Raw genomic sequence first — 72,089 nt, forward strand, 5'->3', positions numbered from 1 at the left:
TTGCTTCCCTCTGGCCCGCGAGAGAATGGTTCACCGAGATACTTCGATGATTAGTAGACGTTCCCAGTAGTCTTCCTCTAAGGGTAGACCTTCTACGTCAGCCACACGTAAAGAAGGTACTCCAAAGCCTCCACGCTCTTCGTCTGACTGCCTTCAGTCTATTGAAAGACTCTCGAGAGCTAGAGGCTTTTCGAAGGAAGCAGCCAGTGCGATTGCTAGAGCAAGGAGAGCTTCTTCCATTAGAGTCTACCAATCGAAGTGGGAAGTCTTCCGAGACTGGTGCAAGTCAGTTTCTGTATCCTCGACCAGTACCTCTGTAGCTCAAATAGCTGTTTTTCTCTTTTAACTGAGAAAAGGACGATCCCTTTCAGCTCCCACTATCAAGGGCTACAGAAGCATGTTGGCATTGGTCTTCCGGCATAGAGGCTTAGATCTTTCCAAACATAAAGATCTGCAAGACCTCCTTAAGTCTTTTGAGACCACCAAGGAGCGTCGTTTGGCTACCCCTGGATGGAATTTAGACGTGGTACTAAGATTCTTCATATCAGACAGGTTGGAGCTGTTACAATCAGCCTCCCTGAAAGATCTCACTCTTAAGACACTTTTCCTGGTATGCTTAGCCTCGGCTAAAAGAGTCAGTGAGATTCATGCCTTCAGCAAGAACATAGGATTTTCGTCGGAAAAAGCCACTTGTTCGCTACAACTTGGTTTTCTAGCCAAAAATGAGCTGCCTTCTCGGCCTTGGCCTTAATCTTTCGATATCCCCAGCTTATCGGAGATCGTAGGCAATGAACTAGAAAGAGTCTTATGCCCTGTTAGAGCTCTTAAGTTCTATTTAAAGCGTACTAAACCTTTACAAGGCCAATCTGAAGCTTTATGGTGTTCAGTTAAGAAACCATCCTTGCCTTAGTCAAAGAATGCTTGGTCAGACTTTATCAGATTGTTAATACGAGAAGCTCATTCACATCTGAGTGAGGAAGACCAAACTTTGCTTAAGGTGAAGATGCACGAAGTTAGAGCTGTAACAACTTCCGTGGCCTTTAAGCAAAATATATCTCTGCAAAGTATAATGGACGCAACCTATTGGAGAAGCAAGTCAGTGTTCGCGTCATTTTACTTGAAAGATGTCCAGTCTCTTTACAAGAACTGCTACACACTGGGACCATTCGTAGCAGCGAGTGCAGTAGTGGGTGAGGGCTCAACCACTACAATTCCCTAATTCCAGATCCTTTTAATCTTTCTCTTGAAATGTTTTTATTGTTGTTTTTTTGGGTTGTCCGGAAGGCTAAGAAGCCTTTCGCATCCTGGTTGATTTGGCGGGTGGTCAAAGTCATTTCTTGAGAGTGCCTAGATTAGGGGTTTTGATGAGGTCCTGTTGTATGGGTTGCAACCCTTGATACTTCAGATCCTAGGGGTCGTTCAGCATCCTAAGAGGATCGCGAGGCTCCGTAAGGAAGACGTACTTAGAAGGCAGAGAAATTGTTCAAGTCGACTTCCTTACCAGGTACCTATTTATTTTGTTTTTGTTATTTTGATAACTTCTAAAATGAAATAAAAACTCTTAGCTCATAAAAGTGTAAACATATATTGCTGGTCTCTACCCACCCCCCTGGGTGTGAATCAGCTATATAATCACCGGCTAAGTTAAATATTGAAAAATGTTATTTTGATAATAAAATAAATTTTTGAATATACTTACCCGGTGATTATAAATTAAAGGACCCTCCCTTCCTCCCCAATAGAGACGCAGTGGGACGAGGAGAATATTGAGTCTTTGTTTACATTGAGTACTGGGTATCTGGACGACAGATGGCGCTGTTGGGCACACCCGCAACCTGTGTAGCGATCGCTGGCGAGTTTTTACCGTAGAGTTGTCTGTCGGGCAACAGAGTTGCAGCTATATAATCACCGGGTAAGTATATTCAAAAATTTATTTTATTATCAAAATAACATATTTAAAAAAAATTTACCACATCTTGCCTTTCAGGGCATGTCTGCCTGTCATAAGAAAGTGTGTTTAAAAAAAAAAAAAAAAAAAGTTCAAAGGTGAAAAATTTTGAAGCATCAGCAACATATCCTTTCAACAAGAGGCTTAAGTAAAAGATTAACATTTCAGGGATAGCCTAATCATAGCTCTTTCCCCGCATACTCCGAACATGTGGGTTTTAGGTAGGAAAACACACATTATTTTCAACGGTAATAATGATTATAAATGCATAATAAACATAAAATAGTTGGAAAAATATATGGTTCATGTAAGTGGCATGAAATTAGTTTCACAATTACCTATAATTCATATCACACCCCTCAGATGGTTTTTGCTTGGCCATGGCTCACTTTGCTCCCAAATAAACATTATACAGTATTGCTGCTCCTCTGTTAGGGCAAGCGATACTGTACATGGATGTGCTGTGCATGCCAGCCACATTGGGTACTATCAAAGTATCATAATAACCTATATTTTACTGTATATCACATTCATCAAATGAGTTTTGCTCTGCCGTGGCTTGCTTCATAAGCAAATAAACATAATCTCAAGTTCTCTGTTCTGGCATGCAGTACATGCCAATCAATGTGTGATTATTTGGGAGGGCATTGCACCTACCATTCAACGGCCATTCCAGCTTATGCTTAAAGTACATACTGTTCTAAAATACAGAATAGCCCTTCATTTTGGAGATGAAAGGAAACTATGAATGTTGAGGGCTTCACTACTCTGTACTGCTGAAACATTGCTAATGACAAAGAAAATGGAAGAAAGTTTTTAAAAACTATATCATTGAAAGTTAGAATTTATGGCCAGTGTATGGTAGGAAGAATGAAGAGGCAAAGAGCTTGTGTCCAGCATTTGGAAAATAGTGGAAGAAGGTTTGGAAATGAGATAAGGGATCAGTAACAGTTAATCAGAAAAGCAACAAATTATTGAAGTATCAACACTAGCAGGATAGCCTAAGGAATCATGGATAAAGGGGACGGATGAGGATTGAGATCTGATGCAGATAAATGGAAACCAATTTGATGAAAGAATCTAGAAAACTAAAATTTTTTATAATGATATTCATAGTGAAACCCAAGAAAAACAACTGACAACAAGCAACACCCAACCGGTTTCACGATAGGAAAATGATACAGAAACATAATATAGCACTAAAGTATATTATATCTTAAATACCTGTACAACTTTTCCTAGAAAAATTAGTTTTCCAATTATGAATTACAAACATGACACATCTATGCTTAAACTTGTCAAAGGTAAAGCTATTATCATTACAGTATATAGAACTTTTTAAAATGTCGTGTAGACTAACTATAATTGTCAAGAACAAGAAATATGTACATAAACAACCAATACAAATATAACTTAGTGGCAATATATGGTAAACTTTTAAGTTCCATAAATTTACTGAGATAAACACAGCAGGCCTTCACATTTTTAAACTTTTGTTTAAAATTTTGAATTACATTTTCCATTTAACTTTCAGAGCATTTATTCTGCAAACCATGAGAAGTCAATTGCTGTTAGGTTGGGCACTTAACAATACCATTTACAGACTAAAAGCTACTGTATTTTCAAACTTCCAATGGTGCCTGGAGGTATCTAAGATAACATATGTTATAATCTTATTTACAGTAATATAACTTTTTCAATTTTATCCACAGTGAATATTTTAGGGGAAACCATAAAATTTAAATATTAAAGATTTCAAGAGCAACTAAAAAAAAATTATGATTAATATTTTTATACAAGTACAGTAGTTGGCACTGAAAATGACTGAGGAATGAATTAAAGGTTAATATGAAGTATAATTGACCTTTCTCCAGTTTTTCCGTTACTTCCCTGACATGGAACGATACTATTAACATTCTGGTCCCTCATCTACCTTTCAATTGCATGTTCCAATCTATCCTTGAATTTGAGAAAAATTATCTAAAAAAAAGTAAAGCCTCTAATCAGAAGTAATAATTTTTCACTTGGACAATGTATAGAAGCAAATAAGATAGAAGATTCTTACTCATCCAAGGGTCTATTTATCTACCATGGCACTACCCCCAATTTTGGGAAGTAGCCAACGTGGAGAAATGAAAACAAAAGGGGATTTTTCTTCTAATCATTCCTCTTTGCTTGACTAGGGACTCAGCTGAGTTTGGTTGGTACTGCTAGGGTGCCACAGCCTACCCTCCCCTGTTTCCCAACACAAATGAAGCTTCATATGCAGACTCCCCTACTGTCACTACCTCAGCGGTGACCTATGTGACCCCAGGCAGCAGTAGGGTCCATCAGAAATGTGTTACAATCGCTTGCCATTCATTCCTATTTCTAGCATTTTTTTTTTTTTTCCCTGTCACCTAGGGCTTCTTCACTCCATTCATCCACCTAAACCTTGGCTTTCCTCATGCACATCTATCAACTCTTGCATTCATCACATTCAGCAAACAGCCATTTTCCAGCCGTGCTATATGGCCAAACCATCACAACACATTCATATCTACTCTAGCTGTTAATTAATTCTCACACCTATATTTTATTCCTACTCCTATCCAATCATGATACACCAGCCATACTCCTCGGAGGCACTTCATTTTGAACACATTCAATTTCTGTCTCTCTGTTACTTTGATTCCCCACAACTCTGATCTATACATCACAGTTGGTACAATCACTTGCTCCAGCAGAATTCTTGTAACATTCATCCCTGACCCTCTCTTTACCACTCCCTTCACCACCCCAACACTTTACATCCTTCATTCACTTTTGACATACATCGCCTTCCACTCTACCATTTTTGGCAACAACAGAACCAAAGTACTTAAACTGATCTACTTCCTCAAGTATCTCTCCATTTAACATGACATTCAATCTAGCAAAACCCTCCTGCCTTATGAATCTCATAACCTTACTCTTACCCTCATTAACTTGCAACTTCCATCTCATACACACCCTCACACTCTTCCAAACTTGCTAATCGACACAGATTCTCCTTCGATTCCGCAACCAATACAGTAACATCCACAAACAACAACGGATTCACCTCCCACACATGATCATTCTCATCTATTGGTTTCAATCCTTGACCAAACACTCGAGCATTCACCTGTTAGAGCTCCCACCAACAAACAAATTGAACAACCATAGCGACATCCTTCATCCCTGTCTCGGCCCCACTTTCACTAGAAACCCCTCAATCACTTCATTCCTAACACACTTACTGTCTATGTATAGATTATTCACTGCTAGCAACAAACTTCCACCAATTCCATATAATCTCATCACATACTACATTGCTTTCCTATCAACTCTCATAAGCTTTCTTCAGATCTATAAATGCAACACATACCTATTCAACTTTTGTTAAAACCACCCTGCACTTTCCAAGATTGCATCCTGTGTTTTATTATTAATAGTATAGTATAGTATTTTTAACTGCCATATAATAAGCCATATGACAAAGGAAGTAAAATGTTTTCCCAAATCCTCTGAGTGAGTTTTCAGTATGTTACTTGGGTAAAGTGATCCAATTCTGATTGTCATAAAAAATTTATTAAAGATAAATTTATAAACTAAAATATACACCACACCCAAATTATCCTGAAATTTACCATACTGCCTATATACAAATTATTCAGTTTGTCTTCAAATTCTGTTGAGATTTTACCTTAAGATTTATCATTCACTGTTTAAACTGGTAATATTTGCAAAGTCCTACAAAATTGTACTTAAATACAGTAGTAAGCATTTATTTAGCTTTTGGTTTCTGCAAAACCTATAAATATACAGTGGTTAAAGGAAAAGAATTGTTTAAACACACTTTGAATGAGTAGTGTGTAGCCTACCATCAACGTTAAAATGTACAACATACCAAATGGAGTTTTTTTCTTGTACTATATCTGGAATGTTCTAGCACATGGCAAAAGTTTTAAAAATTCCTAATTTCACAGCATCGATATAAAGTAACTAGCATTTCAAAATGTCTCGGTCAGCAAAATTATATCTAAACAATGTACTGTATATGTAATTTTGTCTATACAGCTTGGTGCTGGAGGCGGGGATATCAAGACAACATAGCAATATAGAATATAAAATACTCACATTCATCAACATTTTTCTACAACATTATTTTGCTGGCATCAGTTTTATAAAACGCCTTTTACATCATTTAATATTTTATATTTTATGAGAGTCTCAGTTATAACGGAACACAGTAAGACTGATGTTGGCCTACTTCTTTTCCAATTATATTTTCTATGCAATCTATATCCTATGCAATCTTAGTTTTGTAAATAAATTAGTGTAGCTTATATCAAGTTTGAGGGTTTTTTAAAGATAGATATATATACTGTACCAAATTAAATCCCTACCATGTGACACTCCAGGGACCAGAGGGTTGATAATAACTGAACTTTTGGATATCTGATTATGATACACCTAAAAACTACATCTCTATACAGTATATGCAACTTTGCATCAATTTTAGCATTAGTATAGTGTAAACCATAGAAATTAGTAACACTTGTATGGTTAGGGAGAGAGATCTATTTACTGTATATGCATACATACCGTATATACGAACATCACATACATACTGTACATTTATGGAGGTATAGAACAAATGGTAATTTTTGTTTTTTATATAGACTACCTATTTCTTTACTTCACGAGTTCTGTTTTTATCTAGTTTAGCCGATTCCCATCCATACTGCTTAAGAATGCTTGATGACAAAATTTCTTGAAGCACATGCTGAAAAGATTTATTTCCGAATCTGCAGTTTGGATTTTGTAAGAGCATTGGAACTTGATACTCTTCTTACAGTACTTAGTGTTGTTCAGGATTTTTTTTTTTCTTTTTTCTTCAAAATTAAACATGATAGTTGGTAGGTAATTTCTGGGTATCATTAAACATGATAGTTGGCAGGTCATTTCTGGGTATCATAAGTTATTGTTGACCAATATTGAAAATAGTAATTGCTGGACACCATAGTGACTAAAGTAAATTAATAGTTATATTCTTCAGGGTAGTGTTCTTGGCCCATTACTTTTCATACTATATGAGCGTGCAGTACAGTATATGTTTTGGCATTGAAAACATACTTATTCCTTATGTAGATAATGTTATTCTTTTTGCAGCCTATCTTATCTCTTGAAAGTAGACCTGGTATTGTTGAATCCCTTAACAGAGATCTTAGAATTACAGTAGTGAATGGTCCAAATTATTGGGATAAAGATAATCATTAACAAAACTCAAGAAGTATGATTGAAAGTAGGTCAAGGACATTGAATCCTCCCCACCTGTTTCTTTTCATTGACAATGTTTCTGTAATTACCAACAACTTTAAAATTCTTAGTATCATTCTTGGATAAAAATTTCTTGGTAAAAACACAAGAGGACATTATTTCTAAATGGGAATTATGTAGAAATGGCTATCTGTCATGCTAGGACTATTTTCATGTGGGATTTTTTTTTTCTAAATTAAAGACTTCAAACTGTCCTTTAATTCCACAAAAAATATATTTATAGCTTTTCAAGATTTTTGGAGACCTGTCTGTCATGAGTAAATGTTTGATCTCATTTATTCTGACATGTTTTGATTACTTGTCTCTTGTTTAATCTCCTGAAATAATTTTTTTGAAAAAAAAATCTTGGTCTCAAATATATCATCCCTGATCAGGATATCAATTCCAGGCACTGCTTCTCAATCAGCTTTGTGTATGTTGTATAAGTTTTTACATAATTGTACCCATTCATTGTAGATCTTCCCAGACTTTAGTAACCACTACACAATACAAGGCATGCGGTTAATTCCTACCGTTTTGCCTTTACTTACTTAAAGCTCAATACTACACAGTATTCCAGGATCCATATCCAGGTTGTGACCAAGTTGTGGAGCAATCTTCCGAATCAAATTGTTGAATCTGTGAAACTTCTGAAGCTCAAAGCTCAGAACTTGTGCAAATGGTTTTTTCTTGAGCAGGTTGATACAGTATATCTTTTTTTCAGTTTTTATTTGTTTGAAATTTTTTATTCTTTTCATTTCCATATCCTTTCCACTGTGCTGCTTTCTAGGTTTGGCCCATTAAGCTTGCAGCAGCTAATATGGTCCAAGAGTACTAATCGTTCCTAGGACAATGTCACGTTGTCTTTGGTAATTCTGACTGAATAGTATACTAAAACAGTTTAGTTTGTACTCTCCTTTCTCCTAAGGCAAAACAAACCACTGTTCCTTACCTTCATTTTAATTTTGGTTAGATTGCTATGAGTTGCTTTCACAAAATATATCAAATTTACTCCTTATCTATTCATCTTGCTATTATGTTAACTTTGTCTAAGAAACTTAAATGGACAAAAAGTTATAGAAACAAGTAAACTATATATAAAACAAATACAGTAATACATTATATACATAAAACTATACTCAACACAGCAAAATACAACTAATAAGAGAAAGTTCAGTACAGTGTTTTAAACAGATTCCCCTCATGGTGTCACCACATCACAGATTACTGGCTTGCCTCTTCTCTATTCCCTTTCCTCCTCGGTCTCTCGGTTTCTATGTATATTGGTGTATTTCTGAAATTGTATCCAAACTTATTCCCACTTTTGTTTCACACCCCCATTGAAGTAAAATTCAAGGCATGTTTCTGTATTTAGTTTTCCCCTCATCCTAATCGGGTAGTAGAATCAGTAAAACTTAAAAAGTTCAAAATTGGAGCAAATGCTTAATGTTGAACAGGCTGACATAAGTCTTTACAGTTTATATATGACATATCTATTTTAATGTTGTTACTGTTTTTAAAATATTTCATTAATTTTCTCTCGTCGTTTAAAAATATTTTATTTATTTTTTCTCATCGTTGATTTACTTCTTTAATTTCTTTCCTCACTGTGGTATATTTCCCTATTGGAGCTCTTGAGCTTATTGCATCTTGCTTTTCCAACTAGAGTTGTAGTTTAGCTAATAATAATAATAATGATTTTAATAATACGATCGGGGGCCTTCCCACACACGTGCTAGAAATTGCTGCTAAATACGCACAGTGTGACAGGCCACTTTCATTATGTCATTGAAAGGGAAAGTTTCCTTCCAAGTGTTTTAGTGCATGACGGTTTATAGGGTTGGTGAGCTTTGGGCAGGGAGTAAGCAACAGCAGTTAAGAGAATGCGCATGGTGGAGGAGGCAAAGGCCTAGGTCGATGTGAAGGGATAAAATACAGAATAAAAAGAATTAGTCTGATAAAATGAAAAAATGAGACGTGAATGGTCGGTTAGAGTTACGTGAAGGGTGAGGGGGGATTAAGGAGGGGGAAGGTGCAACTAGGGCAACATCATAAATAAAGAGCATAATAAGGAATGAAAGGAATTTGGGATAATATTAATCATAAAAACTGTAACATGAATATATGAGTGAATGAAAGGAAATTGGGATAACAATCATAAAAACTGTAATATGAATATACGAACAAGGTTAGGTTAGAAGGGATAAGCAGAGAGAGTTGGTATTAAATTGTATAATGAGAATAAAAGAGAGACAGAGAAAGGGGGAGCGGTTGGTTAGCGTGTAGGCTGGTTAACTGAGGAGACGTGGTACCAATGGGGAAATCAGTTTCAAACCAGGTACCCACCCCTCTCGGTCCTTTTTCACTGCATTGAGTACTGTATACACAAATTTTTACAGTATATTAAACTTCATAAAATAAAAGTAATATTGGGATTTTAATAACTTGAAATCATCTCTGCTCCCTTTTACAAATATGAGGATTATCACAGTTTAATTGCTTCAGATATTTAAAAATAATTTACATTAGTTATAGGAACCAACTGTATTGTTTTCCATCTGAAACAGTACACTAAATCATTTCAATTCATTCGGCCTGACCACAAATTTTATGTTGTGAATCTTATTTTATTTTTGGCTACAAAATTTATCTTGCTTAAAGAGGGCTTACTTTTTTCTTACTGACTTTAAGAAGGCAAGATTAGTGAGTTGCACTGCTAAATATTTTTTCTGCCAAATTACAAAATCACACTTTAGATATAGCTATACAGGGATATTGAAAAAATAAGCAGAGATCATTCATTAACTTTTATAATTTACTTTCGATATGGGGTTATTTCAAATAGTTTTCCTTTCAATATAGAAAACATTAATAAATTTACTGATATCAAGCAACAATGACAAATCTAATGGAGCAGATTATTTATGCTTGACATAAATTTCTGCGAAAATGTACTAATTGGTAACTGCAAGGATCCCAGGAAATATTACACCTTTATAAACAAATCACACGAGGAAAGAAATTTAGTGTTTTACTTATATATTCACATAACTATATCTGCATTAGTAAAATCACTGCCTACTAAGATTGAAGTATGATTACTGTAGTCCTTTAATGATACTAGGAGCTAGAAAGGCAACCAATATCACACATGAAACAGGATTACTTTAATGGTATGTCACTATATAGATAGAGGGAGGCCATGTGAAATACTTGGATAATTGGCTGTTGTTTTGCTTGAACGCTTACATAGTAGCTGTAGATAAGTTTTGTTTGAAGGAGCTTGCTTTCTTTTTGATAGGAAATTATTCTTCTTGAAATAATTTTGGAAGTTACCGTATATCTATTTTAAGCCAGATTATATTTAATAAATAAGTAAGGCTTGGCCCAGGAGTGCCGGTTAAAAGTACTTTTATTCTATACCGGTATAGGCAGTACTGTATATACATATACACTATATAGAGTAAATACACACAGTGAATACAACTTTTAAGTTTTAGGCTAAATGAGTCCCTAATTTGTCCATTGTATGATTACATTAAATATGTGTATCATCGGAAAAAAAGAACAAACACCGTAGCTTGAACACAAAGCATCAGTGCACATAAACCGACCACCAAGCTGAATGGACTACCTTTCTTTGACAGTTATAATTCATGTAACAAGGATGATATTGGTACTCCTTTGGTACTCCATCATAGTTTAGCTTCATATCCTTTACCATAAAGGTTTCAGATATTCAGTGTATGAGCATAGTGATTCAAAACAAATACACAAGAATTATAAATATTCCATTCGTGACCATTTTCTATCTGAACTAAAATCATTTACCAAAGGTTACAACAGATAAAGTTGCTGCTTCTTTATATTCAGTTACCTTCAGGCACAGGGAAGACAAAATGATAGGAATCAATTCTCAAAACTATTTCAAAACCTACAAATGTTGTGACCAAGCAAAAACAGTGTTGCACTGTGCTCCAACCTCATACAGACTTTATGAAAATTTACCACATCCTTCACTTTTATCTGGAAATACTGTGCTAGTAACCTAACAAATATTTCCTGTATTAGTACCAAGAAAATTTATCTATTCAGGATGGAATGTGAATCCATATCTTTGGAATAATAAGATAACCACCTATATCAACTGCATTATTAATGCCCAAGGGAATATTTCAGTTCTGAATTTCATACTATCCCTCGGGTATCTCTCAAACTTGACGTTAGGAATTCAAGGGGATACAAAATAAGGATATCTATATATTGCACAATGAGATAAATAAACAAGCACAACAGCAGGGGAGGGTTAATGCATATTGTAGCAACAAACATTTTCAATACGTTATTGTTTAGACTTGGTATAAGTGACATTTGAAATTCAAACCTTTGAATGACATATCTACTATTAACTACACTAACAGAGCCAACAAAAAAAAAATATATATATATATTAAACCCTACCTCAACTTTAGTGTTATTAAAGGTTTATAGAAACCATTTTTGGCATTCCATGAATAATCCTCCAGACCCATTCTATTATATGGGAGACTATCTAGATTGGTTTGAAGTAATTTCTTTTTTTCAAAGCTTAAAGCACCTGTCTTTCACTCCCAGCTTGAAATCAAGCTCCTTACATTTAACAATAAGTTTTCAAATCACTTGAAATGTAAAATATCTGCTTACATTTAACACACAATGATAAAAGTACTGTTGATAAAGTTCTGAGGGAATTCTATGATCCATATTGGTTCACAATAATAAAAAGAAATGGGCCGAGGTGCTTTATTGCTGTAGCTAACAACAAATGTCCATGCATTTCATTAACATGAATACACAGAATTTGGAAGCCCACAATTTTGGCAGACAATTTTCCTAAATTTAATACGTAATTGTCTTTTTAACACATAAAAAAAAAACACTTTTAAACACTTAAACAATCTCGGAAGTCAGTATGAGATGGCTCTGTATCACAAGGATATATAATAAAATGTACTGTAAAAATACTTTCAAATACACATAATCAATTAACTACAATATTCACCTGGATTCACATCTAAATATGATTAACTAAAATTCACAAGGTACACCAAAACACAGAAAGATGCAAATTGTATCTGAAACCATCTACCATCAGAACAATGGCTTGGCATAAGTCTGTGGTTATTGTAGTGCTGTAGATATGGCTGTATAGAAATCCTGCCGACAGGAGTTATGTATTCTAAAATTTAACTGCACTGATTAATGGTAAAAAAAGGTGAGTGGAGACATGACTGGATGCCAATTATTAATTGAAAAGACAAGAAGGGGTAGATGGTAAATCTAGAATTACCACATACATAATACTGCAAATATGGTAATATTCAATGACAGCCTTTTTTTTATTTTCAATCAAAAAGTCCACAGCATAGACTTCAAATTAAGTTTGCAATTGTTTAAGACTTAAAAATGCAAAGAATAATTTTTATTTTATTCCTATCATGAGACCAATATATGAGGTAATGCATATATTTTGAAAATAACTGACACTACTATGTCAATTTTGGAAATGAAAAATATCACTTTAAATATTGAATTATTGTTATAAACCAAAGATTTGATCTTTGAAAAATCTGTATTAGTCATAAAATATCTCTCTCAGAAATTGAACACATAAAAAAAAATGCAATAATCTATTAAATCTTATTTTATGAATATTGTTCAGCTTGCCATGAAAAAAGTATGTTACAAATTGAATCCTTTTCACATGATTAACTTTTTTAGTATTTTCTCTGGAAAAGTAAAACGTTAAAAAGAAATGACATTGTTATTGTAAAACTTTAAAAAGAAATGACATTGTTTAGATATGTAATCATGAAAAACTAGAAAAATTCACTTCCACAAGAATTTCAATATCATTATTTATAATAATCACAATATGATAATTTTTAATAACATGTTTAAAATATGATGAGAATCCATTAATATGGAGTACTATGTAATTTATTTTTCTTTTCACTTGTTCTTATATTCTCTCTTAATTGTTCATTACAAAAGGGAGATAATGAGAGAAGGATGTTCTGCACCTCACTGTTTCCATACTCAGGATTTACTTCAGAAATACCTTTACACAGATACATTAGAAATAAATCCTATCTGGAGGTAGTATAAGAAAAATAAAAATATTATCAAGAAAACCACATCCTGTATAATTCTCAGTCTCTTTGATTCTATCTCCCTTATGTACAGGTTTACTCAGCCCCAATTGTCCTCCGAACGACCTATTTTGTATATAACAGAGCTGAAGAAAATGAACATATTCTGAAGGAAGACAGCAACACCTGGCCACTGAACTTCGGATTCTGAAACCAGAAATAAAGGAAGGTTTCAGGAACTTGTACATTGCATCTTCTAAGATAAATGTGTACTAAATACTATATCTTATAAGCACTAATAAAGTATATTTATTCCAAATACATCATATTATATTCATTTGTCAAGTTATTTTTCATACATGAAGAGAATTATTAATTTTTAATCCCAGACTGAAAAACATGACATTTAGAAGTAATTTGTATTTTTCTTAACTATATAATCCAGTAGTAATTTACATAAAAGCAGAAATCAGCAAAAGCTGGTATGTGGCTATAAAAACTTTCAATGAGGTGTCAACGACCAGAATGGCGGGAGAAGCATTGTCCCCTGCTCACTCATACCTTCATTTTGATGGTAGTCAAGTCTTTCCTTGGGATTCAGTGATGGCAGGTAAGGGATGTGTAAAGAACTACCGGTTTGTATTGTTAGCAAAAAATACAAATTATTTCAAAATTTGCTATTTGTTCCTACACAAAATACAAACCTTGCATTCATTACATAGGAGACTCACTCTTTGGTGGGAGGAAGTCCCTTCAAATGACAAACTTTTGCCCAGGGATCACTATATCCAACCATGATATTGCGAGGGATGACCACCCAGATATTTCATAAAATAGTGGCCTGGCAATATCGAGGTTTGACAGCCCGTATGACTACGTAAAATCAATAAGTTTGTGATTACGCACAGTGACTGCCGACACCCTAATTTCCCCCTTGTAAGACCTGACAGGGTCTTTGGATGCTATACCCATAATGAGATAAAGATGAAGAAAAGAAAGGGAAAGTCAATGCCATTTCATTCACCTTAGAAAAACACTGTAACATCTGCCCTCAAACGACTGCTAATAGTCCTGTGAGGAGCTAAGGTCACTGTACTGCTTGCTGTGCAGCTACCACAGGACCTATTGAAAATGTACCTATGGACATGTGTTTAGCTTATGCCTTGCAGGTAGCGAGCAGTGAAGTTTGTTTACTCCACACACCTGCTTGATGGACATTACTTGCATAACAGAGAGGTTCTTCTTGAATACCAGGGACGTACTTACGCCCCAGACGTCGTGAGCTCTGGGTTGTACATGTTCCTGTCGAAGGAAAGGATTCATGGTACGGTCAATGACATTTCTAATCCACAAGGAGATGGTATTCCTCATCACCATTTTCTTGACTCTACCCAATCTGACAAACAGGTGCCTTGATCTTGGGACAAGCTCCAAGAGCTTGTTTTATGCCTTGGCGCTCTGACAGGATATAAAACCTGTTGATCAAGATCATCGGCTACCTCCCGAAGACGAAAGGAATGATTGAAGTTAAGCTTCTTCAAAAGTTCAAAACTCCAATATGAGCATGGACAGCTCTACTTTAGAGGAAATATCTACTCCTTTCAGTCTAAAGACTCAGCTTAAGGCCAAGCAATTAGACTTTTAATGCGAAGACAGTGCAGTTTTTCCTCTCTGAGATAAAGGAAAAATTCAACTAGGGGTAAGGTGGCTCTGAGTGGAGAGAACCCTTCCACGACACCGACAATAGATTGCCAACTTCGCCTGGTAGACTGAGGTCGATGACCTTGAGGTACCACTTCACCTGTTTCCCCACTGGTCATAAACATCCTCTCTCAGTGAGGAGATGCTTGACAATCTCCAAGCTTTAAGTCGTAGGGATCCCACAACCTGATGCTAAATCCAAGCGTGTGGTTGGCGGAGTAAGCCGTGGAGGGCATTAGGTCTGGACGGGTTCCATTCCACCTCATGCCAAAGTGGAGCTATCAAGAGTCATGGATCGGTTCATTCCACCTCTCCCCAAAGTGGAGCTATCAAGAGTCGTGGATAGGTTGGTTGCCAATCTCACTCTGTCGAGGAGTTGCCTTGTTAGGCAGAACGGGGGAAATGCATTTATATCCAAATGATCCCACGGATGTTGAAAGGGATCCTTAGACGCTGCCAGAGAGACTGGTACTGGCAAGTTGTACACCAGAAGCTCCTGGTTCGGGGCTTTAACGAACAGGTCTATTGTTGGTGAACCCCACAAAGTCATCACTTCTTCATTATATGTGGGTTCAAAGATCACGCGGAACCAACTATCCAAGTCTTCCTACTAAGGTTGTCTGCCAAGACACACTTTTGGCCAGGTATGCTGCGGGGGCATAACAACAATTAGAATAGCGCCAACATATCCCTGGATGTTGTAAGATGTGACTAAAAGGTCCGAGGTCAGAGCTGGGGGAGAGTGACTGCTCCCAGCACTCTAGCTTTGGAGTGTCTGAATGTGCATGGATGTAGTACAATAGAGAGTAAAAGATGTGAAATTGGATGTATGTTTTAGAATAGAAGGATGGGTGTATTGGTCTTATGTGAGACAAAGATAAAAGGGAAGGGTGAAGTGATGTTTGGTTAAGTAACTGGTATTCAAAGGGAAAGAGCAAGAGAAGATGAGGCTTTATTGGCGAGTGAATGGATGGCAGGTAAAGTAGTGGAATGTTAGGAGGTATCATCTAGGTTAATGTGGGTAAGGGTTAGGTCAGGCAGGGGATGTTAGGCTTTTGTTAGTAAAGATCATGTTGTGAGAAAAGTAAAGAGTGGAATGAATGCAGGAATGAATTAAGTAGGTTTGTAAATGGAATTATGTGATTGTGATGCATGACTTAAATGCCAGAATGGGGGCGGGAGAGGTAGGTGTCATTGGGAAGTATAGCGTACCAGGTGAAAATGAGACTGGTAAGAGACTGGTATATATTTTTGTTGAACAAGACCTAATGATAAGATGTAGTTTTTTCGAAAAGAAAGATAACAAGAAGTACTGAGTAAAATTGGTAAAAAAGGGCATTAATGGATTATGAATTGATAACAAGAAGGATGTTCGGAAGATTGAAAGATATGCACGTGTTTAGGGGTATGGCTAACGGTGTCTGATCATGTTTTGGTTGAAAGACTATTAGTTGTAGTAAGAGTGGAGAAATAAAGTGGGGGATGTAAAAGGAAGTTAGTGAAGGTTGAAGAGTTGAAAAAAAAAAAACATGTAAAAAGCAAATATCAAGAAAAGTTGGAAGTGGCATATGACAGGGTGAAGGTGAGAGTAACTAGTGATCTAGAGGAGGAATGCTAGTTAGTAAAAGAAAATTTTTTTGGGATTGCGAGTGGTGTGTGGCAAGAGGATTGTTGGAGGCAGCATGAGGAAGGGTAGTGAATGGTGGAATGAAGGAGTGAAGATAAAAGTGGAAGAGACAAAAAGGGCATTTGAAGAATACTGAGTAATAGTGTAAAGAAGTATAAAAGTTAAAGAGAAAATGTGTAAGTAAATCGTTAAGTAGCTGATGCAAAGAGGACGGCTGACTGGAGGTGGGGTCAGGGATTAGGTCGTTCGTAAGAAGAGAATTAGTCGTAGTTTTGGAAAGAGAAGAGAGGAGAGTAAGGAAGGGTGGTTCAAGAATTGAAGGGACAGTGAAAGATGAAAATGGAAGGTTGTTGAAAGGAGAGGAGGCAAGGAAAACGAGGGCTGAATATTTTGAAAGGGTGCTGAATGTTGAGGATAATAGGTAGGCAGATATAATTGATGATGCAGTGCCAGTGGTGGGAGAAGAGAATGAGAGAGAGATTACACGAGAGGAAGTGAAGAGATCACTAGATGATATGAGAGCAGGAGATGCACCTGGTATGGATGGTGCGAGGGCTGAGATATTAAAGGAAGGGGGTTATGACTGTACTTTCCTGGTCGGTGAGATTGTTTCATGTTGTCAATGGTACCAGTGGACTGGTTGTGCGTATGTATGGTTCCGCTATACAAAGGTAAGGGAAATGTGCGCAGTTGTAATTCAAGAGGTATTAATTTGTTGAGTAAGGTTGGAAAAGTGTATGGTAGAGTTCTAACTAATAAGGATTAAGGATAAAACTGAGGATGCAACTTCTTAGAAGTACAGGCTGGTTTTAGAAGAGGTAGGGGATGTATGGATCAGAGTTTTACAGTTAGGCAGATATGCGAGGATCTGTGGACGATGAAGGTCCAGAGGGCACAAGACGGTGCAAAAGAGACTCCCTCCTCTTGGCTCTAGAGGGAGAAGTGCTGAAGCCAACCCTGCCAGAAGCAGATACTCTATCCTGCTGTGCATCCTTGGCCAAAACCTCAAAAAGTTGGTCTTTCAAGGGGAGAGACCTGAGAGTTCCAAAGACGGCCACTAAAGACGCAGAGCATCTTTGTGTTACGGATTCCCCAGAGTGGAAGTCCCTTTTACCTCACTAGGGGAAGGAGCAACGTGACCGAAAGGTTGACCGAATCAAATGGCCATCAATCTTACTTGAGCGTTCTTCAGAGATCAAACAAGCAGTCACTGAGGAGGGTACTAGAGGAAAGAGAAAGAAGTTGGTACTTTGAGGAGGACCCCGAAGGCGAAGAATTCCTTTTCAACTTCTTCCTTCTGCCATAACTCTCCCACTGGGAGAATGACCACTCCCTACACTCTAGGTAAGGGGAAGCTTTCGTGTAGGAGTGTACTCTGCATGAAGGGCAGATGGTGAGGGTCCGTGTCTTCCTTCGACATAGTGGTGCAGGAGCAGCCTGCCTTGCCTGGGCAAATTCACACACACACACACACAAAAAGAGAAAGGAAAAAGTTTAATTTTAGCCAAGCCATAGAACATGAAAGGAGACATGATCATAGTATAGAAAGTATGAGTGAGCGGTGGGGGGAGAGTGCTTCTCCCTGCTACCACTGGTAATGACCGGAACAGTTGTTAATACCTCGTTAGAAGTTTTTATAGCCGTCTGTCAGCTTGCGCTGATTTCTTCTCAAGAGTAAAGAACGTAAGGTTTGTATTTTGCGTAGGAACAAATAAAAATACAATGATGAGTAAAACTATTATAAACTTTTATACTGTATACTGACTGCTATATACTTTGCATGTCATAAAATAATCTATAAAAGACAACTAAATGTTCAATCTCACTTACTAGGGATCACATAACCACCAAAAAGAATCCAGCATGCAGCAATGATGGATCCAAAACTCAGCATCAGGCCCAGGAAAAGCCATATTCTTGCTCCAAATGGTCCAATGCAGCCATCTGTGTACATATCTCCACGAATTTGTCCATTACTCACTGTGTTAACCCTGTGAAACAAAAAAAAAAAATTAGTCTGCAGTAATCACAGTCAATACCAACTTGTTCCAGTTATGCATTCTTTGTAATAGGGATACGCCCCTCTTGATATATTAATCATAAAGTATGCTACATTCCCCAACCAAATTCTAATTCAACTCTCAATTTCAAACAATCAAGTACAGTATTCTGATATACAGTATACCATATATAGTACAGTATCTGGTCAAGGTGATCAATAGACATCATTACTATTACTATCATATACTGTACCAAGCTGTAAAAGTGGCTGGAAAAGCACAATGTTACAAGTCCACAAGCCCAAGAGGGGGAAGCAATTTACTTATAAGAAAGTGAGAGGAGAAAATTTTCATGGAGAAATTTATTAGTATTTTAAATAATTACACAATTTTCATAACCTATAATGCTTCTGGAGTGAGTTTCGGAAAAAGAAGTTAACCTAGACTCAAGTACCCTGCCAAGGTGTTATACCTTCTCATCATTCGCTATCGCTAAATAGTTCAGGTATCATTCAAATAAAATGTTATTTTCATTATTAAAATAAATTTTTGAATATACTTACCCGATGATCATGTAGCTGTCAACTCTGTTGCCCGACAGAAATCTACGGTCGGAATACGCCAGCGATCGCTATACAGGTGGGGGTGTACACAACAGCGCCATCTGTGGTCAGGTACTCCAGTACTTCTTGTCAACACCACCTCAATTTTTTCCTTGGTCCACTGGTTCTCTATGGGGAGGAGGGGTGGGTCAATTAAATCATGATCATCGGGTAAGTATATTCAAAAATTTATTTTACTAATGAAAATAACATTTTTCAATATTAATCTTACCCGATGATCATGTAGCTGATTCACACCCAGGGTGGTGGGTGGAGACCAGCATACATGTTAACAAAGAAGCTAAGTATCCCGTATTTTATTTTATTAGTTATTCAAAAATAACATAAAATAAATAAGTACCTGGTAAGGAAGACGACTTGAACCATTACTCTGCCTTTATTAAGTACGTCTTCCTTATTGAGCGTAGCGGTCCTCTTAGGATGCTGAACGACTCTTAGGTGCTGAAGTATAAAGGGCTGCAACCCATACTAAAGGACCTCATCACAACCTTTAACCTCGGCGCTTCTCAAGAAAGAATTGACCACCCGCCAAATCAACAAGGATGTGGAAGGCTTCTTAGCCGACCGTACAACCCATAAAAAGTATTCAAGAGAAAGGTTAAAAAGGTTATGGGATTATGGGAATGTAGTGGCTGAGCCCCCGCCTACTACTGCATTCGTTGCTACGAATGGTCCCAGGGTGTAGCAGTTCTCGTAAAGAGACTGGACATCTTTGAGATAGAATGATGCGAACACTGACTTGCTTCTCCAATAGGTTGCATCCATAACACTCTGCAGAGAACGGTTCTGTTTGAAGGCCACTGAAGTAGCCACAGCTCTCACTTCATGTGTCCTTACCTTCAGCAAAGCAAGGTCTTCTTCCTTCAGATGAGAATGTGCTTCCCTAATCAGAAGCCTGAATTAGTAAGAAACTGAGTTCTTAGACCTTGGAAGAGAAGGCTTCTTGATAGCACACCATAAGGCTTCTGATTGTCCTCGTAAAGGTTATGACCTTTTTAGATAGTACCTAAGAGCTCTAACTGGGCAAAGTACTCTCTCCAGTTCGTTCCCCACCAAGTTGGACAGGCTTGGGATCTCGAACGACTTAGGCCAAGGACGTGAAGGAAGCTCGTTTTAGCAAAAAACCGAGCTGCAAGGAACATGTAGCCGTTTCAGATGTGAAAACTATGTTCCTGCTGAAGGCGTGGATCTCACTTACTCTTTTAGCTGTTGTCAAGCACACGAGGAAAAGAGTTTTTAATGTGAGGTCCTTAAAAGAGGCTGATTGGAGAGGTTCAAATCTTGATGACATAAGGAACCTTAGGACCACGTCTAGATTCCAGCCTGGAGTGGACAACCGACGTTCCTTTGAGGTCTCAAAAGACCTAAGGAGGTCCTGTAGATCTTTGTTGGTGGAAAGATCCAAGCCTCTGTGGCGGAAAACCGCTGCCAACATACTTCTGTAACCCTTGATCGTAGGAGCTGAAAGAGATCTTACGTTCCTTAGATGTAACAGGAAGTCAGCAATCTGGGTTACAGTGGTACTGGTTGAGGAAACTGCATTGGCCTTGTACCAGCTTCGGAAGACTTCCCCTTTAGACTGATAGACTCTGAGAGTGGATGTCCTCCTTGCTCTGGCAATCGCTCTGGCTGCCTCCTTCGAAAAGCCCCTAGCTCTTGAGAGTCTTTCGAAAGTCTGAAGGCAGTCAGACGAAGAGCGTGGAGGTTTGGGTGTACCTTCTTTACGTGAGTTTGACGTAGAAGGTCCACTCCTAGAGGAAGAGTCCTGGGAATGTCGACCAGCCATTGCAGTACCTCTATGAACCATTCTCTCGCGGGCCAGAGCGGAGCCAACCAACATCAGCCGTGTCCCTTTGCGAGAGGCGAACTTCTGAAGTACCCTGTTGACAATCTTGAACGGCGGGAATGCATACAGGTCGAGATGGGACCAATCCAGCAGAAAAGCATCCACGTGAACTGCTGCTGGGTCTGGAATCGGAGAACAATACAACGGGAGCCTCTAGGTTATCGAGGTAGCGAACAGATCTATGGTTGGCTGACCCCACAGGGCCCAAAGTCTGCTGCAAACATTCTTGTGAAGGGTCCACTCTGTGGGGATGACCTGACCCTTCCGGCTGAGGCGATCTGCCATGACATTCATATCGCCCTGAATGAACCTCGTTACCAGCGTGAGCTTTCGATCTTTTGACCAGATGAGGAGGTCCCTTGCGATCTAGAACAACTTCCACGAATGAGTCCCTCCCTGCTTGGAGATGTAAGCCAAGGCTGTGGTGTTGTCAGAGTCCACCTCCACCACCTTGTTAAGCTGGAGGGACTTGAAGTTTATCAAGGCCAGATGAACCGCCAACAGCTCCTTGCAATTGATGTGAAGTGTCCTTTGCTCCTGATTCCATGTTCCCGAGCATTCCTGTCCGTCCAAAGTCGCACCCCAGCCCGTGTCTGATGCGTCCGAGAAGAGACGGCGGTCGGGTTTCTGAACAGCCAAAGGTAGACTTCCTTGAGAAGAAAGCTGTTCTTTCACCACGTGAGAGTAGACCTCCTCTCTTCGGAAACAGGAACTGAGACCGTCTCTAGCGTCATGTCCTTTATCCAGTGAGCAGCTAGATGATACTGAAGGGGGCGGAGGTGGAGTCTCCCTAACTCGATGAACAGGGCCAGCGATGAAAGTGTCCCTGTTAGACTCATCCACTACCTGACTGAGCATCGGTTCCTTCTCAGCATGCTCTGGATGCATTCTAGGGCTTGGTAGATCCTTGGGGCCGACGGAAAAGCCCGAAAAGCTCGACTCTGAAGCTCCATACCCAGGTAGACAATGGTCTGGGATGGGACGAGCTGGGACTCCTCAAAATTGACCAGGAGGCCCAGTTCCTTGGTCAGATCCATAGTCCATTGAAAATCTCCAGACAGCGACGACTTGTGGGAGCTCTTAAAAGCCAGTCGTCTGACGGAGCCGGACACAAGATCATGGTACTGCTGCACAGTCTGTGAACTGTCAACCATGGGGAAGCGAGGAAGTACAGCGACAACCCGAAACTGTCTAGACTGTCTGGGTCGTACAGACAACTCCTTATCGGGTTGCTGAGGTTGCCGCACTGCGTCACAACAAGTCACTTCTGCTGGTTGTTGAACGTCTTCCCAGTGACACACTGACTCCGTAAACAAAAAATCCTCTAACAAGGACTAAGCTTGGACTGCATGTCTTGCAACAAAGCTCAAGGTCTATGGGAGCAGGTGTGGCAACAGACGGGGTTAGCGACTGAAGCGGAACCATTACCCTCCCTGGAAGCATGTTATGCTTAAATAAAAGTCCATAGGAGGCTAAGCAGCTTAAGGCTCCTCTCCAAATGACAGAATCCTCAAGGGAATATCAGAAGGAGGGAGAATAGCACTTTCTCATCTACAGGAACCATATCCGAGAAAAGCTAAGTTCTCTCAGTGAGGGTTTCACTGGTGCAAAAGCAGCAGACCAGAAGGCAACGTTATGAAACTGCTTGACAGTCTTGTGAGTTGGCAACAACCAAAGATGTGTGACTGAGGAGCATGCGGTAAGGTATGCAGAGCATGCTGTAAGGTATGCACATGCTGTAAGGTATGCAGAGCATGCTGTATGTAGAGCATGCTGTAAGGTATGCAGAGCATGTTGCATGGCATGCGGCTTATGCTGCATGGGATGAGGCTCATGCTGCATGGGATGAGGCTCATGCTGCATGGTATGAGGCTCATGCTGCATGGGATGAGGCTCATGCTGCATGGGATGAGGCTCATGCTGCAAGGGATGAGGCTCATGCCGCATGGGTTGAGGAGGATGCCGCATAGTATGAGGCTCCTGCCTCATGGGTTGAGGAGGTTGCCGCATAGCATGAGGCTCCTGCCTCATGGTTTGAGGAGGATGCCGCATAGCATGAGGCTCCTGCCTCATGGGTTGAGGAGGATGCTGCATAGCATGAGGCTCCTGCCTCATGGGTTGAGGAGGATGCCGCATAGCATGAGGCTCCTGCCTCATGGGTAGAGGAGGTTGCCGTATAGCATGAGGCTCCTGCCTCATGGGTTGAGGAGGATGCCGCATAGCATGAGGCTCCTCATAGCATGAGGCTCCTGCCTCATGGGTTGAGGAGGATGCCGCATAGCATGAGGCTCCTGCCTCATGGTTTGAGGAGGATGCCGCATAGCATGAGGCTCCTGCCTCATGGGTAGAGGAGGTTGCCGCATAGCATGAGGCTCCTGCCTCATGGGTTGAGGAGGATGCCGCATAGCATGAGGCTCCTGCCTCATGGGTAGAGGAGGTTGCCGCATAGCATGAGGCTCCTGCCTCATGGGTAGAGGAGGTTGCCGCATAGCATGAGGCTCCTGCCTCATGGGTTGAGGAGGTTGCCTCATAGTGCTGGAACCCGGCAACTCCCGATGCGGCAACTCACGCATGAAAGCAGGAGGCGCAGCAAGAACATGCGTCTGGCAGGGTGGACTGCGCATCGGAGGTGGAGCTCTCACAGGTGGAGGGTGGGAGCAGGCAGCCGCAGTATCTGCTGAGCGCACAACCTCGGCGGGTTGTAGGTTAACAGGCTACATTGTCAACCTTCCAGCATGATACTCCTGTATGAAGGAGCAAGCTGAGACTGTATAGTCTGCAGCATGGACCACTAGGGTCTATGAAAGACAACAACAAACGGAGCTACTGTCCGTTGAGACTGAGGGTCTAAAATAGCTGGTGCGGCAACAGACGGAGTTACTGCCTGTTGCGGTACCACCTTGCCTCTCTGGGAGGTGTGCAGTTGTCGTACTGCAGCAAGTCCGAACTGACCCAGTGCCAATGGCTACACCTAGGAGCTGGACTTGCGCGGAAGGGACCGACTTGCACTTAAAAGCTGCAAGATTTGGTCCATGGTTTCTGCGAGAAACCTCTTCCGCAGACGAGGAATAAATGGGCTCTCTCGTCTTTGTGTGGGTGGGGTGATCACGTCAGCTACGTGAGTGGGTACACCCGAAACCACGGAGGGAAACGTCTGTTCGTCGATCAAGGCCTGATGAACCCATAAGTCCTTCGACGTTACTTCTCCCCTGGGCTTGGGAGCTTGTAAGAGGTCCCAGACTAGGCGAACAACTGGCACGAACAGACGAACCCTCGAACGCAACACTGTAACACTTTGCGCTTATCACTTTATCACTTTTGAATTTCTGTTTGCACTTATTTCACTGAACTCGAAACTTTAAGTGGTTTGTACCTGAAACACGCAATTCTATCCTTCATTAAAAGTTAGTAATTGCGAAAACAGTATTACAATGTAACAGAAAAACATAATGAAAGATAAAAAATTCAGTGGCTGGAAAAGAGACTAAACACTAGATCAAATAAACTACGTTTAAAATCTCTCACCGCATAAAGCCTGGGAACAAGAATAAAACTCTAGAAACGTTTACCTTCTTCCCCTAAAGAGACTAGGGAGAAGAGCAAAAACGATAACAACGTTACCCGCTTGAACGAAACGTTTATCCTCCTCTCTCTCCCTCCGTCTCTATCTCTTGACTTAGAACCTGAGAGATGAGCCCAATTATATATATCGTTAAAACATATTATTGTTAAAGGAAAAAAAACTGAAAGATTTCCCAAATAAAAAGTTCCTTTATTAGAATTAAAACCATTTAAGCTAAGAAAGAATGAACAAAACGCTAGAATCGGTTTACTCTTACTGCAACGTGAAACCGTGAATACTCTCTCTCTATCGTAACGATAGAGCGCAAGTTGAACGTTCTGAACGTCAACAACTGCGGAGACAAAACAAAACGTTAGTTCAACTTTGAAAACAGTACGAGACTATCAAAGAAATCCTTTCAAAAACATAAAATAGCATAAAATCTTAACAGGTAAAAACGATATGACGGGCTCAATGTTAATTAACTTCGGTTCCAAGAAAAGACCGCCTACTATTAGGAAAGGTCGCATATAAACAAACATAAAAATTAATTTTAATAAGTTTATAATAAAAGGAAGTTAATCGAAGAGGCCTGTAAAAGGCGGAGAGATATAAAATAAATCTATAACTTTGTTAAGCAAAATAAAGAAAGAGAGTCTATACTCTCTTCGACACCAACACTTCCGTCTAAGGGAAGGGTCGGCCATTTAAAAGTGAAAGAGAGTTCATACTCTCTTCGTCACCAAAATTAAATCAAATTAATTCCAAAAACTTGCTAAGCTAATGATAAAGCTTCCTGAATAGCGAAGGCTAAACTCTAGAGCAAATACATCACCAAATCGTGAACAATAACTCCAGAATCAACAGCGTATCCAAGTAGGTCTAGCCGGTGGCACGACAGAGGAAAAATTGAGGTGGTGTTGACAAGAAGTACTGAAGTACCTGACCACAGATGGCGCTGTTGTGTACACCCCCACCTGTATAGCGATCGCTGGCGTATCCCGACCGTAGATTTCTGTCGGGCAACAGAGTTGACAGCTACATGATCATCGGGTAAGATTAATATTGAAAAAGGAAGTTATAAAGAATTGCACCTCCTTTGGGTTGCACTTACAATTCTGTCAAAGGAGATGTGGTCACTCCCCTGATGGCATGGGGTCTTCAGTTACATTGCAGTGACCCTCTAAAACAAAGTTCTTTCAGGAAGAATGACATGGCATTCGACCATGGGAATTGCATTATTCCTAACAGGGCTATAAGTCTCATTGTCTTGCTCCTACAAGGTAGAGTACTTGCAAAGTAGTCTTTTAATGCCCTGAATCTACACCAGTGGTTCATGGACCAGTTACTGGGGTACACACACACACACACAAAAATAGAAAAAAAAAATTCAAATGAGGTTCAGTGATATCTTAATGATCCATAACACCAATGTACTAAAGGAAAATAAATTGTTCTAAGAATTTAATTTCTACAGTAATCTACACCAAGATAAAGTTCAAAGAAAGATTGGAATTAATATATCAAATTTACCTTGAGGACTGAGGGGCTCAGAACCAAGGTCCCTTTGCTGTGGCCCCAATTAGCCAACAAATATTTGTCTTATGGATTTATTACGTCGACAAAGAATGCAATGAAACCTATGTGCCTCATATGTATTGATATACTTTAAAACAATAGCATGAAACCTTGTAATCTTGAATTTATCTGGATACCAAACACAGGAAAGAAAAACCAACCAATGAAATACTTTAGGAAAATGCATAATAATTTTAAAACAGGAAAAACACTCGAGTGTTTAATAACATAAGTAAAAAAAATTGATGGTTTAGCACAAGGAATGCAGCAGAAAAGGATAAAAAGGACAAGGTTAACACGTGAGAACGTGGGAAAACAAAGGGAAAGCACAGGAATACCACATGGGAGTCACGTGGGACATAAAGGAGCCGGGGAGATGAAGAGTCGCACTGAGATAAGGAGAGCGTCGAGATGATATCGCGACGCGACCAGAGAACTTACTGAGGACCGAGACCCAAGCTAGCAGGGTGCCTGACACGGGCCTAGCCTCAGGGCACGTATCCTACCACCTGAGGTTAGACTTCACAGAAAACGGAAGTAGGGTAAACTACACAAAACTCTGGTCGGGTGAGAGGAGATTCCAGGTAACTCCTAAGAAAGTAGTTCGAGGTAAGTTTCCGTGTTGGAACAAATTGATGGTTTACTAGTTGCTTATAAAATTAGAAAAATATGAGCAAAGTCTTGGAAACCCAATACCTGTAATAGTGAAACCATAGTTTTGCCAGATGTCTTATAATTTCACCACTTATTAAACAAAAGGCAAGTGCAATTACTAATTACATTCCTTTAAGTAACTCTTCCATGTCACAATGTAAAAACACAATTAACAGCTAAATGTAAGTTAAAAAAAAAAAATGCTGAAGAACATCAACCACAGATTTCATCAGATAAATCTGCATTTTTGTAATCACTTAGGCCCATTTCAAAACAATTTATTATAAATTACTTACAGGTATCCATAACTGCTCAATATAATTTGATTATTAAATATTTACTTGCATTTAATTAGTCTTCCTTTAAAATAAAGCATGATCATTTACAATTTTTTTCCTTCTTGATAGCCCCCAATACTTTACCATTTTACCATTTTTATTAGTTAGTTTTTTCTTTGGAATGGATATGGGGGTCCACAAAAACATCATCATGATAATGGGTCCATGGCTTAAAGACAGTTGAGAACCACTGCTCTACACAGTATAATACTGTAGTCTGAGTCTCCATTATCTAAAGATTCCAGAGCAGGTAATGATATGTCAAAGTAGGCCTTTGGCTTGTAAACATTCTTTGCCCTGAATTCTGGCAAAATAAAAAGTACTGTACACTTCAGTAGATTGATGAATATATAGAATTTCAACCATAGCATTAGGGCCAGGAAGGCCAATCAATACCACCGTAGAACAAGGGAAAATCCTACTATTGCAATATGAAATAAAGGCTGAAAGATAGAAGGGAATCAGAAACAGAGGTAAATTACATAAATAAATGCAACTAGGGGCTGAAGAGACACTACAAATATCCCTTTAGTAATGCTTACAATTCACTTTTCTAATTTAAGTTATGGTGCCTAGAAGGCTCAACCACCTACTGGCGGGGAACAGTTGTAGACCCCTGATTTTCCCAAGAGGCTAGGAAGGACCTTATGTCCTCTCTGTAAGAAGTCTGACAGGAGTAGAGTATATCTTCCTCCCCAAATATCTTACACGGTATTTGCAAGGAAAAGTCTGCCGTCTAGGTAAGGGACAGCTCTATACCTAGAAAAAAAAAAAAGTCTTTGTGACTGATGCCATGACCCTAGTCTCTATAAAGGGTGTGTTTCAGCTTAGGCAAAAGGCATGGAATTGGTATTTGTTCCTCATGAAAGACAAATCCCAAATATTTCTGCTCATTTTGTGAAAAACATGAAAACATACCTAAAAGTTCATTAAAATTTTAATCATTTTTGGACTGATGAACAAACTAACGAATCTTCATCAAAAACATTGCTAAGCCTCTAAATTCAAAATTATTGACATCTAAGACTAGCGTCCATCCTTTTATACAAGGTTTTCTTCTTCCAAGTTTAGAAGGGAATCCTTGTTCTTTGGAATGGCCCAAAGATCCCTACTTTCTTTGAGGCATGAGCCCTCAGAGAAAGGGGAAAAGGGGTTAGGTGGTAATCTCCTATCTTCTTTAGTGTTCGTAGACACAGGATCCGAACGGAATCTGCTACGTTCTGAAGGAGACTGGAGCCGTTCCCTACTGACAACTCTTCAATTATGAGGAGAGAGAGAGCGTGAGGTCGAGATGTGTGCGCTCATGTTTGAAGACATGTTGCTTGCCAATACAAGACTGCGTACATTAAAAGCCTGCTTCTCATAAACAGGTAACGCATGCCTCCCAGAGGGAAGGCGTGGGAGGCAATCTACCACTAAGCATGTCTCTAGTCTCTCCTCTCTGCCTTCAAAGGGAACCAGCCGAATATGTCTGGCGCAGGAGCAGAAACTCTCCTGTACTTCCTACTGAAGCCAGTGCCGTCATTAACAACTCCTTGAAAGGTGGGCCTTGCAGACCCAAGGAGGTCCATAAAACTAGCAGAGCATTGTTAACCTGTAAATCAGAAGATAACAAAGCCACGTCCTGAGAGAGAAGCCCTCCCATTCCTCAAGGAGAAATGGGTAGGTCTTCTGGCCTCAAGACTTGGCCTAAAATTAAAGGGCCACCATTCTTCTTCGTTTGGCTTGCGGAGGTAACCAATAGGGAAGTGTCAGAGGAAAGTGTACCGGAGGTAGAGATATCTTAGACTTTGCGGATGACCCCAAAGGCAAAGAATCCATTTAAGACTACTACTTCCTCCTGCCATATGCCAGCCACTGGGAGGGTGACCACTCTTGACACTCATCACAAGAAGATTCTTGTCTGCAGGAATGTCCTCTGTAGGCAGGGCACAAAAGGTGGAGATCCTTCTCCTTCAAACTATTGAGGGTGCCACAACATCCCAACTCCTCATATCCATAGATATCCCCAACAATCACTAGCTAACATGCTGGAAAGAAAAAATTAATAAGTCAAAACTCCAGCCAGTGGAAGAACTCTGTTCTCACTGACGGGTGAATTCCAAATGAGTGATCAGTGAGCAAGCAGGGGGGGGGGGGGGGGGCAAGGCTTCCCAGCTTCCAGCCGGTAACTACTGAGACCCCTGTTTATACCTAGTTATAAAAGTTTAATAGCATTATATTCTAGCTTTGATGATAATCTATCTTATGTCAAGGACAAGGGTTTGTATTTGTGCAGCAACAAATTGTTTGTTAAGAGGTCAGGAAATCAGGGGCTTCAATGACTAAAGCATGATGACTAACAAGTAAGATTCATCTAAATGATTTAGTAGTTTGGATATTTACAAAAACTTGTAGCTTCTAATTATTCTGAATATGCCCGGAAGTTGAGGATAGAAAATCATAAATAATAATGTAGTACTACCGTGACACAAACAAAGATGAATACTGTATCATAATCATGTTGTTATTGGTAATCTGGGGATATTTTGTGAAGTAATGTATTGATCAAAATTCATGATGATTTTCAAACTAATTTCTGATAAGATAGTAAATATATCAATAATAATTCTAGAATTCTAACATTTATGCAACCTTATTTTCCTAAAATTTTGACATCTAGGAAATAATTACAGCACTGAGGTACATTCAAGCTTCTCTTTACATACATACATATACCAAAGGCACTTCCCCCAATTTTGGGGGGTAGCCGACAACAACAAGAAACAAAACAAAAAAGGGGACCTCTACTCTCTACGTTCCTCCAGCCTAACCAGGGACTCAGCCGAGTTCAGCTGGTACTGCTAGGGTGCCACAGCCCAACCTCCCATATTTCCACCCCAGATGAAGCTTCATACTGCAGAGTCCCCTACTGCTGTTACCTCCGCGGTCATCTAAGGCACCGGAGGAAGCAGCAGGGCCAACCGGAACTGCGTCACAATCGCTCGCCATTCATTCCTATTTCTAGCACGCTCTCTTGCCTCTCTCACATCTATCCTCCTATCACCCAGAGCTTTCTTCACACCATCCATCCACCCAAACCTTGGCCTTCCTCTTGTACTTCTCCCATCAACTCTTGCATTCATCACCTTCTTTAGCAGACAGCCATTTTCCATTCCCTCAACATGGCCAAACCACCTCAACACATTCATATCCACTCTAGCCGCTAACTCATTTCTTACACCCGTTCTCACCCTCACCACTTTGTTCCTAACCCTATCTACTCGAGATACACCAGCCATACTCCTCAGACACTTCATCTCAAACACATTCAATTTCTGTCTCTCCATCACTTTCATTCCCCACAACTCCGATCCATACATCACATTTGGTACAATCACTTTCTCATATAGAACTCTCTTTACATTCATGCCCAACCCTCTATTTTTTACTACTCCCTTAACTGCCCCCAACACTTTGCAACCTTCATTCACTCTCTGACGTACATCTGCTTCCACTCCACCATTTGCTGCAACAACAGACCCTAAGTACTTAAACTGATCCATCTCCTCAAGTAACTCTCCATTCAACATGACATTCAACCTTGCACCACCTTCCCTTCTCGTACATCTCATAACCTTACTCTTACCCACATTAACTCTCAACTTCCTTCTCTCACACACCCTTCCAAATTCTGTCACTAGTCGGTCAAGCTTCTCTTCTGTGTCTGCTACCAGTACAGTATCATCCGCAAACAACAACTGATTTACCTCCCATTCATGATCATTCTCGCCTACCAGTTTTAATCCTCGTCCAAGCACTCGAGCATTCACCTCTCTCACCACTCCATCAACATACAAGTTAAACAACCACGGCGACATCACACATCCCTGTCTCAGCCCCACTCTCACCGGAAACCAATCGCTCACTTCATTTCCTATTCTAACACATGCTTTACTACCTTTGTAGAAACTTTTCACTGCTTGCAACAACCTTCCACCAACTCCATATAACCTCATCACATTCCACATTGCTTCCCTATCAACTATCATATGCTTTCTCCAGATCCATAAACGCAACATACACCTCCTTACCTTTTGCTAAATATTTCTCGCATATCTGCCTAACTGTAAAAATCTGATTCATACAACCCCTACCTCTTCTAAAACCACCCTGTACTTCCAAGATTGCATTCTCTGTTTTATCCTTAATCCTATTAATCAGTACTCTACCATACACTTTTCCAACTACACTCAACAAACTAATACCTCTTGAATTACAACACTCATGCACATCTCCCTTACCCTTATACAGTATAGTGGTACAATACATGCACAGACCCAATCTACTGGTACCATTGACAACACAAAATGTTATTTTTATTAATAAAATAAATTTTTGAATATACTTACCCGATAATCATGTAGCTGTCAACTCCGTTGCCCGACAGAATTCTAAGGAGGGATACGCCAGCTATCACAATACTAGAAGGGGGTGTACTTACCAGCGCCACCTGTGGCCAGGTACTCAAGTACTTCTTGTTGACACCTCCTCAATTATTCCTCAGTCCACTGGTTCTCTCTGGGGAGGAAGGGAGGGTCGATTAAATCATGATTATCGGGTAAGTATACAGTATTCAAAAATTTATTTTATTAATAAAAATAACATTTTTCAATATTAAACTTACCCGATAATCATGTAGCTGATTCACACCCAGGGAGGTGGGTGAAAACCAGTGTACAAGATTAAAGGATAGCTAAGTATCCCATATTTCATATAACAGTTATCTCAAATAACAATGAAATAATAAGTACCTGGTAAGGAAGTCGAATAGAACCGTTACTCTGCCTCTTTATTTAAAGTTCGTCTTCCTTACTGAGCGCAGCGTTCCTCTTGGAGGCTGAATCAACCCAAAGGTGCCAAAGTACACGGGGTTGCAACCCCTACTAAAGGACCTCTACCAAACCTTTAACCCAGGCGCTTCTCAAGAATGAATAGACCACCCGCCAAATCCAAGGATGCGGAAGGCTTCTTAGCCTACCGTAACAACCATAAAAACAACAATAAAAGTATTCAAGAGAAAGGTTAAAAAAAGGTTATGGGATTAAGGGAATGTAGTGGCTGAGCCCTCACCTACTACTGCACTCGCTGCTACGAATGGTCCCAGGGTGTAGCAGTTCTCGTAAAGAGACTGGACATCTTTCAGATAAAATGATGCAAACACTGACTTGCTCCTCCAATAGGTTGCATCCATTATGCTCTGCAGAGAACGGTTTTTATTAAAGGCCATCGAAGTAGCTACAGCTCTTACTTCATGGGTCCTTACCTTCAGCAATGCAAGGTCTTCCTCCTTTAGGTGAGAATGTGCTTCTCTGATCAGAAGCCTTATATAATACGAAAGCCCATTCTTGGACATGGGTCTCGAGGGTTTCTTGATGGCACACCATAAGGCTTCTGACTGTCCTCGAATAGGTTTAGACCTCTTGAGATAATATTTGAGAGCTCTGACAGGGCAAAGAACTCTCTCTAGTTCGTTACCTACCATGTTGGAGAGGCTAGGTATTTCGAACGATCTAGGCCAAGGACGTGAAGGAAGCTCGTTCTTTGCTAGGAATCCAAGCTGAAAAGAACATGTTGCAGATTCGGTTGTGAAACCAATGTTCTTGCTGAAGGCATGAACCTCACTGACTCTCTTAGCTGTTGCAAGGCAAACGAGAAAAAGAGTCTTGAGGGTAAGGTCCTTGAAGGAAGCTGACTGGAGAGGTTCGAACCTAGATGTCATAAGGAACCTTAAGACTACGTCTAGATTCCAGCCTGGAGTGGAAAGACGACGTTCTTTAGACGTTTCAAAAGACTTGATAATGTCTTGAAGGTCCTTGTTGGAAGACAGGTCCAAACCTCTGTGGCGGAGAACTGAAGCCAACATGCTCCTATATCCTTTAATCGTAGGTGCTGAAAGTGATCTCTCATTCCTAAGATGTAGAAGGAAGTCAGCTATTTGGATCACAGAGGTATTGGTAGAGGATATTGAATTGGCTCTACACCAGCTTCGGAAGACCTCCCACTTAGACTGGTAGACTCTACGAGTGGAAACTCTTCTAGCTCTGGCAATCGCACTGGCTGCCTCCTTCGAAAAGCCTCTAGCTCTAGCGAATCTTTCGACAGTCTGAAGGCAGTCAGCCGAAGAGCGTGGAGGTTTGGGTGCAACCTGTCTACGTGAGGTTGACGTAGAAGGTCCACTCTTAGAGGTAGAGTCCTGGGGAAGTCGACTAGCCATTGAAGTACCTCTGTGAACCATTCTCTTGCAGGCCAAAGGGGAGCAACCAGCGTCAGCCGTGTCCCTTCGTGCGAGACGAATTTCTGCAGAACTTTGTTTATTATCTTGAACGGAGGGAATGCGTACAGGTCGAGATGGGACCAGTTCAGTAGAAAAGCATCCACATGAACTGCTGCAGGGTCTGGAACCGGGGAACAATACAGCGGAAGTCTCTTGGTTATGGAGGTGGCAAAAAGATCTATGGTAGGTTGACCCCACAAGGTCCAAAGTCTGTTGCACACACTCTTGTGGAGGGTCCATTCCGTGGGAATGACCTGATTCCTTCTGCTTAGGCGATCCGCTGAAACATTCATATCGCCCTGGATGAACCTCGTGACCAGAGTGAGGTTTAGACCTCTTGACCAAATGAGGAGGTCCCTTGCGATCTCGTAAAGGCTCCTCGAATGGGTCCCTCCTTGCTTGGAGATGTAAGCCAAGGCTGTGGTGTTGTCTGAGTTCACCTCCACCACTTTGCCTAGCAGGAGGGACTTGAAGTTCAACAGGGCTAGATGAACTGCTAGCAGTTCCTTGCAGTTGATGTGGAGTAATCCTTGTTCCTCGTTCCACACTCCCGAGCATTCCCGTCCGTCCAAGGTTGCACCCCAGCCCGAGTCCGATGCATCTGAGAAGAGATGAAGATTGGGGGTCTGAATGGCCAATGATAGACCCTCCTTGAGAAGGAGGTTGTGCTTCCACCACAGGAGAGTGGTCTTCATCTCTTGGTTGATAGGGATAGAGACTGCTTCTAGAGTCGAGCCCTTGTCCCAATGAGCTGCAAGATGGAATTGAAGAGGGCGGAGGTGGAGTCTTCCTAGCTCGACAAACAGGGCCAGTGATGAAAGGGTCCCTATGAGACTCATCCACTGTCTCACTGAGCAATTGCTCCTCTTCAGCATGCTCATGATGCACTCTAGGGCTTGGCTTATCCTGGGGGCCGATGGAAAAGCCCGAAAATCCTGACTCCGAATCTCCATTCCCAGGTACACAATGGATTGGGAGGGAATGAGTTGAGATTTCTCTATATTGACTAATAGACCTAGGTCTCTGATTAAGTCTAAAGTCCAACTGAGGTTCTCCAGACAACGACGACTCGTGGAGGCTCTCAACAGCCAGTCGTCTAGGTAGAGGGAGGCTCTGATGTTCGACAAGTGTAGGAATTTTGCTACATTCCTCATCAGATGAGTAAAGACCATAGGAGCTGTGCTTAGGCCAAAACACAGGGCTTGGAACTGATAGACAACCTTTCCGAAAACGAATCTCAGGAAAGGTTGGGAGTCTGGATGAATGGGAACGTGAAAGTATGCATCTTTCAAGTCCAACGAGACCATCCAGTCCTCCTGTCTGACCGCTGCTAAGACCGACTTGGTCGTCTCCATCGTGAACGTCTGCTTGGTGACATACTCGTTGAGAGAGCTGACGTCCAGCACCGGTCTCCAACCTCCTGTCTTCTTGGCCACAAGAAAGAGACGGTTGTAGAAGCCCGGGGATTGATGGTCCCGGACTATAACCACTGCCTTCTTCTGCACAAGAAGCGACACCTCCTGTTGCAATGCTAGCCTCTTGTCCTCTTCTTTGTAGTTGGGAGAGAGGTTGATGGGCGATGTGGTCAGAGGTGGTTTGAGGCAGAATGGAATCCTGTAACCGTTCCTCAGCCAACTGACAGACTGTGCGTCTGCACCTCTCTTCTCCCAGGCTCGCCAGAAGATCTTGAGTCTGGCTCCTACTGTCGTCTGGAGAAACGGAGAGTCAGTTTTTTCCTTTAGATGTCCTGGATCCTTTCCTAGACTTGCTCCTGTGAGAGTCTGGACGGGAGCTTCCTCGGCTGGGGGCTCTACCACGAAAGGGCGGTATGAACCTCGTAGCAGGTGAATCAGCAACTGGGGAGCGATAAGTCTTGGGGACTGAGGTGGCAACCTTAGACTTACGAGCTGATGAGGCTACAAGATCGTGCGTATCCTTTTGTATCAGGGCAGCAGACAAGTCCTTAACTAGCTCTTCGGGAAAGAGGAACTTCGAGAGCGGAGCAAAAAGGAGTTGTGACCGTTGGCAAGGTGTAATGCTGGCGGAAAGGAAGGTACACAGTTGTTCCCTTTTCTTCAACACCCCTGATACAAACAACGACACTAGCTCACCCGATCCATCTCTGATGGCCTTATCCATACAGGACATTAAAAGCATGGCAGAATCTTTGTCCGCAGGAGAAGTTTTCTTGCTGAGGGCCCCCAGGCACCAGTCGAGAAAGTTGAACATTTCAAATGCTCTGAACATCCCTTTCAGTAAGTGATCCAGGTCTGAGAAGGTCCAACAAACCTTCGAGCGTCTCATAGCAGTTCTCCGAGGCGAGTCCACCAGACTTGAGAAGTCAGCCTGGGCAGAGGCAGGTACTCCCAAGCCTGGTGCTTCCCCTGTGGCATACCAAACGCTCGCTTTCGAAGTGAGCTTCGTTGGAGGGAACATGAAGGAAGTCTTGCCAAGGTGTTGTTTAGACTGCAGCCACTCCCCTAAGATCCTTAAAGCCCTCTTAGAGGATCTAGCTAGGACAAGCTTAGTATAGGAGGACTTAGCTTGTTGTACGCCCAGCGAAAACTCAGATGGCGGAGAGCGGGGAATAGCAGAGACAAAGTGGTCTGGGTAAATCTCCCTGAGTAGAGCCAAGACCTTACGAAAATCAATAGACTGTGGAGAAAGCTTGGATTCGTCCACGTCTGATGAGGGATCAAGGTGTGCCTCCTCATCATCCGACACCTCATCACCAGAGTGTAGCGAAGAGATCGGACAAGAATGCTGAACCGCAGAGTCAGAACGAGTAGGAACAACAACAGAGGTTTCCTCTTCCAGTAACTGTTGAGGGAAAACCTGAGGCTCAGACTGCAAAGGCTGAACAACAGACGAAGCAGAAGGAAGGCGCATGGGTGAAGGAGGTTGACTCCTAGCAAGAGAGGTTGAACCCAAGGGTTGCGCTAGCTGAGCGGAGGACGGAGGCGGAGTAGCCCGTTCCTGTTCCTGTGATATAAGCGGAGCATGATGAGGTTGAGGCTGCGCAGAACAAGGTAAAGTTCTCGCAAGCTGAGGCTCCTGAGGCGCAAGTCCAGGGTGTAGAGGAGCTTGCCTAGAGGAGGGTTGAGCTCGCTGCAGCGATGGCTGAGCAGACTGACTCATGGACGGGAGAGGTTGTTGTACCTCAACCGAGAGTTGCACCACTGGTGGAGCAGCAAGGAGAGGCGGAGGAAGAGTGGAATAATCCTCCTGATCCCAAAGTAAAGGTTGCCTTAAAGAAGGCTGAGGCTGAACACCACTGGGAACAGCGAACTCAGAAAGTGGCTCAACATCGTACGCCTGGCAGATGGTGCTGCGACTAGGCGGAGCGAGCGCAGGCGGAGCGAGAACAGGCGGAGGGAGTGTAGGCGGAGGCGGAGGTGCAACACTCTCAGCCCGACACTCACGCATCAAGTCCGAAAGCTGAGCTTGCATGGACTGAAGCAGAGTCCACTTGGGATCGGCAGAAACGATAGTAGACTGAGGTAAAGCCTTAACAGTCGAGCTCTGTTGTGGCAGAACCTTACTCCTCTTGGGCGGAGTACAGTCGACAGATGACTGAGGCGAGTCAGAGCTGAGCCAATGACTGCAACCTGGCTGAGCACTCGCGGACTGGACTCTACGTTTAAGCGGTCTCGAGACCTGAGACCAACGTTTCTTCCCCGACAGTTGATCAGCGGACGAGAATAAGACGGGCTCAATCGTCTGCAGGTGGGAGTGACGGTCTTTGGAAGACACGCCCGCAACCACCGAGGATAGTTCTGTGCGCCTAACAAGGCCTGCCGAACCCTTATGCCCTTCGACATTGCTTCTCCCCTGGGCATGGGAGCTTGCAAGAGGTCCCGGACTGGGAGGACGACAGGCTCGCACAGAAAAATCCTCACGCACCACACTGGCACTAACACTAGCACTTGGCACTGCACCGACACTAGCACTCGTCACAGCACTGGCACTAACTCCACCCACTGCACTCTTGACCTTCAGTTCTTTAACTTCGGCCATCAGAGACTTATGGTCACTTACCACTGACTCTACTTTATCGCCTAAAGCCTGAATAGCACGCAAAACAACTGACATATCAGGCGGAGGGCACACAGTAGGTTCGGGGGTAGCCACTACAGGGGTAGGAAAAGGTAGGGGATCATGAGGTGAGGAAAACAGTGAAGAGTGAGAAGAACTCCTCCTAACTCTACCTCTCTCTAACTTAGTTGAATATTTTAAAAGACGGACAAATTCCAATTCCGAAAGTCCGGCGCATTCCTCACATCGATTTTCCAATTGACAGGGCCTGTCCCTACAGTCAGAACAAGCGGTGTGAGGATCTACCGAGGCCTTCGGAATACGTCTATTGCAAGACCTACATCGTCTATGGGAGGGGGCTTGCGAAATGTCAGACATCTTGTAATCCAAAGAGTTAGCCAAAGGGGGTTCCAAAAACAAGCAAAAATCGTTAACCGTTATATCAGAACTATATAAAAGCTATCTAGCTAATATAAGAAGGTTTCCAGTAAAGCGACAGCCGTTAATCTGAGAGAATACTTCACCAAATATCCGTGAATAAACTCGAAGACCATAAGCGTATCCCAGAACGTCTTGCCGGAAGCACGACAGAGGAATAATTGAGGAGGTGTCAACAAGAAGTACTTGAGTACCTGGCCACAGGTGGCGCTGGTAAGTACACCCCCTTCTAGTATTGTGATAGCTGGCGTATCCCTCCTTAGAATTCTGTCGGGCAACGGAGTTGACAGCTACATGATTATCGGGTAAGTTTAATATTGAAAAACACACATTAAACAATCTCACCAACCATTCAAGTACAGTCACACCCCCTTCCTTCAACATCTCAGCTTTCACACCATCCATACCAGATGCTTTTCCTACTCTCGTTTCATCTAGTGTTCTCCTCACTTCCTCTATTGTAATCTCTCTCTCATTCTCATCTCCCATCACTGGCACCTCAACACCTGGAACAGCAATTATATCTGCCTCCCTATCATCCTCAACATTCAGCAAACTTTCAAAATATTCTGCCCACCTTTTCCTTGCCTCCTCTCCTTTTAACAACCTTCCATTTCCATCTTTCACTGTCTCTTCAATTCTTGAACCAGCCTTCCTTACTCTCTTCACTTCTTTCCAAAACTTCTTATTCTCTTCATATGACTGACCCAGTCCCTGACCCCACCTCAGGTCAGCTGCCCACTTTGCCTCACGTACCTTGCGCTTTACTTCCACCTTTTGCTCTCTATATTTTTCATACTTCTCTATACTATTACTCTGCAGCCATTCTTCAAAAGCCCTCTTTTTCTCTTCCACTTTTACCTTCACTCCTTCATTCCACCATTCACTGCCCTTCCTCATGCTGCCTCCAACAACCTTCTTGCCACATACATCACTTGCAATCCCAACAAAATTTTCTTTTGCTAACTTCCACTCCTCCTCTAAATTACCAGTTTCTCTTACTCTCACCTCGTCATATGCCATTTTCAACCTTTCCTGATATTTACTTTTTACCCCCGGTTTTATTAGCTCTTCAACCCTCACTTGCTCCCTTTTACATCCACCTACTCTATTCCCCCACTCTTTTGCTACAACTAATTTTCCTTCCACCAAAAAATGATCAGACATACCGTTAGCCATACCCCTAAACACGTGCACGTCTTTACATCATCTAAATTGACTTTTAGAATTCGCATACAATTCTTATATCAAGAACACGTGTTTGAGAAAAATCTAGAGCCTTCGAAGACTATAAATGATGCTTTGTCAACATAATGATCAATACAAAATATACAAACATTTGTAAAGTTTCAACTTCTACAAACTACACTGGCATTTACAAACAAAATATTTCTATAAATATCAAGAATATTAACTAAACATTTTTGTACATAAAATCTTTGTGAGTGCATTACGATGTATTTTACATTTATCTGGTGTCCATAAACTGTTTTACCATTAAAACAGATAGGCTATGTTAATACATAAGAAAGACTAGTGTCTAGAATTATTCATAAGAGCCAGATGGAAAAATACAAAAGCAAAAGGGTGGAGTAAGTGAGATCATCTAAAAAAAAATAATATTCAGACTTCTAAAGGTGGGATGATTCAGGAATAAGGAAAAGCAGTGGCCACTGAATCGAGCAAGGTTAGGATTGATTCATGTCTACAAAGAAAATACATAAAGTTTATGATTCTCTCTTACAGTATCCTTAAAAATGATTACATAGGCAGCCACAAAGTCTAAACTAATAAACATGTAAAAGTATTACATCTATCTATCTATATACCAAGGCACTTCCCCCAATTTTGGGGGGTAGCCGACACCAACAATGAAACAAAACAAAAAGGGGACCTCTACTCTCTATGTTCCTTCAGCCTAATCAGGGACTCAACCGAGTTCAGCTGGTACTGCTAGGGTGCCACAGCCCAACCTCCCACATTTCCACCACAGATGAAGCTTCATAATGCTGAATCCCCTACTGCTGCTACCTCCGCGGTCATCTAAGGCCCAGGAGGAAGCAGCAGGGCCTACTGGAACTGCGTCACAATCGCTCGCCATTCATTCCTATTTCTAGCACGCTCTCTTGCCTCTCTCACATCTATCCTCCTATCACCCAGAGCTTTCTTCACACCATCCATCCACCCAAACCTCGGCCTTCCTCTTGTACTTCTCTCCTCAACTCTTGCATTCATCACCTTCTTTAGCAGACAACCATTTTCCATTCTCTCAACATGGCCAAACCATCTCAACACATTCATATCCACTCTAGCCGCGAACTCATTTCTTACACCCGTTCTCTCTCTCACCACTTCGTTCCTAACCCTATCTACTCGAGATACACCAGCCATACTTCTCAGACACTTCATCTCAAACACATTCAATTTCTGTCTCTCCATCACTTTCATTCCCCACGACTCCGATCCATACATCACAGTTGGTACAATCACTTTCTCATATAGAACTCTCTTTACATTCATGCCCAACCCTCTATTTTTTACTACTCCCTTAACTGCCCCCAAAACTTTGCAACCTTCATTCACTCTCTGACGTACATCTGCTTCCACTCCACCATTTGCTGCAACAATAGACCCCAAGTACTTAAACTGATCCACCTCCTCAAGTAACTCTCCATTCAACATGACATTCAACCTTGCACCACCTTCCCTTCTCGTACATCTCATAACCTTACTCTTACCCACATTAACTCTCAACTTCCTTCTCTCACACACCCTTCCAAATTCTGTCACTAGTCGGTCAAGCTTCTCTTCTGTGTCTGCTACCAGTACAGTATCATCCGCAAACAGCAACTGATTTACCTCCCATTCATGGTCATTCTCGCCTACCAGTTTTAATCCTCGTCCAAGCACTCGAGCATTCACCTCCCTCACCACTCCATCAACATACAAGTTAAACAACCACGGCGACATCACACATCCCTGTCTCAGCCCCACTCTCACCGGAAACCAATCACTCACTTCATTTCCTATTCTAACACATGCTTTACTACCTTTGTATAAACTTTTCACTGCTTGCAACAACCTTCCACCAACTCCATATAACCTCATCACATCCCACATTGCTTCCCTATCAACTCTATCATATGCTTTCTCCAGATCCATAAACGCAACATACACCTCCTTACCTTTTGCTAAATATTTCTCGCATATCTGCCTAACTGTAAAAATCTGATTCATACAACCCCTACCTCTTCTAAAACCACCCTGTACTTCCAAGATTGCATTCTCTGTTTTATCCTTAATCCTATTAATCAGTACTCTACCATACACTTTTCCAACTACACTCAACAAACTAATACCTCTTGAATTACAGCACTCATGCACATCTCCCTTACCCTTATATAGTGGTACAATACATGCACAAACCCAATCTACTGGTACCATTGACAACACAAAACACATATTAAACAATCTCACCAACCATTCAAGTACAGTCACACCCCCTTCCTTCAACATTTCAGCTTTCACACCGTCCATACCAGATGCTTTTCCTACTCTCGTTTCATCTAGTGCTCTCCTCACTTCCTCTATTGTTATCTCTCTCTCATTCTCATCTCCCATCACTGGCACCTCAACACCTGGAACAGCAGTTATATTTGCCTCCCTATTATCCTCAACATTCAGCAAACTTTCAAAATATTCCGCCCACCTTTTCCTTGCCTCCTCTCCTTTTAACAACCTTCCATTTCCATCTTTCACTGTCTCTTCAATTCTTGCGCCAGCCTTCCTTACTCTCTTCACTTCTTTCCAAAACTTCTTCTTATTCTCTTCATATGACTGACCCAATCCCTGACCCCACCTCAGGTCAGCTGCCCTCTTTGCCTCACGTACCTTGCGCTTTACTTCCACCTTTTTCTCTCTATATTTTTCATACTTCTCTATACTATTACTCTGCAGCCATTCTTCAAAAGCCCTCTTCTTCTCTTCCACTTTCACCTTCACTCCTTCATTCCACCATTCACTGCCCTTCCTCATGCTGCCTCCAACAACCTTCTTGCCACATACATCACTTGCAATCCCAACAAAATTTTCTTTTACTAACTTCCATTCCTCCTCTAAATTACCAGTTTCTCTTACTCTCACCTCATCATATGCCATTTTCAACCTTTCCTGATATTTACTTTTTACCCCCGGTTTTATTAGCTCTTCAATCCTCACTACCTCCCTTTTACATCCACCTACTCTATTCCCCCACTCTTTTGCTACAACTAATTTTCCTTCCACCAAAAAATGATCAGACATACCGTTAGCCATACCCCTAAACACGTGCACGTCTTTCAATCTTCCAAACATTCTTCTAGTTACCAACACATAATCCATTAATGCCCTTTCTACTACTCTTCCATTTGCCACTCTTACCCATGTATACTTATTCTTATCTTTCTTTTTAAAGAAGCTAGCACCTATTACCATCTCTTGTTCAACACACATGTCTACCAGTCTCTCACCACTCTCATTTTCACCTGGTACGCCATACTTACCAATGACACCTTCTACCTCTCCAGCGCCCACTCTAGCATTTAAGTCACCCATAACAACTACATAATTCCTTCTACCCAGTCCTTCTACACACCTAGTTAAATCATTCCAGAACTCATTCCGATCTTCTTCACTTTTCTCACTACCTGGCCCATACGCACTGACAAACGCCCAACATTCCCTACCCAACCTAACCCTTACCCACATTAACCTAGATGATATCTCCTTCCATTCCACTACTTTACCTGTCATCCATTCACTCAGCAATAACGCCACACCCTCTCTCGCTCTTCCCCTTTCAATCCCAGACACTCTACCAGACATTTCACCAAACATCACTTCACCCTTTCCTTTCATCTTTGTCTCACACAAGGCCAATACATCCATCCTTCTACTTCTAAACATACTTCCAATCTCACATCTTTTACTCTCTATCGTACTACATCCACGCACATTTAAACACCCCAAAACTAGAGTGCGGGGAGCAGTCACTCTCCCCCCAGCTCCATCTCCTTGTCGATGTCTCGCAGGAATTTTTTACAGGAGAGGGGGTTCCCAGCCCCCTCGTCCCGTCCCTTTTAGTCGCCTCTTACGACACGCAGGGATAACGTTGGCGCTATTCTAATTTTTATATGCCCCCGCGGCCACAGTATTACATAGGCAGCCACAAACTCTAAACTTATAAAAGTGTACAGTATAACAAAGGGAACTTGTATTTCTTATAAAGCCATACAAAAATGTTTCAATGAAATAATATTAAAATATTAACTTTACTTACATGAGCATGGCTAAAGTAGCAATAACACCACAAGTATGATAGGCATGGTTGAAGACATCATTGCTTGGATACTGTGCAGCAGCATCAATAACAAACCACCATCCCAAAAAGAACTGAAAGTAAAATCATCTTTGAGTAATGCATTCGCTTGCGACAGTATACAGTATATGTCCATCCGGTGTTAACTGCTAACAACTTTCTGGGACCTTAAATATTGTAAATTAAACTTAGTCTTATTCAAACTATTTGATCAATAAATAAAGCTCCATTCCTCTAAAACCATAATGTTATTACAAATATGTTTCCTCAATTTAGATACAGTACTTGACAATCCTCTTTAAAAAATAATTTCTTTAATATCAATTTTGGGTCATTAAAGGGTTGGGTTCAAGTCAAGTTTTCCTTTTTAGTAGTTATGAGCACAATGAGTTCTCCGAGGTCTCATATGCCTGAATTCCCATCTGATCTAGGTCTTCATCTATGCCAGTTTGGACTTTTCTTTTTTATATTAGTCATTGACCCGGTATCCTTGTTATCACATGGCCAAACCACCTATCTTCGATTGTCTCATGAAGCCAGAGGGAAACAGTGTTTTTGGATACTGTACTTCATTCTTGTTCTTGCCAGTGCTAACAAGAACTTTACAACACTCAGGTCTGAGGTGCCAAGTCCCCCTCTGAAAGCACAAAAGCATTTTATCATGATCTTGCCAGCAAAGACCCAGAAGGAGGGGATCAAAATGGACTCAAAACCTAAGGTCGTAAACCAAGGATTTATGAGTTTTTAAAACAAAATCAGGTACAAAGATGAACAATACGAACCCCAACCCACTGAATGGCTGATCAGATGAGAGTCCATGAAGCTTTACTACCTTCCTTGCCAATGCTAAGGCAAGCAGGAAGACAGTATTGAGGGTGATCCCAGTCAGATGACTTTCACAGAGTTCAAAAAAACTACATATCCACTACTATACAGGGATCTGAGGTCCTGGGGAAAGCAAGATGGCTCAATAATCGACACGAGCTTGGACAACTCCCAAGAGGAGGAGAGATACAAGCCCTCAGAGAAATAGTTTCACATCCAAGACAGAGGGGCTTCTCTCACCAGAGATAGACAAGGAAGTCAGGTATACAATCTGCTGAAGAGTGGCTGCGACTGGAGAGACACTCCTTCTACGCCATCAATAGCTGAAGGTATAACATATTTTAAAAGTAATTTGTATTTTTCCTAGCCATATAATCTCGTGTCCTTTAATTAGGGAGATGACTTTGGCGCGACCTGGAATCAATCTTTGAAAATGGATAACAAGCAGATATTTAACCAGTAAGGTGGCGGAGCTTTCCCCGGCCCCCTCACAATCTGTTTTCTATTCAATTCTGCTACTTCAACCCAGGAGATAGATGGGTGGTTTGAGGAGGGAAGTTACATTAAAGGACTCAGGTTTTTATGGGTAGGAAAGATACAAATTACTTTTAAAATTTGTTCCCACGAGAACATACAAACCCTTTTTAATTAGGGAGAGTCAATGCTTGTCAGGTTGTAAGATCTCCTTGAATCAAACTGAAAGATTCTTTAACTTCTCTGGCAGTAATTAACACTAGGTCAAAAGAGAGCAAAGCAAAACTACTACCATCCCCTATCTGTTTGCCATAGGGACTGATAGGACCTGGGGTGTACTAAAAGTACCATACCAAAATCAAAGGAACCTTTTCCCAAAGGAAATGTCAGTGGAATCGACTACTAAACATAAGAGTAATGGGTTATCACTAGATTCAGCATCCCCCAGCTTACATAGGGAATGGGGACACATACTTCTTTGGTTTAAAAGAATGGCACTCTAAGTGTAACTTACCAGCACCTTGTAACACTTTGACCACTTACACAAAGAGAAGGCCAGAAGAATGTATAAGAGGAATAAGAGCAACAACTTTCAATATACTACATTCATTCCCAACTTACGTCAAAACAAAACCCTAAACAAGATGCAATTCTGTCCTTGTAAAAAGCTGGGATTGCTACACAATAAACTGAATGGCCATCACATGTCCAAACATAAGTGTTGAGGGACTTGTGGGTATAATCTCTCAAGTAGAAGGCCATGAAGGTGGTCTGCCTCTTCCAGACACCTGCCTTCAAAACTTGGCCCACCGACATGCTCCTCTTGAATGAGAGAGATGGGCTATACCACTGACTTTGTGAGCTCTAATCTTGGCCGGAACTTTAGCACCCTAGTCAGCCAACTTGTAGGCCCTTCTGATTGTCTCACAAAGCTAGATAGATCATGTTCGTTGACATCTATTTCTTGGATCTGCCAGTGCTAACGAAGTCTCCCCTACACTCAGACCTGAGGTATTGGGTCCTCTTCAGTCCGCACCGCAGCGGCCTTACGGATCACAAGAGCATCTCGTTTTCGTCCCCACCCGATTCCACCCACAGGGAAGGAATGGAGAAGGACTCGAACCTGGGGTCAAGCACTGCCAGATTCTGTCTTGGCAACAAACTCTAGCTCAAATCTAAAAGAGACCTCTTTCCATTCATGAGAGTAGGTGACTAAGTAAGAGTGACCGTTCAACTCGCTCACTCTCTTCACTGATGCTGAGGCTACCAAGAAGTCTTGAGTGTATCTGTCTGACGACCTGTCTAAAGATTTGAACAGGGTACGCATAAGAGCCCTGAGAACTACCCACATCCCATTACGGGAATCTGAAATCCCGGGATGGGCAAGACTGCTCAAGATTTTCACTAGCATAGACAGCTCCCAGGAGACTGAAAGGTAAATGCCCTTCAGTCAAAAGACCATACTCGAGGCTGACCAGTAGCCTTTGACAGCCGCAACTGAGACACACTTTTCCCAGGAAATCCATGGCCTGTACTAGAGATGCTCTAAGCAGAGATAACCCTTCTACGATACCAATTGTAGAAGATGGCTCATTTATCCTAGCAAACATCTGTCGAAGACCTCCGGAGGTATCCAGACATCTCCTGTACAGTGCCAAGAGAAAAGCCTTTCGCCTGAAGATCCTGGCACGTCTGAAAGAGAAGAGCGGGCCAGGGGGTAGTTCTATTGGAAACTCAACCAGAAGAACAAGCAGATTGCGATACCCTTCAGTGTTTGGCCTTCTGGGAGCCACCAAAGCCATCCTGATTCCTGGCATGTTAATTACTGGGAAAATCAGGCTGAACGGGAGAAAGGCGTAGATGTCCCAGTGATCCCTGGGGTGCTGAAAGGCATTTTTGAATACCACCCAAAGATCTGGAATAGGGGAGCAGCAGACGGGAAGCTAACTGTTTAGCAGTCGCATACAGGTCGATCCCTGGAGAGCCCCACACGGCAAGGGATATTTCCACCAAGAGAGGATGTAGAGACTACTCCACTCCTACAACTTTCCTCTGATGAATGGGTGTATCCACTAGAAAATTCTTCTTGTCCGGAATATATATCGCTGACAACTCCACAGCGTGAAACGCCATCCAGACGAGCATTTGCTTTATCACCTCATGGGGGGGACTGTGCCTCCTTACTTGTTGACAGAGGCCACTACAATTGGGCAATTAAGCTGTTGCTCATCAGCACTACCAAATGCCTCCTCGAACATTCTTGGAATGCTTGCAAGCCTAAGACAGCCAATCTGATCTCAAGAACATTGATGTGCAGATGCCTGTCTTCCTTGGACCATACTCCTGACATAACCAGGTCATCCAGGTGTGTGCCCCACCCCTCCTTCAGTGCATCCGAGAACATATGCAGATCCGGAGGTGAAAAGTCAAGTGGAACTCCCCTGGTAAGGTTGTTCTCGTCAAGCCACAGACCATACTATTTCCATCATGAACTTTGTTTGACAAACAAATATGTTCAGTGGAGAGGTTGATGACCGGTCTCCAGCCCGTCATCATCTAAACCAGAAGCCCTGAGAACCAGCTAAAATGACTTCAAGTGTGTTCTTTTCCAGCATCACATCCATAACTGCCTGCAAAGCCTGGGTTTTCGCCAATGTTGGAAGGTCCGATTGAAACTCGATCAGAACAGGAGATGGGGGAGGCTGGTGGTCTAGAAAGGGAAGAAAGTAGCCTTCCCAAAGGACACTCACAACCTAAGATTCAGGCCTGACTCTCTCCTACATTGCCCAGTGACGAGACAGACAACCACTACTCTCGACACCAGGAGAGGAGGAACACTCATCTCAGCATTTCCCTCTCCCTCCCTTCTTCCCACTGTCACTCCTCTTGAAAGAAGCTGGGTGTGGTGGTCAAAAATGCTGTGCATGCAAAGGCTCTTTCTGAGAAGAGGTTATAGGTGGTTTTGGAACAGGTACAGGGCCTTTCCTCGATCCCGAACCCAATCGTTTGGCTGCTGTTCCTTTCAAAGGGCCAGAGCCATTGGAGGAAACAGCCAGATGGATCAGGGAGTCCAACAAAGCAGTCCTTCACGAATCCACCGTTGTCTGCACAGGACTCTCCAGAAGCAAAGGCGTAGCACCTGACACTTATAAGTTCCGAAACACCGACATTACCTCGAGTAACTTGCTTTGAGAAGCAACTACTGTAAAGCATCTTGCCTTTTCAAAACCAGGATGGCCCATAGGTTAGCTGTATGGTAAAGGTAAAGGTGTCTGGTTTCAGTTACAGTTTCATCAGAATAGATGCTCACCAGACCGTCACCCTGGCTAGCCCAACCCCCACTGTAGTGGCCAACCACAGCAGTGACCTCCCCAGTTAACAGCTTAAACTCACGGTCCCGGGCGGGGATTGATCTACTGCAATGTGAATGCTAGGCGAACACGTTACCACTGTACTAGCCATGAGGCTAAGAGCAAAGGCTCTTGTACTTCTCCAAGGCCTCCGGGGTAGATAACCCCAATGACTTAGGAAAATCTGTACGTCACTGCACCCAACCACTGGTCGAGCCCCGACACAGCATGGAGAGAGGCCAAGACTGAAGCCTCCATGGCTGGTGACTCAGCTGCTAAGAAGGGCAGACTTTCAGCCTTGAATCTCCAGCGGGGACACCCCCGTCAAAGCGGAAACTAAAAGGTCTACAATACCGGTACTGTACCTGCAGAGGTGCAGGTGTGTAGAAGTGTGTAAAACATCTGTTGCCTTGATAGTGGGAGAGGTAAGATCTTTTTCGACCTTATTAAATGAAGCAAATTCTCATATACACAGATCTGATCATCCACCTGATCCAAAACAAGATTGACAAGATCCAATTATGGCAATGCCAACAAGGGTTTTGGTCCTCACGGGCAACAAAATACCGATCGATGACTGAAATCCTCCCTGAAGGCAGAGCCATCGTCACCTCCCCCATGCCATTGCACTCAATAATGAGTGCAAGGGCCTCCAAAAATTAACTCTCTGACTCAGGGTAAGCAACCTCTGTGGATTCGCCACAGACGAAGGTTAGGCAACATGCTCCGGAGTCTCTGCTCCCCCCACAAATACGTCAGTTCTGTCCAGGTACAAAATCAGGGGTAGACGAAGGTCTAGGCAATCCCAGGGCCGCAAGAGAAGATCTCCTGGCACGGGAACCAGTGGCACTAGACAAGACATCGTGCAACCAGTGCCACACGTCAGGGCAGAGGTACATCAATGATCTAATGACCGTGGTCACAAGAAAAAGAGCCCTCCGCCTACTAGAGAGCATAATACCTCTAGTACGGCATTGAATGGTTCCACCCTCTCTTTCAGGAGCAAGTCCATGCAAGAGGGAGGAAGTGCCATCCAATGACCAGGAAGCAAGGGTCATGGAGGCAGTAACAGCTGCATCACCCCAGCAACAGACTGAGAGCCTCACTCATGTTTCAACCAACTACTCAAGTACACAGATAAGCCGAGGCTACCTGACCAGGTCTGGCTATCAGGGTAGCTGGATAGACCGGTGTGGCCAGGACCTGGGGGCGTTGCACAGGCTACCTGACCAGGCCTAGATATTAGGGTAGCTGGGTAGACTGGGATGGCCGGGACCATGAGGCCGGAGGTCCTCTGTCCCCAAAGGCCTAGAGGACTCCGTCGGCTTACGGGTGGAATGTAAGTCCATTGCCGTACGGGGTGAATCCCGTCCGGTTGCAGGTCGTGCCTCCTTAGACACTATCTCGACCTGTAAAGAACGGAAGGCGTCTCCATAGGAAGTAGCCCTATCCTCCTTGGGGGGCGAAGGACGAATCATTTTCATTTCCCCCTTTGGCCTAGGGGGCTACCCTGAGGTTCATGCCTAATCTCCTCCAGAGGTCTTTTGCGAGGGGATGATCGTCTCCCCTTGCCTGAAGGACCCCCCTGTGTGGGAACTTCCGACCTCAACCTAGGATCGGAGGGAGGAGAGGACCCCGGGAAGAGAAGAGGCGACAAAGGAATCCTAGGTGTATCACCTAAGGACTGGGAGCGGGGAACATCTCCCTTCATGGCTTGGCGCATTACATTGAATAAGGTGCTAAGCCATGGAGGGTCACGGGCTCCTGAGGAACTAAGGGGAAGGTCCTTAGGAAAGGACTGCTCCCTGGGTTTAGGAACCTGGGCAGGTTTCCTAACCCTCTTGTCTGATGGAGGCTTCCCTACAGGCAAGATCGGCACAGGCCTACCCTTAGGGATAGGGTCTGGGCTTGGTCGCACAGGCGACTGTTGTCTCTATTGAGGCCTAAGGGGCTCAAGAGACTGATTGTGAGCACCAAGATGGTAGTGCGCTCTTGCGCTGAACTGTTGGTAGGAGGAAGGGAGCTCGTGCGCGCGCCTTTCTCAATTGCGCGCACCTTTATCGCACTCCTGGAACGCATGAGGTTGTTCGCACACCTGGCATGCATAAGGTTGCTAGCGCGCATGGCGCGCAGTGTGTTGTTCGTGCGCATGGTGAGCAACAGGATGTTCGCACATATAGCGCGCCATAGGATGAACCCGCGCGCCATGATCGCCATTTTGTTTGCGCCAAGACAGTCGTGCACGCCAAGTTGGTCGGGCACACCAATTCGGTCGTGCGCCAACTTGGTCGTGCACGCAAGAGCTCTCAGGTTGGTGAGAGAACTCACTGCTACGCTCACCTGAAGGTTCACAATAGCTTGTGTTGTGCGAGCGCGAACGATCAATACAACGAGAGTTTAAAAACTCTGTCATAAAAAGAATGACTCTGGTCACGAGAACCCGAAAGTTCAGCGTGAAGCGTGTTCAGCAAACCTGAAGGATCAAAGCAACGAGAAACCGGAGTTTCTCTGTCACGATACACCGAAGTGTTAGCGTGACTAGAGTTACGAGAGACCAAGGGTTCGGCGTAACTCAGGTTACGAGACCCCGAAGGATCAGCGTAACGAGGAATCGAAGGATCAACGTGACTAATGGTACAAGAACCTGGAGGTTCAACGTTACCGTCGTTACGAGAGCCCGAGGGTTCAGCGTAAGAGAAACCCAAACGTTTCAAGTCGAGAGAGCCCGAAGGTTCAGCGCGACTGGGACCCAAAGGACTCCTGCTGTCATGAGAACCCGCAGGATCAACATGACGAGAGCCCGAAGGCTCACGATCACGCCAGCCCAAAGGGTGATCGTCACGAGACCCCGAAGGGTCAACGTGAGGAGAACCAGCAGGTTCAAAAAGACGTCTCCTCACAGCCCAAGGAGGAGAACGCCCAGGGTGGAGAGGGGTTACCCACCCCTCCACTCTACGAACCTCCGGAGAGGAACCTACAACAGACTCCGCCCGAGGGGGAGACTGATTAATGTCAACAGATAAATCCTCCGCGAGGGAGGAAAGTTCGTCCGAAGGAGAACTACGCTTATAACAAGGTTCTCTTTCCGCCCTGGAGGAGAACCTAAAGCGTAAGGAGATTGCCGATGCACAAAGGCAACCTTCTCTTGCGAACGAGAGATATGCTCCCCCGAAGGGGAAGCTTGCCTTGGAGAGAGCCCTGCCACCACCCCTGGTGGGTTAGCTAACTCCTCGGCGTCGGAACCAGAACCAAGGTCTGGAAAAGAACAGGCGCTCCCTGGGGGAAGAGAAGGAGCCGACTCACTAGGGAAGCCGCCATCCTCGTCTATCCCACAGGGTTGACCTGGAGTCACAAGCCCTGCGCTACTGCTCGACCGTACCCCGGAGGGGCCTGGTTGAGGATTAGCTTCGGGCAGAGATTTGGGCGTAGAGGAAGTAGAAGCCCGCGATTTCTTCGATTTCGACGAAGACCCCGAAAGCGAAAATTCGCATTTAGACTACTTATTCTTACGCACGAACCTCTCCCACTGGGAGGCAGGCCACTCCCTACACTCAGAACAGGTGTTGTCCCACGAACACTGAGTTCCCCGGCAAGCCGGGCATAAAGGGTGTGGGTCCGTCTCCACGGACGACATGAAGGTGCCGCAGCGGCGGCCTTCAATCCCTGGACATGTTCCCATAGCGGGACAATAACCATACACACACCGACACACAAAAGAAAAAGAAAAAGTAATAAAGTCAAGGCAGTTTGTTTAACGGGAGAGAGAGACGGCATGTCTGCACTCTACCGAGCTAAAAGTAAAATTGGTTACTAAACCGACAGGTGTGAGTGAGCGGGGCAGCTAGTCTACCCCAACCCCCTCCCGCTAACTAGCGGATGGGGTAATTATCCCTCACTAAAATTGTCTTGGCTGGTTTTCAGCATTGCCGAAAGTAATACCCTATAAATACCGAAGGTTTGTATGTGTCGGAACAATTAACTTTTAGGGAAGACTAGCACATTTCCCACTGTAACTCAACTGTAAAGATTGCAAAGACAAAAAAAGATATGTAAGAGTCATTCATGAGGTAAAGAATTATTTGTGATGTACTTTAAGAGTTTGTGACCTGGGTAGTGGAGTTTGGGAGGCTTGTCCCAGGCTGAGTTTGTGACCTTGGAAGGGGGATCAGAGGGGGGGCTGGAAAAGGGGGGTTTGGGAGTCTTGCTCCCTGGCTAGGTCTATGACCTGAGAAGGGGGGGGGTCTGAGGGGCTTGCCCCCAGCTATGTCTGTGACCTAGGAACTACTAAGCTGGGTTAGTTGGGTTTGTCAGGTTCTGTGGCCTTTTACAAATCTCGAAAATGTTAAGTATTGATTTTTTTTTCCTGTTTTCGCCTACCCAAAGTCCAAGGTTGAAATCTATACTGGTCGGGAAAGGGGAAGGGATAGCGGGAGAACAGTTTATTTGCGGTGGAAATATAGGTCAAATTCATTATAAGCACACTATTTACTGTGGGATAAGTTGTTTATTTTCCTTGAAAATGTAGTTCCGTGTTGCGAACCAAAAGCCCCGGTTCCTGCTGGGTAACTCGCACTACCAAAGGCCATATTAGGGTATATACCAAATATTCATGGTAAATTTTTAGAAAGAGGAACCAGCCCAAAATGACATGAAAATATGTTTTTCTAGGTGATTTTGATGTGTTTTGCACGAATATCACCTTCAATTTCCTCGGAAATGAGCGGTTTTAGACTTTACTCTATAACAAACCAAACCTAACCTAATACAACCACCTAACCTAACCTAGGGCCCTGTACCCCTACCTAGGCCTAGCGGTGGGGGGGGGCCTCCGCACCCCCTGCGACCCCCCTTAAGGCCACAGTGATTAGTAACATTAGAAGAATTAAAAGAAATATCCTGGGAGGGCCAGACAAGGGCTTCAGTCGTTGCATTCTATTATTAGTAACATTAGAAGAATGAAAAGTGGTAGGAATATTTAAATATAAATGGCTTTCGTTTGTTTAAAATGAGCCAATTATTTCAAAGTATCAAGTCACGTGGTGCGTAAATAAGTCACGTGGGGCAATCAAACGAAGTGTAAAGGTAGAACAAAAAGAGGAGGCAGAGCTATGAAGTCATTTTTTGGCGGGAGTCAAAGGATGAACATCTCTCTTTAATAGCCACTCACTTTAGTAAAAAACAGAGTCCTCATTTTTTGTAAACGTAACAAAAATCGATTGCTTATGTTCTATTCATCTCCAGGCAAAACTAATGGTATATTCCTAATCGGAAAAGTGTGATTTATGAGTTTCTGGAGTATTTATAAGTCGCTTAGCTGGTTCCTCTTTCAAAAATAATACCATATTTATTTACAAAATCGACTCGCTCTTTCCTTGGTCTCTCCCTACAAGCTGTCACATTGATCGTTAATCTGAAGATGCTAGAACTTATTCCTGATTCTTAATGAAATAGAGGTCATTTTCGAAGAAAACAGAAGTTTTTCTATATATAACACTATATCAAGTAGTAATAATAATAATAATAATAATAATAATAATAATAAATGTGGTACTCCTATGCACGTAAACCGATTGGATGCCTTGAAGGGTGGCTAGAATAGGATTTATGGTAATCTAGTTAAAATATCATTCTAGAGTTTCTTTCGATCATGACCGCAACTATTATATCGTATTCCCTAATAAAACTAAAATATCAATCACACTAAGATACGATCCAATAAGGAAATTTATGCAGTCTGGGATACTTACAAGAAACCCTGACACAATAGAAGCGATAAAATTTCTTCTCTCGCTCGGATCCCAGTTTTCACAGAGCGCAGGCATGTTCTCTGGAATATGTACGCAACAACCTGGCATTTTGATCTCAGTCTAAAGTACAGCGGTGACGTATTTATCTAATCAATTTCCCTTTGACAACCAGAAGACACAGACTTTGTTGTTGACACAAAGACTCTATGAGGGATGTTGACGTTAGATTACGTGTTCGAAAGGATACCCTCGGTTACCTTTCTACCTTCAGTTATTTGTTTTTTATCTAAGATAATTAAACTTATACCACAGTGCATATTTACTCCATATCTGTTTACATTAATGTGGTTATTAATCTTCTACCATTCTCTATATATATAATTTTTAAACTGCCGTCAATTAAGTATCATATGTTCGAACACTACCTATCTCTACCTTCGGTAGGTGGTAACATAACGTTTAAGTTATCATCATATCATCGTGCATTAAGTGTTCTGTATAATATAATCATGAAATGGAAAGCAACTACAATAATGAACAAGAATATAACCATAGCATATTACAAAAAAAAAATACCAAATTAATAATTTAGTGCTTACTGATTTCAAAAAATATTTATATATAAACCTTCCTTTTCATGATTAAGATTTATTAAAAGTCTATAATTAGTAACTTACTCAAGCAAGCTGTCCTCACAAGAAAGCAGGGATGATAATCTGAAAGGCAGTAATAATGTTTAGCAGGTGATCCATCTCCTTTAAATCTAAATCCACCCTGAAGGATCTTTTCACATCTTATAGATCTACTGTATTAATGTGTCTAAGCACAGATACATTTACTTGTTAATGCATAAGCGTGTATATCCTACATATTATAGCCTACAAAAGTTACCTAAAAAATGTCGCACAGAACAAACTAAAATAAATAATCGTCACCGTTACACCATCGTTTTAGAGCTGAATCTTCAGGTCTCGGTACCGCCCTTCCCTACAAATGTTCTTAATCGTTTTCTATTTATCTTCTTTAAAATAGAATTAGCCAAAGGGAGGAAATGCATACAGCCAAGTCAGAGCTGTAATTCTACAAATCTGCAAAGATGCGTTGTCGTCAATGTTAATACATTTGCGAATATTCTATCAACGTAAATTTTGTACACTTTAACTCCTTTTGAATGTTAGGTAGATACCAAGTCCCTTTCATACATTTTTTTTTTCCTTTTCGGTTTATACATTACTTTCCCAGTCTCTTTAGTATCTTTCTGAAAACTTTTGAATTATGTAACCTCTTTATAATCTTGTCCTTAACATTGTAGGGACAATTTTTGTTTACTTTTTTTATTGAATTCCCCCTTATCTCCATTAGTAACTGTTTAATCTCTTTTTACTCTAGACAAAATGTAATAAGAGATAAACTTAATATTTCGTTTTGATTTGACTACTTAATGCAATCTTTAGAGGTACTTTAAGTCAAGGGCTGTTTTCCTTGTCCTAGCACACAGGTCAATAACCCTGCGCCCTAAATGACCTAGAAGATTTGTTTTTCATACTACTCTTAAGTATTTGGCACGGTTGAGCTACATATACCGAGACATTTAGTGTACCCCACAGCGAATTCTACGTTAAATGTTAAATCCACATTATCGAATCACTTCGAGTCTTCAACTTCTTGAAAGCCTTAATATCTTCTGTTAAATTTTCGGATGACTTGTGCGTTCTGGTCTGAAAATTCAAGAACCTACAGTAGAGGTACATTTTGACTCGAATCAATAATGAAAGTTGCATAAGATTTTTGATAACTCTGACCATCCTTTGCATTTAGATCTTCTCAGACAGTATCATCCTGCAAGTAATACTGTACTAGATATTCTGTCAATTCTACCAGTCATGCCTTCTCCATCATAAGGCTCAATACTAAACAGTATTCTAGAAGTTTTATTCCAGCTATGACAAGACTGTGGAATGAGCTTCCTATCAGGCAGTTGAATCGTTGGAACTTCAAAACTTCAAAGTTGCAGCAAAATTTTTTTTATGTTTAAGGAATACGATACGATATTAAAACCTAATGAAAATTGGGGAAGACATCTCTTTCTTTCAGCATTCATTGTACATAATATGCTTTATATACAGTATTCCCACCAACCTGTGTAGAGCAGACAAACATTTCAACGCTATTGGGAATATTTTGTTTTATCATAAATCAGAAAACATGCATTGCAATTCTCTATAGAAATTATCTTTTGCGGCAACTCTGAACAGTGAATTTGTCTTTCATTGTTTGCAGTTTTCCACTATGATGCTTCTAAATCATGTTTCAATACCAAACCACTAACATCTTCACATGACTTACTTGGTTTAAGAACAAAACTTGATGGCAATAAAAGTATGTACAATATATTCATAATAATATATTCATTGCAATGCATACACTCGCTAATTTTTTTTTCTTTGCTTCCAAATTGGTGAAATCTGGAGGTAGGCCCAATGGTGACAGTCAGACGTAAAAGAAAACTACATTGTGTTCAGCGTAATAAAAAGAGTGATATGCGGACTTTCTCGTTTATCATCTAAATGAAAAACTTGTAGATTTACATAGAATAAAAAAGAGAAAACAATGAACAAGTCGTCATTAAAAGAATGCTAGCTACTAGATGGGACCCTACCAGGTGGTTATAAGCACCTGTTGTCATGTGTTCACACTGGTTATGGTAAGCTTTTAAACCTTTCTTATTAAAAGCTCATACCTTGTTTCCGTTTACCATTCATATAACAGTTGATAATAAAGTAACTTGCTAAAACAACCTCTCTCTCTCTCTCTCTCTCTCTCTCTCTCTCTCTCTCTCTCTCTCTCTGCTGACACTTTTACTATATTTACAAATGCAATTTCCTTTTTCTTTGTCTTAGCTATAATCCCAATGTTTCAAAATGCTCCCTCGTTTCCTTTCACAATTTATGGACAAGTGACTTTCCACTTCTGCTTTGGCTTGCTTTGCTCATTTTTCCCCTGTCTCGGGGTACAACTCTATACACCAAAAACGACCCTTCTCTAATGAGCCAGTCTAGCACTTCAGTTCATAACTGAATAGCCAGGACCCACCTGCATATAGCGTAATGCTGCAAATGTCTCGTTGCCGTGACTCGTGACCTACATTTATACAGAATTTTTCTAATGATAAAATTGTATAAGCAAATTGCATACTTTTTTTTTAGTCTAAATCAAATACTGTACTGTTGACAGAGGTATTTTTTTTTTCTTTTTAGATATTCTCGGTTTTTTAAAGTTTCTAAGGTGTGCTAGAGTTCACAAATTTAATAGTTTTACCCATAGAATAACATGTTTACTGCCCTTTAAGATGCCCATCAATGGGAGAGGATATGCAGATCAATTTACAAAAAGTTGGTAATATATTTTTCCAATGTAAAACATCTCACATAAATATTATACAGCCTTTGGAGAAATTCAGACTTACTCTATGACAAATAAATTACAAGAAACACGGCAAAACAATAAAAACAAAAGTTATAATAATCTTATAGACACCAAATAATGTAACAAATAATGTGACTTGCAAATATAGTTTTATTCTTCGATTAAGTGAAACTATATACAGTACAATCTACAGAAAGATTTTGACTTAGAAATAAATATAGAAATATAGGCATAGTGTCTAGGGTTGAGGTTTTAATGGTATGTGTGCACTATGTATATATATATATATATATATATATATATATATATATATATATATATATATAAATATATATATATATATATATATATATATATATATACAGTATATATATATATATATATATATATATATATATATATATATATATATATACAGTATATATATATATATATATATATATATATAATAAATATATGATAAATTTTGCACGGATGTGTTTTTTTATATTCCCGTGTTTTTTTTATATTCAAATAAGCCATATATTTTTATACATTAATCTCTAGATTCTCTTAACAACCTCGGGATCAAAACCCCAGGTGAAATCACACGAAGACAAGAACTTGTGACCGGCCGGGAGTCGAACCCTGGTCCGGCAAGCTTGTATAGACAGTGACTTATCACTTGGCCACAAAGAAAGATAAAAGTCAATGACAATTCTTCTGTACTTATACCTGTCGAATTCAGGTTTTTGTACTTAGAATTGAAAACAACCCATCTTCACCATCGTAGCTAATTGGTAGTTTGTTACTTGGCATTCGATTAATGATAAATTTTGCACATTTCGACATGTTTTTTCATATTCAAATAAGTCATATATTTTTGATACATTAATGTCTGGATTCTCTTATCGACCTCGGGATCAGAGCCCCAGGTGAAATCACACAAAGACAAAAGCTTGTGACCGGCCGGGAGTCGAACCCTGGTCTGGCAAGCTTATTTAGACAGTGACTTACCACTTGGCCATGAAGAAAGATAAAAGTCTAAGAAAATACTTCTGTACTTTTACCTGTCAAATTCAGGTTTTTTATACTTTGAATTGAAATCAACCCATCTTCACCATCGTAGCTAATTGGTAGTTTGTTACTTGGCATTCGATTAGTAATAAATTTTGCACATTTAGAAGTGTTTTTTCATATTCAAATAAGTCATATATTTTTGATACATTAATGTCTGGATTCTCTTAACGACCTCGGGATCAGAACCCCAGGTGAAATCACACAAAGACAAAAGCTTGTGACCGGCCGGGAGTCGAACCCTGGTCCAGTAAGCTTATATAGACAGTGACTTACCACTTGGCCATGAAGAAAGATAAAAGTCTAAGATAATACTTCTGTATTTATACCTGTCAAATTCAGGTTTTTTTATACTTTGAATTGAAATCAACCCATCTTCACCATCGTAGCTAATTGGTAGTTTGTTACTTGGCATTCGATTAATGATAAATTTTGCATACATATATACTGTATATATATAATATATATATATATATATATATATATATATATATATATATATATATATATATATATATATATATATACAGTATATATATATATATATATATATATATATATATATATATATATATATATATATATGTATATATATATATAGCTGGAAGAATCAGAATAACAATACATCAACTAAATGCTTTTGCATTGTCATACCTCTTTTCTGGGTCAAGAAGAGTTATGGCTATATAAATATGCTTAGTCAGTGTCTCATTCCTCTGATCCTTTCTCCACAATGGGGACTATTAAATTCATGACATGTTTCAGCAATAGATACTCTCTCTCTATATATAAATAAATATATATATATATATATATATATATATATATATATCTATATATATATAATATATATATATATATATATATATATATATATATATATATATATATATATATACAGTTTATATATATATATATATATATATATATATATATATATATATATATATATATATATATATATATATATATATATATATATATATATATCACAAATTTTTAAGTAATTTGTATTTTTCCTAACATACTTACCTAGAACTACTTTCTTAGGAGTTACTGGTAACTCTTCCCAACCGACCAGAATTTTGTGTAGTTTACCCTATTCCCATTTTCTATGGGTGACCTCAGGCGGAGTGATACGCGCCGAGGCGACCCGTGGTCAGAGAGCGTGCTAGTTCAGGTCGTGCTCCTCCGTAAGTTTCGTAGCCTAAAAGGGTTCTCCTCAACCCTGCAGGACCCTCGGGGAAGGATGGGCGGGCCATAACCCGAAAGTAGTTCTAGGTAAATATGTTAGGAAAAATACAAATTACTTAAAAATTTGTGATTTGTTCCAACATATACTTACCTAGAACTACTTTCTTAGGAGACTTAAACTTTAGGAGGAGGGAGTGTCCTGCAAGGACTAGGGTCTGACGGTTTAGGAGCACGATCGGGCGAAAAAGGGGGCACCACGAAGGGGAACTAGGTTCCGATGACCTCCACTAGAAACTGAATGAAAATAGGGGAAACTACCCAAAAAACTAACTTAGTGTCTAAGTGGCTTACCTCTGAACCATTACTTCTGAGACGTATTTCTTGTTGAAGACGTATATCCTGGCCGCCAGGGCCTCTTGATTCACGCCCACGCTGGGGATTAAGGGTAAGGGAAAGGATGATAAGGGGGAAAGGTAAGGGATGAACGTGTGTCTCATGGCCTACCAACCCCGGTTTCCCTGGGGCCATGACCTTTAAATATTTTGCAGGGCTGATATGACTGGGCCAAGGTTGAACCTGTCCAAGGATTTCCTAGAGCAGTCCTTCAGGTAATGTTCCGTGAAAGTGGACTGTCTGGACCAGGTACCCGCTTTCAGAATTTGGCCCACGGCCATGTTCTTCTCAAACGCCAGGGAGGTGCCTAGACCCCTAATATCATGTTGCCTTGGCCTACCTGGAGGAGGGATTCCCGAAACATCATAAGCTCTCTTGATCACCTGTCGCAACCTAAAGGAGATTGAGTTCTTAGAGACTGGTTTCTTCACCTGACCGGTTGAGACGAATAAGCTCTTGATCTCCGGTCGGAGCCTGGAAGTCCTTTCAAGGTATTTTCTTACTGCTCTGACAGGGCATAAGAGTAAGTCTTTAGGGTTGTCCGACCTAGGGATCGCTGGGACCGAAAAGCCTTCGAACCGAGGATCCCAACAGGCTGGGTTCTGCGTTTTGGCCACAAAGTTAGGGACGAACCGAAAGGAGGCCTCCAGCCATCCTTTTGAGTGTGAAACCTCGTACGATAATCCGTGCAACTCACTAACCCTCTTCGCCGAAGAAAGGGCTAAGAGGAAGACCGTTTTGAGGGTGAGTTCCTTATCCAGGATGTCCTTGAGGGGCTCAAAGGGAGGTTCTGACAGGACTTTGAGTACTATGGCTAGGTCCCACTGCGGTACCCTCACCTCCTGTGGGGGACATGACTGCTCAAAACTCCTGATGAGCATCGAGATGTGCCAGGATGATCCCAAGTCAATGCCCTTCAGGAGGAAGACTTGACCTAACGCTGCCCTCACTCCTTTTATTGCTGGAAAGAAAGAGCCCAAATCGTCCCTGAGATACACCATCAACGCTACCGTGTTCCCCCGGAGGAGATGAACGAATTCTCAACTCGCCCTCAGCACAGCCATCATCTCTAGCACGTTTATGTGGTGCTTTGCTTCTTCGCTCAACCATTTTCCCTCTGTCGATTGGTCAAGTAGGTGAGCGCCCCAACCTTCCTTCGACGCATCCTTAAACAATAGGACTTCCGGAGGGTCGGGGGCGAAGGGCATCCCCAGCTCGGTGTTCCTCCTGTCGTGCCACCACTGCAAGACTACCTTCGTTTCTGGGGAGACCGGAACTAGTTTGTGGGGATTTCTCCCCTGGGTCCAATGTTCCTTCAGGTTCCACTGCACCGCTCGAAGTTTGAGTCTCCCTTGTGGCACTAACTTTTCCAAGGACACTAGGTGGCCCAGCAACCTCTGCCAATCCTTGGCCCTCTTGGGTAGGTCCAACAGAAAGGGTTGCAGAACTCGCTCTAGGTTCTCCAACCTCTCCAACAAGGAGAAGGCCCTCACTACCCGGGTATCCAGGACCATCCCCAAGTAGGTCATCCTGGTGGAGGGGATCGGCTGGGACTTCTCTACGTTGACCGTGATACCCAACTCCTCGCAGAGACGAAGTAACTTCTCGCCTTGTTCCTTCAATTCCTCCTTTGAGGCTGAATGAAGCAACCAATCGTCCAGGTACCGGATCAGACGGATGCCCTGCTCGTGAGCCCATACGGAGACTGTCGTGAAGACTCTTGTAAACACTTGAGGAGCCGTCGACAGTCCGAAGCAAGGGGTCTTGAATTGTAGCACTCGGGAATCCCACTTTATCCTGAGAAACTTCCTGCTGGCGGGATGGACGGGGATTTGGAAGTAGGCATCCTTGAGGTCCAGGAATATCATGAAGTCCCCTTCCCTCAAGGCGGCCAACACTGTCTTGGCAGTGTCCATCTTGAACTCGGTTTTCGCCACAAACTTGTTAAGGGCCGACAGGTCTACTACTGGCCTCCATCCTCCTGTCGCCTTTTCCACTAGGAAGAGCCTGCTGTAGAACCCCGGGCCGGGCTCTTCGACTAGTTCCAACGCTCCCTTGGAGATCATGGACGACACTTGTTCCTGCAGAGCTGCCCGTTTCAAGGGGTCCTTGGGAATCAGCCACTCCGCCTGAAGGGCTGGAATAAGCGGGTAGGTTCCGCTAAGAAGGGTAGTCTGTAACCTTCCCTCAGGATTGTTACCGTCCATGGATCCGCACCGTAATCCCGCCATGCTTGCCAAGAGTGTCTGAGGCATCCCCCCACCTGAGGCTCCTGTAGGGGTAGGGGGCCTCGCCTCCTATCTCCTTCTTGAGGGGCGTCCGGACCGACCTCTTTTTGAGTTCTCGTAGGATGGTCTAAAGTTAGACTGGGGTGCCGTGGCACCTCTACGGGGGGGGGGGGGGGGGGGGGGGCTGAGTTGATTGCAGTCAGGGAGCCGCAGGTGGCTCTCCTCTAGGCTGGGCTGGAGAGGAACGGGAAGTGTGAGGGCCGTCCACAGAGAGCCTACTGGGAGGTGGGCGCCTCATAGGGGGAGGTCTATGGTCTCCCATGTCCTTCATCTTCCTCACCCGTTCCATCGTCTCGTCAACCAACTTAAGGGGAAAGATAGCCTCGTCCCAGATTGAGGAGTTTCTCAATTTCCTTGCTTCTCGGTCCGGGAGTTTCCTCACTAGTTTGCTAAGAATAGTGTCTCTCTTCCTCAGGACCCAATTGGTAGCCTGGGAGAGAGATTGATAGGATAAAAATTTTAGGGCCTTGCCCCCTGAGCTAATTAGCTCTCTCAGTAAGGTTTGGTTCTCAGGCAGGGACAAATCATGAGAGGCCTGAAAGCCAACTAACGTGCAGGCCCACCAGTCCAACCAGGAGGACACGTAGACTAGGTCCTGGGCCATGTCCTCCATCATGGAGGTCTCCGACGGGGAAAAACACACAGGGGCTGTGGACGCTCTGTCTTCAGCGGCACCCTGGTTCAACGAGGTGATGGCTGTCTCCGTCGCGCGGGGTCCTCCCCGACGACCTTCCGGCACGTATAACCACTTCTGTGCCTTCAGTCCCGAAAGCAGCTTCGAGGCACTTTGACTCCTAGAGGCGTCCGCCAGGCCGTCCAGGAAGTTATCAACATGCTCCATACCCAGCCTTACGTCAGGAGCTAAGGGTAGAGCTAAGGAGGGCTTTTGCTGAATAGGGTTCTCCACCAACCTGCTAAGTCCGGAGAGCCAGGCCTGTTCAGTGGTGGCCATTGGTTCATCCAGCCTATGGTGCCGTCGTATGAGGGCCAACACTTTGCGGTAGGAGGAGATGTCATCGGACGAGCACTCCCCTCCTTCCACCAGGGCCTCCGTCACCCGTCGCTCCGCACGAGTATCATCGGTGACGGTAGGGAGAGCAACGTTGGATGGGCCTGCCCGTGTCACGGGCGGACCTGCAGAGGCGAAGGTATCCGTCATGGGATTACCTTGCCCTGCGGGCATCCTCGTATCTGTGGGAATATCCCTGGCCGAAGGGCGCCCTTGGAACTTAATGAAGTCAGCCAAGGAGCCCGCGGCTGGCGTAACGCCTTCCACTTGACGGAGCGCCTCCCTCCGCAGAGTAGGGGCAGCGGAGGCCTTCGTCAACTTCGGTGGCTCACAGGGAGCTTGGAAAGGCCTCCCTCGGTGAGGTTCTTGTCCGTAGGAGGAGCAGGAGGGGAGAGACGGTGAGGACGAGGTTCTAGGGAGCCACCCGGAAGCGGCCGCGGCTGTGGTGACCTTAAACAGCTCGCTCCGGGGCACCGTGATACTCACCCAATCCTTAGACTTACTCCTCTTCGCCTTCTTAGATGGTCTGGACTCCTTCTTCTTCTGTCTTGAACGGGAGCGGGACTTCTTCTTCCTGAACCTCTCGCGCTTCCTCCTTGCAGACCTGGAATCGTCCTCTGAAGATGAATCTACGAACGAGGAAGACGAGGAGGAGGAAAGGGAATCAGCCGAACCACCTGAGGCGTCCAACTCCGCGGGGGCTACTCCATGCCGAACCTCTGTTTCCGCAGGCTGCATGAAGACGGGCGGAAGAGTCGCCGAGGGCGCTGGGGGGACCGAGGAACGTTCTTGCGGACGATCCAATGGTCAAACTCCTCTTCTAGTCTGAAGGGTGACCTGCAGGGTGTTCTAGGGATATCCCAAACGACGGGGTCTGAATTTGACGAATGGCCTTTCTCGGCATCACCCCCGGCGGCCGAAGTACCTGAAACACATGCCCAAGATGGGGGAGAAGAGGTAGTACCTGACTTCCCCCACATCAGGTCTTCGGTAGAGACGGGCCCTGCGGGCACCCAGAACTTGCCTCCCACACACTCTCCCGCACTTCCCTCAGGCCCCACACATGCCTGTAATACATCAGAAGCTTCCCCCACAGGTAATTCAGACTCTTGGGGAAGGACAATGGGCCGCTTCCCCGCAACGGACTTACCTCGACCCCTACTCTGGGTAGGGGAAGATGGAAGGGAACCACGTTCCGACGAGGCATCCGGGGACACCAAAGCAGAGGACGCAGTAGCTTTCTTGGGCGATTTCTTGGCCGACTTCTTCTTAGTCCCATAAAGGACCCACTGAATCTCGCCCCAAGACTCGCACTCCGAACACGTGGCGGTAGGGGAGCACACTTTGCCCCTACATGACGAACAACATGAGTGTGGGTCAACCTCGGGCTTCGAAAGGAAAGCCGCACTAGACTTACCGGCCACAGGCCCAGGGCAACGGCGTGGATGCTCCATAATGAAAACACTAACACCAAGAGACACAAGGACACAAGGGAAAGGGGTAAGGATACGGGCACAGGAACCACATGGTAAACACAAAGGGTCGCACTGGGTAAGAGAGAGCGCGGTGGGATGTGAATCACGTCGCGTCCAGAAACTTACTGAGGAGCATGACCTGAACTAGCACGCTCTCTGACCCCGGGTCGCCTCAGGGCGCGTATCACTCCGCCTGAGGTCACCCATAGAAAATGGGAATAGGGTAAACTACACAAAATTCTGGTCGGTTGGGAAGAGTTACCAGTAACTCCTAAGAAAGTAGTTCTAGGTAAGTACTCTGTGTTGGAACAAATATATATATAAGCTGTATAAATAAATGTTCACCTGTTTCACATGCAACATATAAAACCAGCGTGACTGTTTGAGTACTCTAACTATACAAAATGGTTAGTTAGGTATTCTGCTGCAGTGCAGCAATACTAGAAATTTACATGTCATATCCCTATGGTGGGAAACTCATGGTAGTGTAACAATTCTACATAAATGAAAAAATATATGGCTACAATAATTTCTATCTGAGATTATTTGGCAACTAGAAGTAGTATATGACATTAAGATAACTTAAAATATATTATTGCTACTTTAAAAACATGAATGGCAATTGAAAAGAAATTAAATTTTCTTTATTTCAATTGGATTAAAATTCACTGGTGGTGGTAATGTATAACGTATGACTATGAGAGAATTTGAGAGTTTATGAAGGGAGGTCAGAAGACATGTTAGCATTAGTGACTGTCGAAGCGTGGCACATTTCGGCAAACTGGCGAGCGTGTTTGAATTTGACGTGTCTGATTACAGGGTCCTTCCTGGAAGCTCGGTACTGACAGAAGGGACACTGGAAGGGCTTTTCTCCTGTGTGGATTAACAGATGACGATCTCTCTTGTACCGGTCAGTGAAATATCGATAGCAATGGGGACACTGGTGATTTTCATGGTTCCATTTCCAGTTGGGTAGAGGTATATCCTGCAAAAATTAAGAATTTGAGTTGAGTCACGAGATTAAATAGGAGAAATACTTATCGATATCTAAATATAGTAAAAACCAAGAAATTCAATATAACACAATTTATAATAGTCTACCCCTCAAAGTATGTGTAAGGATTTAAGATGAAAAGATTTTCCTTCCTAATGAAAATCGGAGAATATATTTCCAAAGAAAGTTCTATTCCTTCTGCTTCTCAAACTTAACGGGAAAGATACATGAAGCTAAGTAAATATCATGATAGTTCTTTAGGGTACTATTTAAATACAATTCTTTAAAGTTACCCATACAGATTACAGGATACTATTCAAATATCTTCATAACAGAATACCCAGCACTATCCCATTCTACACGATATACCTAAAGCATTTTGAAAATGTTGACATTTTCGGAGGCAATCTATCATTTTTTAATTTATAAATTTTGGCAGCAGTGTAAGCCCTGTTGTTGTGCTTAAGGCTACACAAAAGATACAAAGGACAGTTTGTCACTACACCTCTCAAAGATATTTCAAATTTTGACATTGGGGTAATTATATAAATAAGCAATTGCACACAATATATCATCCCATTCATATCTGAAACATAAATAAAAAAAAATCAATAAAAAATCTACTAATGAACAGTATAAGTAGATAAAAGGCTGAAAGGGATAATTGACTGTCAGTCTAACAAAGATGATCATGGTTATTAAGTTGCACAAGATTAAAATAAATAATTATCTGTGCCATCCTTCGATTGATGAAGCTAACCATTCAGGTTTTACCATAACACGGTAAAGATGAAAAAATGAGTATTAAAACTTCAATCTCAGAGCCAAGAGGAGAATTTTACCCAAAATTCTCCAAGCTTTTAAAAATTAAAGACTCTAGCACTGAAAAAAGGTCAAGATCAAACCTCATGATCAACGGTGGACATTAAATTGGAGGCACCAATTATCAGTTATCTCTGGAATAGCGGTAAACCTACACCATATATAACTCTTCCATATAATCTCTCTCTCTCTCTCTGTATATACTGTATATATATATATATATATATATATATATATATATATATATATATATATATATATATATATACATATACACACACGCACACACACACACACACACACACACACATATATATATATATATATATATATATATATATATATATATTATATATATATATATATATATATATATATATATATATTATATATATATATATATATATATATATATATATATACAGGTATATATATATATATATATATATATATATATATATATATATATTATATATATATATATATATATATATATATATATATATATGATAAATTTTTGCACATTTAAACGTGTTTCTTTCATATTTCAAATAAGCCATATATATTAATACATTAAAGTCTGGATTCTCTTAACGACCTCGGGATCAGAGCCCCAGGCGGAACCGCCCAAAGACTATGATATCGGACCGGCGGGGATTTGAACCCTCGTCCAGGATATCTGTATGCCAATGGCATACAGATATCCTGGACGAGGGTTCAAATCCCCGCCGGTCCAATATCATAGTCTTTGGGCGGTTCCGCCTGGGGCTCTGATCCCGAGGTCGTTAAGAGAATCCAGACTTTAATGTATTAATATATATGGCTTATTTGAAATATATATATATATATATATATATATATATATATATATATATATATATATATATATATATATGTATGTATGTATGTATATACAGTAATATATATACTGTATATGTATATATATAATATATAATATATATATACATACATATATATATATATATATATATATATATATATATATATATATATATATGTATATATGTATATATATATTAATGTACCTTTTACCTTTTGGTTCCTTTGAAACTTTTCCTGGAGCCTGAAAGATGAATATATGAAAGTATTTTCAGTGGACATTGTGAGTAATGTCTCAATCGTAGCAGATGGGATACCGAGTCTTCTATGAGGCAATTATCAAACCAAAGCATTCATGATCCAGTCTTTTTCTCATTCATATAATTCCTTCTATGAAGAGGTATTTTGAGAATTTATTGATAAATTTTTCAGGGTTAGAGAGATTGTTTTTATTTAATTAATAAGCTTACTTGAAGGTTTTTGACATAAGTATGTGAACTTCAGAGCATATATTTTCATCAACATTGCTTCATTTACTTTGTTTTCCTATATAAAATTTCAACAACAAAAATAGTCAGGAGTCGGCGTAATGTATGGATATGAATTAATTCTCTTGAAAATCATGTCATTCAATCCTTAATCTTTTTAAACAGACTGAGAACCAGTTCCATAGATTTCACAAAAGCATACTATGAGGACTTTACTCATGAAATGCTTAATGCGCTTAACGTTTTTAGTAACCGTTTTTCTTTTCAAATCTTGATGTATGAATTTTCATGCATTTCCGACTGCTTTCTGGATTAAAATGACTTAATATTAAATACAGAATTATGTAAGAAAAACAACAAATCAGACTCTAAAAAGACATACAGTATGTGGATTTATCAGACAATTCTTTATTCAAAAGTAAATCTATCATAAAATACTTTTCAACATGAATAGAATAGCAAACAACATATTTTATTCATGTACTATACTGTAATTCAATGATGCTTCTAGAAAAATACACAAAAGTGGGAAATGACATAAAGACATTTTTAAAACCATCAAATCTTTTTTAAAAATAAGACAAATTCCTTCTCATCTTTAAAATTCAATCTTTGTATATATCTTAGCATATCTATCCTCCACAATTTTACACTTGGATGCCATGTAAGCCCCATGGCTTATCTAATAATTCTACAGAGTTTGTATGAGGTAAGTAAGCATTATGATTTACAGGCTACATCACAAATCAGTTCTAATATCAAAATTTATGCGTAAGATCAACCATGTTATCATCATTAACTTCCTGAAAGGTCATATTCCCACCATCCTTTTCTATAAATAAATCATTAAAACGAATTGCATGGATAAGAAAAAAATAAAATCCAAAAGAAACTCCAAGAGCATACCTCAGTTTTATTCAGCACTGACTGTACAATAAAACAAGAACAATGATTAGAAGACTTCTAAACTAAAACCATTTCCAATCTCCATCACCACAGATGAATTAGGAGCGGAATAAAACCTGTGGCATAAAAAACTTGGCTTTACCAAAAGTATATCAGAATCTTTGCTTAAAGTCTCTCCTCTGACTAGAGCTCACTGGTATAAAGCATGTCCACTTAAGACGGTAGACATAGAAAGTTTCCTATTAAAGGACTATCATATAAATAATATACATTCTTCAGACATGAATAATAAAAAATAAATCTATTAAAATATGTTTTCCCTTATCTTAGCAAAAACATGGTAAACTTTGTTTGAATCCCAAATACTGTACAAACTTTCAATAACAAAGACCAACTAATTCTTATCAAAACTTCATGATAACCTTATATATCTCACAGCTGGAGAAAATGAACAGAAGAGATATACTTTGAATTAAATAGCACCATGACCTCACATCCCAAAATTGATTACAATATACATTCTAAACATACAGGTTGGGGTTAATAACAAGCATGTGGTTCTTATACGCAAAACTTTCCTGACTTCCAGCTTAAAAGAAAAGTTATCCCTGGTAAATGACAGATAAAAAAATATGAACCTATATCTTCGTGGACAAATATAAAAATGTCATTAAATACAATTTATGAAAATGTCCCCTATTCTCGGGATAAAATGACTAATAATGGCAGAAAACTCATCATTCAATTTTCCATTTTGTATTGAGATGACCCTAAAAATATTTCCTTATCATATATGTGAGAATGTAAATGATTAGTCATCCAATGAAAGACATATTACTGTTACCTTGTTTCACACAATTCTGTTTTGGCTAAAGAGTTATAAGTGTTCCTTTATGATTAACAGCCAGTTGTCCCCTCCGCAATCATGCTGCCACATGCATTACACATTCTTTCCTTTTTACAATTAACAACTTTCATTAATCAAGCAGATATAACCCATACATGCGTTCAGGCTGTAATTTTTGGTAAATGAACATAAGTAATAAGACTGACTTCAGCACAACAACTTTGTGGAACATGAATACAACTTTGAAATGCAATTTTTTGAAGTAAATATTCTAAAAGCTAATGATTTATTTGGAGTGCATTCATCATTCTAAAGGACAAACAGGAAAAGAAAGCAACTATATAAAAATTCTACAGCCAGCTTAGATATATAACAAGCTTGACATTCTGTAAGGGAAAGACTTCCCCTTTCATTACTAATTCAAATACATTTGACTTCCTAAATCATCAACAACTATCAATTCATAATTGAAATAGGAAATACTCAAACCATTTTCTTACAATACATTCAGCCTCACTTCAACATAAATTCTTAATTACTCGTAATCATAGCTTGATCATAATGGAACTTTCAATCCCTGCTTCAGCAAAAAAAATTTCTTTGCACCAAGAAATCAATTATTTCATTAATTTTGCATTTCAGATTCTTTGAATTAACAATAATCATCCTTCATCATCAATCTTTGACTTAATCTAAATTATGTTATTTTCATTAGTAAAATAAATTTTTGAATATACTTACCCGATGATCATATAGCTGTCAGCTCTGCTGCCCGACAGAAAAAACCTACGGGCGGAATACGCCAGCGATCGCTATACAGGTGGGGGTGTACATCAACAGCGCCATCTGTCGAGCAGGTACTCAAGTACTCGATGTCAACACAGAACCAATTTTCTCCTCGGTCCACTGGGTCTCTATTGGGGAGGAAGGGTGGGTCCTTTAATTTATGATCATCGGGTAAGTATATTCAAAAATTTATTTTACTAATGAAAATAACATTTTTCAATATTAAACTTACCCAATGATCATATAGCTGATTCACACCCAGGGGGGTGGGTAGAGACCAGCATATATGTTAACATTAAGAGCTAAGTATTCCGTATTTCATTTTAGCAGTTATTCAAAATAACAAACATAAAATTAATAAGTACCTGGTAAGGAAGTCGACTTGAACAATTACTCTGCCTTTTTAAGTACGTCTTCCTTACTGAGCCTCGCGATCCTCACAGGATGCTGAGCGACTCCTAGGAGCTGAAGTATGAAGGGCTGCAACCCATACTAAAGGACCTCATCAAAACCTCTAATCTAGGCGCTTCTCAAGAAAGAATTTGACCACCCGCCAAATCAACCAGGATGCGAAAGGCTTCTTAGCCTTCCGGACAACCCAAAAAACAACAATAAAAAGCATTTCAAGAGAAAGATTAAAAAGGTTATGGGATTATGGGAATGTAGTGGCTGAGCCCTCACCCACTACTGCACTCGCTGCTATGAATGGTCCCAGGGTGTAGCAGTTCTCGTAAAGAGACTGGACATCTTTAAGGTAAAATGATGCGAACACTGACTTGCTTCTCCAATAGGTTGCATCCATTACACTCTGCAGAGATCTGTTTTGTTTGAAGGCCACTGAAGTTGCGACAGCTCTAACTTCATGTGTCCTTACCTTCAGCAAAGCATGGTCCTCCTCATTCAGATGGGAATGAGCTTCTCGAATTAAAAGTCTGATATAATAAGAAACTGCATTCTTTGACATTGGTAAAGAAGGTTTCTTAATGGCACACCATAAAGCTTCTGATTGTTCACGTAATGGCTTAGTCCGTTTCAAATAGTACTTAAGAGCTCTTACCGGGCATAGTACTCTTTCTTGTTCATTTCCAACCAAATTAGCAAGGCTTGGAATATCGAACGATTTGGGCCAAGGACGAGAAGGAAGTTCGTTTTTGGCTAAGAAACCAAGCTGTAAGGAACATGTAGCCGTTTCAGATGTAAATCCAATGTTCCTGCTGAAGGCGTGTATCTCACTGACTCTTTTAGCTGTTGCTAAGCAGACGAGGAAAAGAGTTTTCAACGTGAGATCTTTAAAAGAGGCTGATTGAAGTGGTTCGAACCTTGCTGACATAAGGAACCTTAGTACCACGTCTAAGTTCCAACCTGGTGTGGCCAACCGACGCTCCTTCGAGGTCTCAAAAGACTTAAGGAGGTCCTGTAGATCTTTGTTGTTGGAAAGATCTAAGCCTCTGTGACGGAAGACTGCTGCCAACATACTTCTGTAACCCTTGATCGTGGGAGCTGAAAGGGATCTTTCTTTCCTTAGGTATAAAAGGAAGTCAGCTATCTGAGTTACAGAGGTACTGGTTGAGGATACTGATTTGGACTTGCACCAGCTTCGGAAGACTTCCCACTTCGACTGGTAGACTTTGAGAGTGGATGTCCTCCTAGCTCTAGCAATCGCTCTGGCTGCCTCCTTCGAAAAGCCTCTAGCT

The 72,089-nt window shown here is 41.6% G+C and overlaps 2 protein-coding genes across 3 annotated transcripts in view; both read right to left on the reverse strand.

Annotated features, from left to right (window-relative positions):
* Window positions 1-9,936: 9,936 nt before the first annotated feature.
* LOC137645658 (transmembrane protein 50A) lies at window positions 9,937-54,087 on the reverse strand. The gene is made up of 4 exons (XM_068378490.1): window positions 53,872-54,087; window positions 43,437-43,549; window positions 18,560-18,720; window positions 9,937-13,608 (listed from the first exon to the last, which is right to left on the reverse strand). The coding sequence occupies exons 1-4, from the start codon at window positions 53,977-53,979 to the stop codon at window positions 13,502-13,504; spliced, it is 489 nt and encodes a 162-aa protein (XP_068234591.1). The 5' UTR covers window positions 53,980-54,087; the 3' UTR covers window positions 9,937-13,501.
* A 10,861-nt stretch (window positions 54,088-64,948) lies between these two features.
* Window positions 64,949-72,089, reverse strand: part of LOC137645659 (protein tramtrack, beta isoform-like) — a 132,835-nt gene continuing 125,694 nt past the window's right edge. Inside the window, exon 5 of one of the 2 annotated variants that reach the window (XM_068378494.1) lies at window positions 64,949-65,697. In XM_068378494.1, coding sequence (XP_068234595.1) covers window positions 65,428-65,697 — 270 coding nt within the window. In that variant the 3' untranslated portion in view covers window positions 64,949-65,427. The remainder of the gene's footprint in view (window positions 65,698-72,089) is intronic. The other variant, XM_068378497.1, reaches the window with a different exon arrangement.

This window comes from Palaemon carinicauda, chromosome 8, assembly GCF_036898095.1.
Source record: "Palaemon carinicauda isolate YSFRI2023 chromosome 8, ASM3689809v2, whole genome shotgun sequence".
NCBI lineage: Eukaryota > Metazoa > Arthropoda > Malacostraca > Decapoda > Palaemonidae > Palaemon > Palaemon carinicauda.

Coding starts and splice junctions, on each gene's coding strand:
- LOC137645658 (XM_068378490.1), bottom strand. CDS start 53,979: ATGCCAGGTTGTTGCGTACATATTCCAGAGAACATGCCTGCGCTCTGT. Junction 18,721..43,436: donor GCTACTTTAGCCATGCTCAT/GTAAGTAAAGTT, acceptor TTTGTTTCACAG/GGTTAACACAGTGAGTAATG. Junction 13,609..18,559: donor TGGTGGTTATGTGATCCCTA/GTAAGTGAGATT, acceptor TTCTGGTTTCAG/AATCCGAAGTTCAGTGGCCA.